This window comes from Choloepus didactylus, assembly GCF_015220235.1.
Source record: "Choloepus didactylus isolate mChoDid1 chromosome X unlocalized genomic scaffold, mChoDid1.pri SUPER_X_unloc1, whole genome shotgun sequence".
Classification (NCBI taxonomy): domain Eukaryota; kingdom Metazoa; phylum Chordata; class Mammalia; order Pilosa; family Megalonychidae; genus Choloepus; species Choloepus didactylus.
Genome location: NW_023637621.1, coordinates 2,298,052 through 2,370,140, shown reverse-complemented (window position 1 = coordinate 2,370,140; position 72,089 = coordinate 2,298,052). Strand labels below are relative to the sequence as shown.

General features: G+C 43.1%; 1 protein-coding gene across 2 annotated transcripts; it reads left to right on the top strand.

The window, feature by feature from the left end:
* The first annotated feature begins 24,460 nt into the window (after window positions 1-24,460).
* Window positions 24,461-55,593, top strand: MXRA5 (matrix remodeling associated 5). Of its 2 annotated transcripts, none has more exons than XM_037824628.1 (7): window positions 24,461-25,089; window positions 27,407-27,630; window positions 37,106-37,235; window positions 37,459-37,849; window positions 40,880-45,826; window positions 48,214-49,114; window positions 52,530-55,593. In XM_037824628.1, the coding sequence occupies exons 2-7, from the start codon at window positions 27,443-27,445 to the stop codon at window positions 54,436-54,438; spliced, it is 8,466 nt and encodes a 2,821-aa protein (XP_037680556.1). In that variant the 5' UTR covers window positions 24,461-25,089; window positions 27,407-27,442; the 3' UTR covers window positions 54,439-55,593. The 2 variants fall into 2 exon arrangements, with proteins under 2 accessions (XP_037680556.1, XP_037680558.1); XM_037824630.1 differs by having other exon boundaries at window positions 24,461-25,091; window positions 27,528-27,630.
* The last annotated feature ends 16,496 nt before the right edge of the window (window positions 55,594-72,089 follow it).

The window sequence follows — 72,089 nt, the reverse complement described above, 5'->3', positions numbered from 1 at the left end:
TTTGTTCTCAGTGCATTGTGTTCATACAATTCAGTGTTTGCCCAATGGTATATTTTATCACAATGGATGTGTACACCTACATATATATATGTATATTATATTATATATATATATATATTCTTTCTATATAGAGTGTGTATAAATATGTTTATGCTCTTTCTATATAGAGTGTGTGTATATATGAACAATTGATATATACATAGAATATATATATATATACTCTACTACTTTGCAGAGACAATATTCATCTTTGAATTTATAGAACACAAGATACCCACATCATCCAAAACTACCCACAGAGTGTGATCCCACTTTATTATTCAATTTAAATTTCATACAACCTGGGTCAAACTCTCTGCTGAGCCCAGAAAAAAAAGGCCCAATATCCATAACTCATGTTATTACTGTGTTCTTACTGTTAGGACTCTGCATGTTGTCTAACATCCCTGCTTAGGGGAATCTCTTCCTTTGTTTCTCTTTCTTAATTTTTCTGGCTGTCTTAGGTTGCCATGGCTGCTGTAACAAATTACCTCAGACAAGTTGGACATTGATTTTTTCTTACAGTCCTGGAGACCAGAAGTCCAAAATCAATGTGTTGGCAGAGCCATGCTCCCTCTTCAAGGGGAAAATCTGTCCCATGCTTCTTGTCTGGCTTATGGTGGTTGACCAGTAGTCTCTGTCATTCCATGGCTTGTGGTGACATCACACAATCTCTGCTTCCATCACATGGCTGTCTCTCTGTGTTTCTGTCTCTCCATGTCCAAAACTCCTCCCCTTATAAGGACACCAGTTATATTGGATTACAGCTCACCCCAGGTCAGTTTGGATTCTTCATAGCTAATAGCATCTTCAGAGAACCTATTTACAAATATGGTCTGAGGGTTAGAACTTCAACTTGACTTTGGGGACATGGCTCAGTCTACAACAATGTCTTACCAAATCCTCACCCATGGGAGTTGTAGCATGGGCAGAGGCCGAGCCCATGTCCAAGTCTGGGGCACGTGTAGTTTATTGGTGGAGTGTTTCCAGGGCTGGAGGGTGTGGGGGGATGAAGAGTAAAACTGGGAAGGAAAAAGCCAAACAAGATTGCATTGTCAAATGACTGGTGTCCACTCCAAATCCAATCCAAAATTGCAGATGTCTGGGATCCATCCCAGCCTGGAATGTCTGAGGACTGGCTTGGCTCAGAGATGTCCATCCAGGGTGTGGAATGGGGCAGGCATTTCTCTAGGGCTAGGTCTCCCACTGGGAAAGGGTTATACCATCTCTCACTACATTTCTAGGTTCTACTTGCCTGCCTAGAGGGAGCAACCTGCAAGAAGTCTTTGAGCAGGAGGGGAAGAGTTCAGACAACACCCCTGAGACAGGACTGTCCCATTACACCTAGGGGAAAGTGCTGCAGATTCTCAGAATTGGCCATTGCAGCAGCAGTTGGCATAACAGGGACATTGGAAGGATTCAGTGTGGATTACAAAAGGCATCCTATAAAAGCAAATGAAATAAAAGTTTGAAGTACAAAAAAAAAAAATCTTAAAGTTTGAGCAATGTATGTAGTGCAAATCAGTGTAGTACATTCAGTTTCCCATACACTGAGAGCTTCTAAGCATCTGGCAAAATAACACAATTCTCAACTGATGAGAGTGTGGACCTCTTTTGGGCAATGATATCCTGTTTAAAATTAAATATGAAATGAGCATTATTAACATCTGTTATCATACCTCCTACGAGTAGAGAGTGGGAATGAAAAAATGAAAACCAGTTCCTGAAGTCTGAGAAGCTGTCTCCTGCATGCCCATGGGAAATGTCACACCCTCAAAGGTCAATAAATTGGAATAATTAACCAAATGGCTTCTACCACCAGAACTGGGCCAAGTTGGAGGGTCATTTTGAAAGTAATTTGTAATTATAATGTCCCTTGTTAATAGTAAATTTGCACATCCTGTCTTGTCCTTTGGAGATTACAAGGAGGCTTTCAGCAAGAAGAATCCAAATACCATAAAATAACAAAATGCAACTGAAAAAGGAAACAGGGAGTAGAGATTATAAATGAAAAATAGACAACCAAGATGATTGAAAAGGTTAAAAATGGAACCACCAATGTGAACTTGCATGGTGATGTTTCTGTGCTTTCTGGCAGTCAAAATAAAAAAGAAACATAGCCTCTGACACAATGTACTTTACTGAAGAGAAGTAGTAATGGTGATTCTTAAGAGAAGCAAGCCATTTTTCCTCCACTGGATTCCAAAAGAAATCTCTCTCTGAGGACTTTGTATGTGGGAGGAAAATGCCTAAAGTATAAACCCCTTTTAAAACATTTCAGCAGCTGATCCAGTAATCAATTTCACATGGGTATTTATTGACATCCTTCAATGGCAGCTCATGAAATCCCAACTACTGAGGGATGGTGGTAATAACCAATTTATCTCATCAACTTTGTCTTGAATGGATGCTTAAGAATATGCACAATCAGGGATGGGTTATAGATAGACTGTTTTCTAGAAATAACATTTTAGTAGGTTGGATTGTAAAGGAGGTGTGTAGTAGACAGCGTGCATCCTACAGTCTGGGGAGACCTGGTGATAGTTAATCATGTACATCAGGAGTGGACCTGTTGGTGATAGAATTGAAAGTCTGTTATGAGACCTGGGGTTGCCAAACAGGACTCTTGCTTGAAGAAAGGACTCTGGTTTAGCTCAGGGATCCCAAAAGCAAAGCAGTAATTTTCTTCTGGAATCATCTTTGAATACAGATATGGTAAAAATCTTGAGTGCTACTGCCTGGAGAGGGATTTTCCAATATGTGCCCCCATGGAAGTCTTGTTCTGTAGGGTAGAAGAGGAGCTACAAAACCCCTAAATAAGTTTGAGAATATACATTTTTGAAATGCTGATCAACTCCTGGGTGAATTTGTAGCATATCTACCTGGCTATGCTGGGAATCCTTTCACAGAACTCCCTTGTCTGAGTTGGCCAAAAGAGAAATGTGGCAACATATGGAAGATGGGATTCAAGCAAGAGTAATTGCTCTCTGAAGGTCGGTGTGGTTGGAGATGTGGAGAGATCTACACGGATTCCAGCTAGTTCTCATACTGCTCCAGGATGAGAGGCAGTCAGGGATGCTGGTGGTGGATTCCCTCTTGTCTTTATGTACCCACATACAAATTGGGTACATAAATTTAACATTTATGTTCCTAGCTGTGGTCTCTGCTGACCAGCCCCAGGTCCCCAGAAGATACAGAAGCAACAAACTGCCCTAGACTTCTCCACGGCTCTCCTTCACAGTCTACTCCAGCAACTGTGGAATCTGACTGCAGAAGACTGGCTACTGACATTTCTCTGTCCCTCTAGCTCCCCCTCTCAGTCCCTTGCTTCCCAAACTTCTCCCAAGATTGTGTAAAGCCTTATTCCCATAATAGACCCTTATTCTTAATAGTCATGGTGACTCTACTTTCTTGATTGAACTTGATGTAAGGGACTCTCTATATGCTACCAGGGAGTAGGAGTAAGCCTCTAAGATGTTCTCCAATGAACCCCACCTGCTGTCATTGATTCCCTTGAACAATTTCCTCTCCTTAACTGCAGGCTTCACATGTCACTGACTTCTGATAAATAGGATAAGTCAACCATGATGAGAAGTCCCTTCAGAAATTAGGTTACAAAAGGACTGTGACTTATACCTTGCTTGAACTCTCTTTCTTTCTTGCTCATTTGGTCTGAAAAACCCAGATGCTACCTTGTGAGCTGCTCTGTGGAGAAGTCCACATTGCAAGGAACTGCCAACAGCCAGAGGGGAACTGAGATCTGCCAACCTTCTGGTGAGTGATCTTGGAAGCAGATCCTGCCCCAGTTGAGCCTGGAAATGACCAGAGCCCCAGGTGACAACCTAATTGAGGCCTCATGAGAGAGCTTGAACCTGAAAACCCAGCTAATCCATGTCTGGATTCCTGACCCACAGAAATGGTGGGATAATCAACATATTGTTTCAAGTGACTAAGTATCAGGGTTGTTTGTTACACAGCCATAGCTAACAGGGTTATGAATCTCCAATAAGGATGGCATATCTGCCATTTCTAAGATGTGTTTGATTACAGAATCTGTTTAGAATGGAGCAAACTGTGAGATTAGGAGTCTGTGGAATGTCCGTGGAGAAACGCTGATTTAGAACATGGAAAAGGTCATTGTAACTTGGGGAAAAAAGTAAGTGGTATTGATAAAGATATCAGGAACACTAAAAATAATGATAAAATTATTATTGTTGGCATTATATTTATTTTACTTCCCACAAAATGTCGATTTTGGCAACATATCAGGAGGACCCCTTGACCTCCACATCAAACCCTCTGAGCCCCTCTTCTTACTCCAGCCATGTGGAGTGCCAGTCCAATGTGAACCCTACCAGCTTCCTGGATCCCACTCGGATCCACACCACTCAGCTCTCAGGAGTCCCTCCAGCTCTCTGGCAGGCACAATCCAGACCAACAAATATCTTCCCCTTTCATCTCCTTGGAGGAGATTCTTCAGGCGATTCCAAAATCCTCAAAAGGTTCTACAAGGTCAAGCACCCATTGCCAATAACAGCAGCTAATTTTCTAGGACATCCTCAAATTGGCTTTCACCGCTTCCCTGTTCTTTTTCCTTATTCTTGAACTCTTGCTCCTGGGGTTCCAACCCCAAATAAACTACTTGCACAGAAGCCTGGCTCACTCAGGCTCTCTGCTGAATGAAATGGATAAGATATGACACCTACCAGATTAATTTTTGGGTAATAAGAGAATAAAGTCAAAGCGAAAGGTTCTTAGATATGAATCAATGGCATTTTGTAGCATCTACAAACTAGCATTGTTTTAATCTAAAAATGATAATTATTATGCTCTTTCTGACAATCTGGCTTCTAATTCGCTCCAGATGAAAGTAATAGAAAGAAAAAAGCACCTAGATGTATCTTGGTTAGATACCTGAAATGTGCAGAATAAAAAACATAACAGAAAAGTTCACACACATCGTATAGATATCAAGCTGACAAGGGATTAATATCCAGAATATAAAAAGAATGCAAAAATAAACCCAACATAAACAAAAGAGGCAATGGGTAGAAATAGATAGTTCTTAGAAAGGGAAGTCTAAATCACTGACATGAATATAACAGGCAGAAAAATGGTCCCCAAAGATATATGTCCTAATCCCTAAACTGTGAATATGCTACTTTACAAGGGAAAGGGGAATTAAGGTATTAGATGCAACGAAGGCTGCTAATAAATTGAGTTTGAGATGGGCAGATTACCCTGGATTTTCAGGACGTGCCCAGTGCACACACCAGGCTCCTTAGAAGAAGAAGGCAAAATTCAGAGAACCAGAGAGATGACAGCAGGGAAAGGACTTGACCCAACATTGTTGACTTTGAAGCTGGAGGAAGGGGCCATGAGCCAAGGAATTTGGGCAGCTCCTAGAAGCTGGAAAAGGCAAGAAAACGGATTCTCCCTTAGAGCCTCCCAAAGGAACACAGCCCTGCCAATGGGTTGACTTGAGCCCATTTTGGAATTCTGACCCCCAGAACTCTTAGATAAATTTTTGTTGTTTTAAGCCACTAGGGTGGTAATTTGTTCTGGTGGAAATAGGAAATGAATGTGATGAAAAAGAGGAGATGCTAAAATAAAAATGCAATGAAAATAAAAACTAAAATAATGAGGCACCACTTCATACAATCAGAAGGAAGGGAGGGAGGAGAAAAGAAGGAAGGGAAAGAGCAAAAACCCCATTCTTGCTGAATTTTTAGGGCACCCTTATTTCTTAGTGTTTTGCTTAGTTTATAGGAGTAACTGTTCATATTCAAGACCACTTCCAGTCTTTCAAATGGTTGATTAGGGAATATGACAAGAGCCCAGCTGACTTACCCATTCACTCTGCTGAATTGTGGTGCTGAGCCCTTTCATTTTATCACATCGTGCTCATAAACAAATTTACATGCTAGTGTGTTCATGGCCTTGGAAAATTCAGAGAATTTCTATAGATCTTTTTCAAAGAGTTCTTCCCACAGAGACACGAAGTTGTCTTTGCCTTCTGCTTCTTTTCCTCCATATTTCCCAGTAGAATGAACAATTGATACCATGCCTACCACCAATTGCAAATGCTCACCAAGCATATTCAAAACCTTTTCTCCACCAGGTTCTACCCTCTCAACATCTCCCTGTTACTGTCATTGTGCAATACATTGTCTGGTGATGCTAGCTGCCTTTGTCTAAGATGTAAACTTTTGTTTGAATTGCATCTTTTTGGGGTGTCCTATGACTTTTTTAGGTTGCTTTTGGGAATTAAAGTATAGCATTCCCTAAGTTGGAACTGAATGGAAAAATATTCACAATTTCCCTTAGGAGCTAATATAAAAATGCCGCCCACCCACTTTTTACCTTCATTACTTTCAGTTTCCATTATTTATGACTATCAAGGACAATTAAAATTCTGCCCATCCCACTTATGTCTGAACACATAGTCAAAGCTAGGATGGCTTCAGACAAAAGAAAGTTACAACTTATTTTTTTCTGAATGGAAATATAGATACACACACACATACATATAATAAATATAAATTGATAGTTCAAGAATTCTTAAATCCTTAAAGGACAGATAACTTGCATGTGCCGACCCCTGCCCCCCCCCCACATTTTTGTCTAACTCAGATTCCAGAAATGAGTTTATTTTATTCTGTAGAAGAAAATATGACCACCAAGGATCTAATTTTACAAGACCTCCCTAGTCCCCTTCCATTCCTCCATCCAGAGCCAATCTGACATCCACTCTAAGTTCACATCTATCTTGGATTCTGGGCCTCATTGTAACCCATGGGTTTACAGAGCTCCAGCCCAGCAGTGTCTCAGAATCAAGAAAAGCGTAGAAATGTGTCTGCTTTCTTCCTAAGAGAGACTCAAGGCTCCCTCAGTTCATTGTTCACTTCTTCTTCTCCACTTCCAGCAGTCTATGCCCTCCACTCAGAGCTAGCAGGGTCCTTCTTACACCAATAGGTATTGATTGATGGTCAGTGGCTGTCAGAGTCACAGCAGTGAAGGACAAGCAAAGCCCCTCTGGAGCTCATGTTCTACTGCAAGAGTCTGCTCCAGTACAATAAGTACTAAATCAAGTCCTGACAACTCTTCCCCAAAGTAAGTCAGGGTAAAGGGATTGGAGAAGCCTATCCTGGAAAGAGTGGGTAGGAAAGCCTTCAGAAGGGGTAGTGTTTACGTCATTCAACATTTGAAGAAAGAGCCTCCCAAACATGAAGTCTAGTAGGCAAAAAGGATGTGAGCTTGCTTTATCTTGTAGTGTCATTTGAATGACAGGATGTAAGTGTATTAGTTTTTTCTTGCTGCTGTAACAAATTACCACACACTTAGCTGTTTAAAATAACACAAATGTACTTATTTAATTTTTTAAAATACTCCATAGCCACCAAGGAATTACTGCAAATTTCTTACCTATCCCCATCTCCTGGTAACCCTTAACCTATTTTCTGTCTCTACAAATTTGCTATTTCTCAATCAAATTTATTATCTTGTAATGCCAAAGGTCCTAAAATCAAGTTGCCAGTAGGACTGGGTTGCTGACTGGAGGCTGGAGGCTGGAGGGGAGGAATCTCGTCACCTTCTCTAGCTTCTAGAGGACACCTGTGCTCCTTGGCTCATAGTGCTTTTCTCCCACCACTCTACTATCTGGTTCTATCATCATCTCCTTTTTCTGACTTTGGCCCTTTTGCTTTGCTCTTATAAGCATCCCTCTGGTTCCAGTGGGCTTGCATGGATACTTCAAGATAACCTCCTCATCTCGAGATCCCTAATTTAATTACATTTGAAAGGCCTTTATGTCATGGAAAGCCAGCCACATGTCCCGTGAATGTTATTAACACACGGATTTTTGATCCATTGCAAGGAAAGACCTTCCTAGAGAGCCAGCTGAACAAGGTACAGTGCTACCTCCAACAGCATCATTTAGTCTAGGCAGGCACTTGGCTAGACTATTGAACAATGAACCCAGTCATTGATTGAGTAATAAAAATAGATGGGGAATTATAACCAGTCAGGAAATGTATCACCGAATTTCATTTCTTTCTAAAGCACATTCACATCTGCTACCTCCTTTGTTCTCTATACAGTACCACCGAGTTAAGCAGGAAACTGTTGTTTCCCTCTTTTTATACATGTCTCAGTGGCTAGAGCTGGGAGTAGTTGTCTAATTTCTGGGCTTGTGCACTTCCTATAAAGGCCATGCTTTCATTGTTGCTACTGTCTATCTATTTGCAATTAAATCAGCCACCTGGACCATACACTTAGATGATCGTTTCCATATGTGGAAACTATGTTAACTTTATCTGTGTTCCTTTTATAAAAGATACTGCTTTGCAGGTGTTTCATAGGCATTTTGGCTCTAGGGTTAAAGTTACTGTATAAACATGTTACTTGGTTTTACCTACTTAGCAATTACGAAATGTTTAGTCTCTCTTGGCAACTGTTATATAACAAAAAAAACACTGTGTGTGTGTCACTTAAGGACAGAGAATATTCTATTGAGTAAACATAGTTCATTTTAGATATCTATGCATGAACTGTAGGCAGATGGTGTGTTGCTCATTTAGAACCTGGATCTGAATTTTCTGGTTCTAATTTGTGTTCACCTAGCACTTTTTCTAGGAAGGGCAGAGAGAAGAGCTCAAGATATGTTGTTAAATTAATGCAAGTTGGTTTTTCTTTATAAATCCAATTTTGCAATATAATTTGCAGTGAACACCTAAATAAACACTTAAAAAGAAAGGTAGTTTATTGTTAAATTATTATCTTAAGCTGGGATTATAATTGGATTTATATTGCCCAGTTGACAGTAGGACTTGGATAAGAAGGAGGGCAGACACAAATGAAGAGTATCCAGGTGGAAAATCATCACCAGAGCCAATAATTTGGGGTGATAAAATTAGAAGGTGAATCACATAACTGAGTAGCAAGCAAACCTAAGGACAGGGTCATTGCCTGTCAGCAAAATTCCAGTCGATGTCCGGATGAGGAGGGGCAGAATGCAAACATCCAGGAGGTAAAACTGGCAGGAGACAGAAGGAAATCCGAGTCCCAGCAGATAGTATGTCTACTGGGTTGAATCACGCCCCTTCAAATTCATGTCCACCCAGAACCTCAGAATGGGACCTTATTTGGAAATAGGATTTTTGCAGATGTAATCAAGGATTGGAGTGAGATCATCCTGCACTGGGATGGGCCCTAAATCCAGAGATGCATGTGATGTAGCCACAAGACAAGGAACACCAAAGGAGGGCCAGCAGCCATCCAAAATTGGGAGAGACACAGGGGCCAGGTTCTCCCTCAGAGCTCCAGCAGGAACCAATGCTGTCGACACCTTGATTTTGGATTTCTTACCTCCAGAACTCTAAGAGAACAGATTCCTGTTGTAAGTCACCCAACATGTATAATTTCTTATGGCAGCCTTAGGAAACTAAGACAGTCTGGGTTTAAGAGTAGAGCACAGCACTCAAGCCAAGGATAAATATTAAGCAGGTCATCTCATTAAGGAGTGACATTGCCTCCATGTGGCTCTGAGTCACAGTTCAATTCACCTCCCTCCAGATAGGGTGCTGACCCCTTGAGAACTCTCTGTGTCTATCTTGGTTGGCTTAGGAGCTGGCACAGTTCTGGGCCAACTGATGGAGAACAGGTTACACAGTGGATGTGAGCCAGAGCTGGGGAGAACAGGGTGAGGTCAGCAGAAAAATGGCCCCCAGAATGTTCACATCCTAATATTCTAATCCCTGGAACCTGTGGCTTTGTTACATACATGGAAAGGGGGGACTTAAGACTATAGGTGGATTTAAGGTTGATAATCAGCAGACTTTAAAATATAAAGAGATGATCCTGTATTATCAGGGTGCACCCAATGAAATCATAAGGGTCCTTACAGGTGGAAGATGGAGGCAGAAAGCCAGACAGATGCATCTTGAGAAGACTTGACTGGTCCATTGTTGGTTTTATTTTTTTTTTTATTTTTTTTTTTTTTTAAATCATCATTTTATTGAGATATATTCACATACCACGCAGTCATACAAAACAAATTGTACTTTCGATTGTTTACAGTACCATTACATAGTTGTACATTCATCACCTAAATCAATCCCTGACACCTTCATTAGCACCCACACAAAAATAACAAGAATAATAATTAGAGTGAAAAAGAGCAATTGAAGTAAAAAAGAACACTGGGTACCTTTGTCTGTTTGTTTCCTTCCCCTACTTTTCTACACATCCATCCAAAAACTAGACAAAGTGGTGTTTGGTCCTTATGGCTTTCCCAATCCCATTGTCACCCCTCATAAGCTACATTTTTATACAACTGTCTTCGAGATTCATGGGTTCTGGGTTGTAGTTTGACAGTTTCAGGTATCCACCACCAGCTACCCCAATTCTTTAGAACCCAAAAAGGGTTGTCTAAAGTGTGCATAAGAGTGCCCACCAGAGTGACCTCTCGGCTCCTTTTGGAATCTCTCTGCCACTGAAGCTTATTTCATTTCCTTTCACATCCCCCTTTTGGTCAAGAAGATGTTCTCCGTCCCACGGTGCCAGGTCTACATTCCTCCCTGGGAGTCATATTCCACGTTGCCAGGGAGATTCACTTCCCTGGGTGTCTGATCCCACGTAGGGGGGAGGGCAGTGATTTCACCTTTCAAGTTGGCTTAGCCAGAGAGAGAGGGCCACATCTGAGCAACAAAGAGGCATTCAGGAGGAGACTCTTAGGCACAAATACAGGGAGGCCTAGCCTCTCCTTTGCAGCAACCGTCTTCCCAAGGGTAAAACTTATGGTAGAGGGCTCAACCCATCAAACCACCAGTCCCCTATGTCTGTGGTCATGTTAGCAACCATGGAGGTGGGGTAGGCGAATACCCCTGCATTCTCCACAGGCTCCTCAAGGGGGCACTACATCTTTTTTTTTTTTTTTTTTCCCCTTGTTTGTCTTTTTTCTTTTTCTTTTTTTTTTTTTTTAACTTTCCCTTCTTTTTTCAAATCACCTGTATGAAAAAAAAAGTTAAAAAGAAAACAAACATACAATAAAAGAGCATTTCAAAGAGACCATAGCAAGGGAGTAAGAAAAAGACAACTAACCTAAGATAACTGCTTAACTTCCAACATGTTCCTACTTTACCCCAAGAAAGTTACATAATATAGCAACATTTCAGTGAACTTGTTCCTACTACAACCATCAGAACCATTGTTGGTTTTAAAGATTAAAGAAGAGGACCAGAACAAAGATGCACGTCAGCCTCTAGCAGTTTGCAGTCAGCAAGAAAACAGGCAACTCTGTCCTACCACTGCAAGGAATTGAGTTCGGCTGACAACTCCAAAGAGCTAGGACATATATTCTCCTCTAGAGCCTCCAGAAGGGAGCACAGATTTGCTGACCAAAAACTTGATTTAGCTCTCTGAGACTCACTTGCACTTCTGACCTCCAAAACTGTAAGATAACAAATTTCTGTTATTTAAGCCTCTAAGTTAGTGGTAATTTTTATAGCACCAGTAGGAAACCAATATGCAGGAGAATTGGATAAGAAGCTGCAAATTCTTCATAGACCCATTAGGGAGCAATTTTTCCAATAAGTGCACTGTGCATTCTGAGGTTTTTGGCTACAAAGAAGACACCTATGCGAGTCATATCTAATGGGAGTAATGTTCCATTGGCCTACTTCCTCATTCTTTGTCAACCTTTTTATCCTTTGGGGCATCCTTGTGAGTCAATGGTGAGGCTAAGAATCATTGTCCTGGTAGAGTTCTCACTCTTGGTGAAATTGGTCCCTAAATGGCCTAATTAGAAGTATGATTCAGTCAAAAAAGGACGTTGCTAAACCACAGCAAAAACAGACTACCTTGAGAGCTAAGAAATGCTACCCACAAAGTCCATTCTTTATGTGAACATTATACACGTGGTTTCCATTACAACTTGAATATTTGAGCCTTGGGGAGTCCCATTGCTTCAGGAGAACAGCAAATGAGGCAGCTGATTCCAAAAGGATGTTTCTTTGGACAGTTTCTATGAGCCATTTCAAGGAATAAACACTTGGTGTTTTAGGATAGCACACAATCCAATGCCATTTGCTCATGCATTGCTTCTGCTTTCCAGGAATTCCCGTGCTGAAGCATCTTCTGAAGGATGCTAAAAGGAGAATTTCCCTGTGCTGTGTCAGCCTTCATTGTCATGTTGACAATCTGCCAATCTCCAGGGATTTCACAGTCTTGAGTTTGGATGTTGTATTAGTCAGGGTTTTCTAGGGAAACAGAGCCAACAGGAGACATCTCTAAATATTATGAGATTTTATAAAAGTGTCTCATGCAACTGTGGGGACCCAAATTTTGCAGGGCAGTATGCATGAACCCCAATTCCATAGAGCAGGCTGCAAACTGGCACTCCGATGAAGGCCTTCAATGCATTTCCCAGGAAATTCTGGCTCCTGAAGTAGAGAGGAAAATTTTTCTCTTCTGACTGCTGAAGTCATCACTTCTCCTTTTAAAGCCTTCAATTGATTGGATTTAAAAATCTCTCATTGCTGAAGACAATCCCCTGTTAATTGTAGATGCAATCAGCCATAAATGCAATCAACTTACTGAAGATTTAAGTCCATCGAACATCCTTGCTGTAGCACTTAGGCCAGTGCTTGCTTAAGCAGACAACTGGGCACCATCACCTGGCCAAGTTGACACATGAACCCAACCATCACAGATGTGTACAACTCTGAGCAGATGTACCTGGACTCCCTCTTTTTTCTTGCCAATGCATATGTTGGAAGAGTGTGGAACACCTGTGGATCCATATTTTAGATTCCTAGGAAGGCTGTAACTAATTGCCACAAACTGGGTGGCTTAAAACAGAAATGCATTCTCTCACATTTCTAGAGGCAAGAAGTTTGAAATCAAGGTGTTAGCAGGGCTGTTCCACCCTCTGAAACTTGTAGGGGAGGCTCCTTCCTGCCTCTTCCAGCTTCTGGTGGCCCCAGATGTTCCTTGGCTTGTGCTTTGTGGCTGTATCACCCCAATCTCTGCATCCACCCTACCTGGCCTTCCCCTCTGTGTCTTTCTGGGTTTCCTTTTCTGCCTCTTCTAAAGACAATGCCATTGGATTTATGATCCAATCTAATACAGAATGATCTTGCCTCAATCCTTACCTTAATTATACCTGCAAGATACTATTTCCAAATAAGGTCCCATTCTGAGGTTCCAGGTAGATGTAAGTATGAGAGAACAGCATTCAATTCCCTTGAGTCCAGAATTCCAGGTCCCCAAGCTAAAGGGTGAATCAAAGTTCTTATGTAGTTTATTTCCATCATAGATCCATGGTTTGAGTATGTAACCATCTGCAGATGGGATAAGTCTCATTCTCTTCAGCCCTTAAAGTTACTCTTGAGACCTTGGGCTCATTGGCATGAGCTGCGTGGGACAAGGAGTAGACAGATTACCAAATATACTTTTCCTTTCACATATGATGTCCGACTAAAAATACCAACAGGCAAAAGGATGGCTGAGTGCTCACTCTTTCTCTTTTCTTTGAGTCAGAAGCTGCTAAGATGGAAATGGTCCTTCCATAAAGAACATTTTCACACTGGATATTTTGCAAGCTCTTCTGAAATATGGTTTTATTGATGCAAATTACAAGTTGAGTTAACCATCATACCTTGCCAGGAAACTCTGAGTCAAATGTCTTTCATTAAGTACTGCTAAGTACAAGTAAACAATAAAATATGGCTACTAAATAGATTTCAAAAGATGAGTTTCACCAACGGTACAATTTGGTTTTGTGCTGGGGCTACAGATGGGTCCTAGAGATACTTCTCATAGATTTCTTCCCTTTGGAGAAGAGGTAAATGGGCAGAAAGCTCAATTCTATTTGGAGAGACACCAGGAATGTAGCCACAGAGTCAAAACTGGTGATTTCTCAGCATCTTAGGTGGTGATTTCTTGACATGTAGACCCCATAGCTGCTTCACTAGATCTAAAATGGAGTCCGATATCTTTGGTTGTTTTCTAAAAGGTGTTGCATTTAATTTTATCAGCCCATCAGCAAATGATTGGATAAATAAAGCTCCATGATGATAATGGAAAATTATTCAGTCTAAAAAGACAGGAAGTTCTGATCCATGATACAACATGGATGAACCTCGAAGACATTATGTTGAGTGAAAGAAGCCAGACACAGAAGGTCACATATTATATGACTCCATTTAAATGAAATAACCAAAATAGGCAGATCCATAGGGACAGAAAGCAGATCAGTGCTTGCCAGGGGCTGGGGGAGGGGTGACTGCTTAATGGATTCCGGGTCTCCTTTTAGGATGGTGAAAATGTTCTGGAACTAGATAGTGGAGATCGTTGTGCAACAATGTGGAATTTACCAAAAGTCACAGAATCATACACTTTAAAATGGTTTCTTTTACGAGTTTTACCTCACTTTAAAAATAAGTGAAAATCAAAGAATTATTAAACTGCAGACACATGTTTCATGTAAACAAGACATGTTTCTTCCTAAAAGTTTATACCAAGTTAAAAGGAAAAAAGAAAGATTAAAGGCATTAAGTGCTCCAGGTCATTTAGACATTTAATTAATTTAACCTCTTATTCCTTAATGCCTTTGAGTTTAAATGTCAAGGCAATTAAAGCATTCAGCTGTGTTTTAATAAATATCCAAGGACATTCCTTCTAAATCAAACAAAGCACCCTTTTTGTAATAAAACAGAAAATTCTTAGAGTTTTTTTTTTAAAGTAGAAAAGAGTACAAACACCAAAGCTTTTTTTGTCTGCCCCACCTGGCTTCTAGTTTAAATACCAGTGCTTTCATTAGCAGTTTCTTTTAACATCTTCTGAATTTGTATAAATAGCCAAGCATATATTATATAAATAATATGAGATATTTTAATTAATGAAATAATAAAGATTAACACAAAGCCTACCTTCATTATGATTCACCTGAGAAATAAATAGGGAAAGATCAGTTGTGAATGATTATCTTATGAATCATTTTCAGAAGGAAAAATAAAATACTCCCATAGGTTTTTTATACATAATGATGATGATAAATGATGACGATGATGATGAAGATGATGATAATGCAGCCCACTAACATTTATTGAGTGCTTATATATATTAGGGACTGTTCTAAGTGCTTTACATGCATTAGTTCATTTAATGATCAGAATAGCTGTATTATCTCCAATGTATGGAAGAAACTGGGACACAGTGAGGTAAAGTCACCTGCTTATGATTAATTAGACAGTGGCAGAGCTGAGAATCTAACTCCAGGAGCTTGCTCCAAAGCTCCTGCAAGGAGTCTTCATATTCCTCAAACAAGCCCAAAGCCCCCATCCCCCAATCTCTCCCTCCCCCCATAACCCAGAACCTATTGTCATCATACAGCATCTATTGACTTCAATCCCAAGTCCTCCCAAACCTCTGCCCTATGTACATCTTCCCCATTATTGCCACTGCTAAGGGCCTGCTAGGACCATCTTCCAATCTCACCTCAACTTAAATCGCTTTCCTGTACCATTTCCTTCCATCCTCCAAGTGACCCTCAAAATTGGTTTTACTTTGTTGAAGTAGCCTCCAAACTGCTTCACATCTCTTGGCGCATGTAATTAGCCCTGCACTGTACAGCCTTAATTATTTTCCTAAAATGTCCCCATGATACACACAATGCTCCTTTCCATAGAAACATACAAAGCACACACCACAATCTTACTTCTCAGGATATAGCTGTGCAAAGACAAAACCAGGCAAAAGGTTTCTACCTTCTTGGGCTCCATATTCAAATGGGGAGACAGATCACTCTCAAAATAAATAATTACAATGTAGCATATGATAGAAAGGAATAGTTCCTTGGGAGGCAAATAAAGCAGGGAATAGAAATGGACAGCCAGGGTCGGATTTACTGTGCAACAACCAGAAGTGCCGTGTGGGTATCTGGGAGAAGAGTTTCCAGTCAGTGGCAGTGAAAAGCTCCTGTGGCAGCAAGTTGCCTGGATGAATCAAGGAACTGCTAGGAAGTCCACCAGTGTGAGATAGCCTCCTTTATACACACACACACACGTTGACACACTCACACTCCGAATTTACAAAGCCTCTTAGAAGAGTAGGTTCTACTGTCCTTGGATGCTTTGGCTTATAGAGAGACATTAAAAAGTTGCAGCAAGGGAGAATGATTTGGTGAAACTATTTTATTTTCAGGAAAGTGCTGCTGCTCATTATTATCTGCTTCAGGTAATTTGGGCTGGAGCATAAGGTTCCCTTGGAGAATCGGGGGCAGGTGTTGTCAGCAGTTTGGGGAACTTGGGCTGGTTTTCTGGATCAGGGTCTGTCCCAGCAAAGAATGGTGAGTGTTTAACCTGAGAACAGCTAAAGCTTTAGCTATTGGCAATCAGGGCAAGGGGCACAGGAGGCATAACAATAGCCTGTGTGGGAAAGTCTGCCAATGCTGAAGGTGATAAAATGCATCACCTCCAATAAAATGCATCACCTCCAGCACCTGAGAAAGGGGAGAGGGCTCCCAGCTGTGGTTCTCCAAGGACCCCCAGAAACCCCCAGGAGAGACACAGCTGTACATACCAGTCAGAGTCAGGGCAGACTCCACTATTAAGAGCTCAACCCACGCTCCAGACTCCAGCCACAATTTGGGGGGCTCCCAAGTCCAACCCTCACTTCTGTCCAGCTGGCTACAAATTTGGGGATCTCCCCGACACTCAGTTTCAATAATTCACTAGAGTGACTCATAGAAGTCAGAAAAGTGCTATACTTTGGATTACAGTTTTTTCATAGCAAAAAATGTACCATAAAGAGGGACCCAAAAGAAGAGACTCAAAGGGTAAGTTCTGGGAGGGGCGACAAATATGTCCTCTCACCATGGTGTCAGGAAGCATCTCCTTCCCAGCATAGTCTTGTGTTTGGGCAACCAGGGAAGCTACCCCAAGCTTTGGGGTTCAGAGTTCTATTGGGGTTCTATTATGTACATCCATGTATTGAATCCAAACAGTTGGAACTATTCCTTTCTATCTTACCATATATTGTAATTATTTATTTTGAGTATGATCTGTCTCCCAGTGGAGTCCAAGAAGGTAAGGACCTGGTTGAACTGCAGTCCACTTCCCTTCCCCAAATTGATAATCAGAGGATTGGTATTTATGGTGTGGCCAGACTCCCACTCTGAGATCATCAGAGAAGCCACTCCAATCAATATCCTGGACATGACATATTCTAATTCCTGAATTGAGACTGTGCTTCAAGATTTAGAGTGTATTAGTTCTTGGGGCTGCTGCAACAAATCAAAACAAAATCAGTGGCTTAAAACAACAGAATGGATGACCCTACAGTTCTGGAGGTCAGAAGTCCAACAGGGGTCTCACTGGGCTATAAACAAGGGGTCAGTGGGGCTAGTTCCTTCTGGAGGCTCTAGGAGACAGTCTGTTTTCTTGGCCCTTCTAGCTTCTAGATGCCATCTGCATTCCTTGGTTCCTTCTAGATGCCATGCCCATTCCTCCATCTTCAAAACTCACATTCCAACACTCTGACCTCCCTCTTCATTTTTAAGAGGACTTGTGATTAGGTTGAGCCCACTCAGATAATCAGATTAATCTCCCTACTTTAAGGTCAGATGACCTTAAAATTCACAGGTCCTAGGAATTAGGAAATCTTTGGGGTGGGTGGAAGGAGATGGGAATTTTTCTGCCTAACTACAAGCCTGTTATTGAGTCAAAACTCATGAGGTTTTGTACATGTCCTGGAGAAAAATCATCTCCCCTGGGTACATTTTAAAGAGGTCATCTTGTCAGAAACAAACATAGATCTGATTTTTATTGCACTCCAGGAATCCTTTTTCCAGTATACTGCTTACATTACCCATCTGTGCCATTGTCTGCTGAATGTGGGGTCTCAAAGACTCTTACTTAGCACCCCCTTCTGCGAGGCAGGCAGGCTCCACTTGTATGTCCTCTGCCCAAGCACTCACCACATTATTTTGTATTTTTCCATAACAGAAAAACATTTTTGAGAGCAGAGCCCTGTCCTCTCAAGGCTTTTGCACAGCAGACATTTTGGCTTCCATCCTTAATGGGAAATCGATCACCTCTGGTTACGGAGGCCTTATTTAAGCTAATTTAGGTAAAACAGGAAGATTACCAGGGAGCCTATCACCCTTAGAAAGGGAAAAAGAACTCTGTGCTCCATTTCCCATTTTTGCAATTGTGAATGTTGGCCTCGTTGCAAACAGGCTTCTCCCAAATGACAGAAAAGATTGCATTTCCCTGTGGCCCTCACACCTCCTGATGGAGTTTTGCTCAAGGTATTGGAGCTTACTCTGTATCATGATTGACTGCTATGCATCTTGGGATGGGCATTTTAACTGGTCTATTGGGTTCTGGGTTCTCATCTCTGTGCTAAATTGTGGCCAGGCAGTGTGGGTCTGTATGAACCTGGCAATTGCCATTTGAACCACATTTTTGGAGTAAGAGAAGGGCAATTCCAAGGAAGACTCTGTTTGTGCTGGGATGGAGAATGGGTGGCTGTAAATCCCAGAAGAAGGAGAAAGGACACTGGAACAAGAAAAAAACATGCATCCATCATACATCAATTTAAAATGGACCCAGCTAGTTAAAGTGTCATCCTTTTTTTTTTTTTTTTCCCTCTCTTGCAACATTTCCATTGCATTTACATTATTGGTTTATAAACATGACATTTTAAGTTTGTTATGAAGTTACTTATTGCTTTCATGGTCAACCTCAGAGAAACAATGTAACTTCCTTAGAGGACAGGTGGGGAGTATTGAAGTTTGAAAGCTAATGAGGAGTCATTGCCAAACCGCACAGTTTTTATTCAAGCTAAATATTTTCTTTTCTTTTTTCTACTTTGCTAGTGCTTCAAAGCTGTGTTTATGAGCTTCATTTCTCATCCACTCTCTCTATTGGGTTTGATGATTTTGTCCTTCCACTTTATTCATTAGGAAATTCTAATTACATGTTTAAAGACCATGTTCCAAAGCATTTGATGCCAGCCTACATTTAGTTTGGGTCTAAGTGAATCTCCCAGCCAGTCTGAGATGGGGTCAATGCACTCACCTGTGTTTGCAATCAGGTCAGTTTCAGGATGTTACACTCCATGACATGCAGGAAAATTTGAAGGCTCTGAGCACAAGGAGTCATTCTGCATTTCACTCTTGCCAGAATGGCTGAAACATTCACCAAAATTAATCTCTTGTTCACTAACAGAGGCCACTTTCTAACTCATGAAAGAGAAATCTTACTAAAGAGTATCCTGGTGTCCTCGAAGTATCAACAAGAGGAAAGCCAGAGAGTGTTTCCTCATCTAGACTGAAGGATAAAGTTTCCATCTGCTTTCAGAGCACACAAAATATATATATTTTAATGACATGCTTTTACTCTTTCTCACAAGTTTTTAGGCCAGCTTCTATGTGAAATCCCCTATAAACCACTTGGTTTCTATTCCAAGAGGCAGCTTGCCTACATAAAATGGCGTCAGTAGCAATGCATGCCAAATTGGATTGCAAACTAGAAAAGTCTTGACAATTTAACCATATCATTTTAAATATTCTTTATAAAACACCCTTCTGAAATGAATATTTTCATGTTGAAATAAGACACGTTTGTACTTTTTATTTTGAAAAGTGAGATGAGCCTTGGTTTTTGCTGTGCTGCTTTCCAGAACACAGGTCTTTGAAGGGATAAACCAACACGGGCAGATATCTATCTGTCTGACCCTCTCTGCGTTTCCCTGGTCTCTGTGGTTTGGGGGAGAAGAATAAAATTCCATGATCTCATCCCTCAGTTGTCTCCGTTTCAGGGCTGCCATAACAGTTTCTACAAGCTTGGTGGCTTAAAACAGCAGACATTTATTGTCTCACAGTTTAGGAGACCAGAAGTCTGAAACCAGGGGTCCACAGGCTGTGCTCCATCTGAAACCTCTAGGGGAGAATTCCTCTTTACTTGTCCAGCTTTGGGTGTTTTCTGGCCATCCTTGGTGTTTCTAGAGGCTTCACTCCAATCTCTGCCTCCTCCATCATCACAAGGCCTTCTCCCCAGTCTGCGTTTGCATCTATATTTCCTCTACTTATACAGACACTGGACATACAAGCCCCATCTTAACAAACTATATCTTCAAAGTACCTATTTCCAAACAAGGGCACATTCCCAGGACCATATGCAGGAATTGAAAACATCTTTTTATGGGTCACAATTTACCCCACAGTGGTTGGTTTTCTGCCAAGCAGAATTTGGAATACAGGAGCACATGTCTGTGACTCCATTTTTCTAGATGCTTCTGGACCAGGTAAAGGTCAGTAATGAATTTACAGCTTGCATTTTACCCAGAAATCCCTTTAGCTTGTTTCTGTGTTTGTCCAGACCAAGTTCAATTATATACACCATGCTTTTTGTTTGAGTTGCTGCCCAACTAGCTGAGCAGAATTTTCCCCAGACTATATTTCGCAGACACAGTTGAACCGTGCTTGGGAGATCTGAAAAGCATCTCTGACCTTGCACCTTTAAAAAAAAAAATTCATGCTGTTCTATTTTTTTAAAATGCCATTGACAAAATCTGGAAGCATTTTAGCAAGCACAATAGAACAGAAGGCTTCTAATGATTATGCTGTACATGCAAAAAGCAAAACAAAAATATCCCTCACATCCAGCTAGATTGCCAGTGGCCTGTAATTATTTCAGGTTTGTCCTAGATCAGTCTGGGGGTAAATTTCACATGGAACATTCCTAAAAAGCTGCTTCTCCTCAAATAAACATGGATCCCCACTAGCTATTAGTGTACCCCTGGGATTTCCCAGCTATGCAAGTTCAAGAGTGCTGAGTAGAGATTTCCTGTGTAGACATTTTCTCCCCAGTCATCTCAGAGTGTTCAGGCTCAGCATTTCCCCTGATAAGAAGGCTATGAAGCAGTGGGGTGTATAGTCACGTGACTCAGAAGTTACTTTTACAACCCCTGTTAAGCAAAGAACCATGAAACTTCACGGCATTCCACAGACTTGCTTAAAACATTATTAACCTCCCACATAGAAGCCTGCGCCCTTAAACTCGGGCTTGTATAAGAGCGAGCCAAGTGTATCTCCAGAGACCCTGCCTTAGGGTAAAGAGTTGCATAAGAGGGTGAAATACAAGTAGCAGAGTTAGAATAAATGACCCTATGGCTTTCCAAATGTTATTGATTAGCTTCAGATGTGGAACAGTTTCTATGCTCGGTCTTTCTGTCCATGATTGCATTCAGTTGTCCCAATAGCTCTGAGAGGTAGGTGTTCTGTCCTCATTTCACCCAGGAGAAAGTTGATCTTGGGAAGGCTGACTAGCACGTCCCAGACAACCCAGCCTGGGAGTGGGGGTTGAACCCCACAGCAAGGCACTTCTGAGCTGTGTGTCTGCCAACTCACGGTTCTAAAAGGGTAAGGGTGAGAGGAGAGGAGCCTACCTTGCAAACTTGTCGGATTTCCTTCAGAGCACGGGAGCTTAGGGGGTTCAATTGAAAGAGCAGGCACTTATCAGTCATGCCTTTTCCATGTATGGCCTTTGAAGAGCTGCTCTGAGCATGCTGCACAGGCTTTGGGGTGAACAGGATTTGTTGCAAAATAGTCCATTGGGCTTGTAAAAGAAAAGTGTCTCCAAACTCACAGATGTCTTTTGCAGATCAAAGAACACAATGGGCAAACACTGATGATTAATTACACGTTGTTAAAATTCTGGTACAAGAAAAGAGATGCTGCTAAAATCAAGAGCAAGGAAAACAACAGCTGATAAAATCCCTGTGTGCATCAGGCAACAGGCTTCATGGAATCCATCAAATTAGTTGGCCTCTGGCTACTAGTCTAGCTCCAAACTCTTGTTAATCGTTTAGCTCAATACCATTCTTCTGCTCAAAACACAGTTACTATGTACCACGTGGACTGGCCTGCATTTCACTCACTCATGTTTTTTCACCCTCCACATAGTGGAATTTTTAGCAAGCAGGGGAATTTAATTTAGCCAATCTGTATTTAAAACCCTTCTATAAATCAAGGAACTCTGTTGGCACTTCTAGGGATTTAAAAAAATTATTAAAAGCTGGTTCCTACTAAAGGCGCTAACCACCTGGCAAGCAGTCAGTGCTGGTAGGATAAACGTCAAAACAAAAGGAATAACTATGTCAAAATATTGATTTTTAAAGGTTCCTGAATCTTGAGAATTGGTAATGTGCCTTTTCTTCATGCAATTGTTTTTCACAAGTGATGCCCTGTAACTTTTCTAATCTACACATTTCTTAGAAGAATTGAAGTGTAATCATTCTTTTCATCATTTGCTCCATTGAGCACTTACTGTATACCAAGCACTGTGCTAGTTTCTAGATCTCCAAAAACTACCTCATAATAAGAAAATGGTAAGAAATTGATGGGTATTGGCAATGGCTATGAAAGTTGGGATACACCACATCATGAAGACTAAGGAGGAGATTCCCAAGCAACAGTGCCAGGGAAAGACTACACCAAAACAAGGACCTGGAGGTGAGAAAAACCATGGGCATTACAAAGGGGACAAAGGAAGAGATATGCTACCAGTTGTTGAAAGCCAGGCACATCAGCAGATGTGACCCTGGGGTGGGCTGGGAAGAACATGGCTTGTCGTTTGTCACCCTTGGAGAGATTTAGACTGTATTAAGGACAAACGAAGCTATCTGAATTTTAGTGATGGGTTAGGGATGGAGTCAAGAAGGAATTGTTGGAGAAAGAGGCTGATGGAGCTAAGTCTTGAATGCCCATCAAGGCAGCGAGAGAGGGGAGAGAAGACTTTGGGCCAAAAAGAGTCTTAGGAGGTGTGCCAGTTTGGATGTATTATGTCCCCCAAAACACCATTATCTTTGATGCAATCTTATGTGGGCAGACATACCAGTGTTGATTAGACTGTATTCTTTGAGTGTCTCCATGGAGATGTGACCCACCCAACTGTAGGTGATAACTCTGATTAGATAATTTCCATGGAAGCGTGGCCCCGCCCATTCAGTGTGGGCCTTGATTAGTTTACTAGAGCACTGTATAAGCTCAGACAGAAGGAGCAAGCTTGCTACCGCCAAGAGGGACACTTTGAAGAACACACAGGAGCTGAGAGAGGAGCTGCAGATGAGAGACATTTTGGAGACAGCCTTTGAAAGTAGACTTATGCTCCAGAGACGCTAAGAGAGGACAAACACCCCAAGAGCAACTGAGAGTGACATTTTGGTGAGAAGCTGAATCCTAGAGAGGAACATCCTGGGAGAAAGCCATTTTGAAACCAGAACTTGGAGCTGACTCCAGCCACATGCCTTCCCGGCTAACAGAGGTTTTCCAGACACCACCGGCCATCCTCCAGTTGAGGTACCCAATTGCTGATGTGTTACCTTGGATACTTTATGGCCTTAAGACTGTAACTGTGTAACCAAATAAACCCCCTTTTATAAAAGCCAATCCATTTCTGGTGTTTTGCATTCTGGCAGCATTAGCAAACTAGAATAGAGGCAAACTCCATTAGAGTTGGTGCCTAATTAGCTAATAGGCTGTAAAGGACAGGCAAATGGCAAGGATTGCTTGAGTTTCTAGTTTAGCTGACCAGGTGGATAACTATCCCTCAAAGAGGAGAAGGATAATGGGTTATGGACATGCTGAGAAACAGGGCACTTGAAGGCATGAGTTGACAAATCTTTGGAAATATGCCAACACGCAATTCCTGAAAAGTAAGGTTATGGAAGAAGTAAGTCAACCCATTTATGAGCCAATGTCTATTGATGGTCTGTGTAGAAACACACCTGTCCAGGTGCACCAGGAATTCCCAGATATGGAGAAACTAAGCAGCCCATATTCCATGCTTCAGAAGCAACTGGTTTTAGGTCTATTTCTTGCCTCCACTTAACACCTGGTGGAGTGTTGGGCTCTTGACAGGTTCCCAAACAACAGCTGGGATGATTTTCTGGAACGATGCCAGCCTGGAGCACTTCTGCTTCTCATCTTCATGGAGGCGGTGGGGGTGGGTGGGAAGCTATCCTCCGTGGGTTCTGTGCTTTTGCCCCATGGAGGCTCAACTGAGGACCTTCTCCCCCTGATCTCTTATTACCTTTCCAAGATCTGATTTCTGTTAGCCAGAAGCCCACCGTCTCCTCCGTCCCCACCCCTGGGCTAGAGACACACCATTCTCTCCAGTCTCCCTTCCTTGCCCCCTCCCCGTGTCATCCCCTCGTCCTGGCTAGTACCACCAGGCTCCCCAAACTTCCCGGTCCTGGCCCTGCCCCCGGAGACTGCCCCCGCGGGTGGAGAGCTGCTCCACCTTTTTGGCAGGAGAACGCTGGCGGGGAAGAGAGGCGGGCGGCAGGCAGCCCTGGAGAGGCGGGAGGGCGTGGCCGGGGTCTCACGTTGCAGCCCTGCTGCAGCTCGCGGGTTGCCAGCGGGGCGCGCAGCCGGCTCCTGCCTGCGCACGGGCTTCCAGGCGCTGCCAGAGAAAACTCAGGCCTGACCCTGAGGAGTGCACACCCTGTGCCTTCCCTCTCCCTGAAAGGAGAGAAAACGCTTCCAGCTCTGCTGAGAGCGCACTTTCTGCAGCAGCTCCCGCCAGCGTTCCCTGCTTCTGCGTCTCCGCCGCGGGACCCCTGGATTTTCTCTGGGGAGAGGAAACCTCCTTCCCAAAGCCGTCTGTCTGCCTTTGGCGCCTGAGCTGCTTCCAAGTGTCAGTGCGCGAGGGATGCCCAGCCCGGGCGAGGCGCAATGAAGAGGCGAGAGGAGGGTTGAGCGCAGAGAGGCCGCGGTCAGGGTCCCTTGCTCGGCCCCGCGCCCATCTCTCTCCCCGGGGTGGGGCCGGGTGGGGGTGGGCCGAGGCGTGGACTCGGGGAAGCCTCGGCGGCGACGGCAATAAAAGGACGCGGGCTCGCCGTGCCTCGCTGGGAAGCCATGCCGCTCGCCCCTGGCCCCGGGAAGGGCATGGCCCTGGAGGACCGCCGGCCTTGACTCGCTCGCCGGGTCTTGTGGATGCTCCCCGCGCGCCCCTCCAGCCGGCCGCTGCTTCCCAAGGGCAGGTGAGAACCGACGGCGGCCGGGGCGCCCCGGAGCTGCTGCTCTGCCTCTGGGGACGCACTGGGGGGCGAGGACAAAGAGACACACTGAACTGTTTCCAGGCGCGCTTTTAAACGGCAGAGCTATGATCGGAGAGAAGCCGATGGAATCTTGTGGGAGGGAGGGAGGTAGCTTTGAATGGGGTTGACTAACGCGGAGACCCTCCCTCTCTCCCTCCTTTCTCCCTTCTGTCCTCCCTCTCTCCCTGCAGCCATCCCGCCACCCGTCCGTCCCTCGCTCTCTCCAGCCATCCCCGTCCATCCATCCCTTGTTTCTAGGGAGTTGCCAGTAGGATTCCCAAGTGAAGCCGATTCCGCCGGCCCTTGGCCTCGCGAGCGTGGGGGTTGGAAAGAACAATTGGAGCCCCTCAGCTCCTGGTACTAAAAATTTCCTCCTCCTCCTCCTCCTCCAGCTTTCCCTGGAGAGGGACCGGCAGTTGCGCGGAAGCTGGGAAAGTCATCACCGGGAGGGACGGGGTTTGGTGGGGTCACGGGCGGCGGGGACTCGCCGGGCAGTCTGAGCCGCGTTGCGGGAACGCACCTCCTTCCCCCGCGCGTGGGAGCGGGCGCTGGAAAGCAGCCAGGGGCGCAGGGCTGCCTGCCCCGCCGCTCCAGGATGTGGCCGCGGCGGGGTAAAGCAGGCGGGCAGCCTCGCGCCCCCATCCTGGCTTCCCGGGGTTCGCGGGCGGTGCTCGGGGGGACCTCGCAGGCGCAGGCCGAGTGGCCAGGACAGGGCGTCCTCGGGACTAGCGTTTCCTGAGGCGCGTTCCCCGGGTCCCCTGGAGGGCCCTGTGTGGGAAGCAGGAGGGCGAGCGAAGTCTGACTCCGGAGCAGCGATGACGCCTCGCCCAGGGCCGCGCGTGGGCCCAGAGTCAGCATAAAATACCGTTGGAAGAAGCGAGCGCAGAGCGCGTTGCGCGCAGGCAGGGGAGGGAAGGCCCAGAGCGAGCAAGGAAACTTCTCCCTGCAGAGCTGCAGGAGTCGTTTCGTTCCAGAGCTCGGGAGGTGGAGCATGAACTTGCTTTTTGCAAATCAGTCTGCACCGTCAGCTCTTTGTGGCCGACTGAAAGAAAAGGCACTCGCGAGTTTAAGAAAATAGGGTATTTCGAGGTCATCTACACGATGGAAAAGCTGTCAGAGTTGGAAACCCTCCCCTCCCTGTCTGAGAGGGCGTGGTGTTTGCCGCTGGCAATTAACGCTTGCCCAGCCCAGGGATGAAATGACAGGCGTGTTTCCCTGTTGCGTTGCTTTCCGTGCTTTTCACTATTTCTACTTAAAATTCACTCAAGAGAAAAGAAATATTTTAGATGGACAAGGCATGGTCAATGCATGAAAAAAATTTTATCCCTGACATTCTAAAAGATGTGGCTGATATAATCCTATGTTTATCTGAGCTTTTCCAGCTTTACTGTTTGCCACAATCTTTCTTCAAAAATTCCTTTACTCTTTATTTAATGGCAGCGCTGACAGAGGGCCCCCAAAACTTCATTCCCGATAAATATCGATACAGCTCCACCATCATGCTTTGGCTCCTGCAGGCGAGAAATAAGGATAGTAAACAAACTCACAAATAACGGAATGAATTTCTCTTTAGTGGAAGCTTCTTTAAGCACTTTAAGAAGTGATAACAAAAACTTTAAGGAATCCTATGAAAGGAAGGAAATATTTCTAATAATAATGACTTCCCTAGAAGTTTTTTTATTTTTATACAATAAATAATGGCTCAGCCTTATCATTTAGAGAGATAGAAATAAAACATTGATTATGGGATATAATTGGAACCTAATCTCCCTCTTTCTCTCTCTATGCATGTAGGTATGCATAGATATGTGTATATGTATATATTCCATATTTAAAGCATGGAGAGCACAGTAGAGTGAAATTTCCAAACATGTGTGTGTGTGTGTGTGTGTGTGTGTGTGTGTTATGTGTGTGTGTGTGTGTATTCCATATTTAAAGCACGGATAGCACAGTATAATGAAATTTCCAAATATAAATATAAATATATTTCCATATATAAATATTTCCATGTATATATATATACATTAGTTTCAAAGGCAGGAATTAAGCATACATCCTGTAGTAATGATTAAAGTGAGTGAAGAAATTTTAAAAAATGTTTTGTATTTCTTTTACGCAACTATTTTAAGGGTCTTTAACATTTATCATTTGAAACCTTGGGAAGCTTAACACCATAATACATAATTCATAGGTAAAGTTACTATAAATTAGTCAGTGCTACCTGACAGTAACCGTCTCTTGTGTCGTCCTTCCACAACAGGTAAACTGGTACCCAGGAGTCACGCACCGCGACAAGATGCCGACGCACGCGCGCTGGGGGGCTCTCTCCGTGGTGCTGATTCTAGTCTGCGGACAGTCAACAGCCTTCGCGGCCTGCCCTCACCCCTGCGCCTGCTACGTTCCCAGCGAGGTCCATTGCACGTTTCGCTCCTTGGTTTCCGTGCCCGCTGGGATTTCTAAACATGTGGAAAGAATCAATTTGGGGTTTGTACCACATTCTCACTGAACGCTTTCAATGTCCTGGCCTGTGCGTTTATTGGTTTAGTGTATATGTATGTGCATGTGTGCAACTTCTTACGTCTATTGATTAATAGACCTGTAGAGATAGTGGCAGTGACAGTTTTTGACTATACTAAATGAGGTGCTCTTGGCATATTATCTGCTGAATATATCCATTGGCTGCAACCACTATCATTGGATTTTCTATCAAAGCATTATGGACAAATTCAGTTTGACAAGAAATTTCCCTTGATAGCGTTTCTCTATAATTTGTAGATACAAATGCAGAGGACACACACTCAAACACACACAGGTAAGAAGATGTCCCAAAAGACATCTGTGCCCATGATGCATGTTGGAAAAAAGGGTGCCAGTTTGGGAACCAGGGGCAGGGAAGTTATTGCATGCATCATCCCAAGAGGATGGTAATTGCGTGATGGGTTTAGACTTGCAACAGCAATAGTTTATGAATTGAAGAGTTGTTTGCATTTTATTTATAGTCCCTAGAATGTGTTTCTTCTTGCCCGTCTTTAAACTCAAGTGTTTTGTAAGCATGAAACTTTACCAATCTTCTATTTCAGTAGAAACTTCAGAAACTATTTAAGAATTAAAAAAAAAAGTAGAGCATCTGTGTCATTGTGTAAGTCATCTAGATGATGGTATTCTGTCTTTGGAGAAATGAAACTATTGCAGGTTTTGCTTTTTAAAAATAATAATATATATTTTAAAGGATATTTTTATGTGACATTCCAAAAATTATTTTTACATTTTACTTTTTATGCATAAATATTTTATATACATAAATGTTCATTGATATGAATCATAGGTGCTAATGTATAATATCAATTGCAAACAATCATTTGTACTTCAACAAAATATATATATATACTATTTTCTAACATTGAGAAAACAACAAAATAATTTACAGTTTTATGAAGACCTACTGTGGGGAGGTTTTAATAAAATGAAATGCCGAAACTTTAGTCAATGAACAAGTAATTGTAAATGTGATGAGACATTTTAGAGTGTAGAATTAAAAAAAAAAAAAATCCTTGCATCTATTGGCTATAAAGTCCAGTACTAGAATAAGAGAGAATGGAAAGTTAAGACAGTAAAATAAAAACCTCCCTAATCCAAGGCAATAGACCATTCAATAGTTTTCTCAATAAAACCTTGGGAAGAATTACAATTTGAATGTCTGGAAATCTGACCATGAGGATGATAACTCACTGGGGAAAACTATTTGGCTTTGCTGGAAGAGTTTCCATCTTTACAGCCTTACAATTTATTAGGATATATTATTTGTCCAATGAGAGTGAGAGAAAAGGAACGAGCTAACGCCAGCTGGAACTAGATTTGGATGAGTTGTGCTGGCGTCTGTAGAGAGTGCAGGGAATTAAGCTTTATCTACAATTTCCCTTCTTTATTGCACTTCCTCCCATGCAAGAGTTTACTTCCAGTGACTGTTCCTTATAAGAACCATTTTTAGCTCATTGTTCAAAAAGAGACCAGATCAGAACTTGCTGGGATTTACCAACTAATCCCTAGATCCCAGCCCCTTGGCAGGACACACAGTGGGATTCTGTCAAACAGGTTTGGTAAAGCACCAGAGTAACCCATGAGAGTGGAGTGGAGCAGGAGGGCTGTGTCCCCAAAGACATCTGTGCCCATGATGTATGTTGGAAAAAAGGGTGTCAGTTTGGGAACCAGGGGCAGGGAAGTTATTGCATGCATCATCCCAAGAGGATGCTAATTGCATTATGGGTTTAGACTTGCAACAGCAATAGATTATGAATTGAAGAGTTGTTTGCATTTTATTTATAGTCCCTGGAATGTGTTTCTTCCTGCCCATCTTTGAACTCAAGTGTTTTGTAAGCATGAAACTTTACCAACCTTCAAATTAGAACATAGTTTCATGGTTTCTTTTAAACAATGAACAACAAAAACAATAAATTAAGTACCCATAGGCTTCACCATGAGAATAAAAGATACCAAAATGCTTCCTTTTTGTATGTTGACAATGATAGATATATTGAGATATCATTGTAATAGTAAAAATTAAAAAAAAAAAAACTTAAGAGGATACTTCTTGCATCAACACGTTAGTTCAATTTGACTAACCTGGTAGAATGTGTTAATGAATCACTTTTTATCACTCTATAATTTCACAGTACTGTTTCTGAAAATCAGTCTCAAAGTAGATAACGAAGCTGGTATGATGTATTTTGATGGGGGGGAGAATAAGCCAGAGGGATGTCAAAAAATAAAACTCAGAGTCTCATCTATTTTCTAAAAGTTTGGAGAGGCTATAAAGCTCTCAAAGAATGAGGCATTTGTTGGCGGAGGACTCTTAAAACTTGCATTTGCACACAGCTGTCGTTAAGGTTCTAAGAGTGCGCTGAAGGAGAGATCTGATGTTTCCTGTTTGGACAGTCTAAAGCTTTTCCATAAATTACTTCCCCAATGTTTTTGAGTAAACAAACAAAAAAAAAAGTCATCCATCTAGTGTGTAATTTACAGATTTCTTATGATTTTTTCTTTAATTAAAAGACTGGTTTTGATGGCATCTTTGTGGAACTTCTCAAATACCGATACCTGTTTTTCTATTTCAAATATTACTTGGCAGCTGGTATCCATGTAGCTTTTTAACATATATCATCTGATATGAACATTTCACTTAGTTTGTTAAGTAGTTGGCTATTGACAATCAACAGGTGAGAAAGATAATCTGAAAAGGAGGTTATGTGACTAGTAAACTGTAGCACTCCTCCCAAAGTTATCTAAGCCTGTAGCCAGGCTCCTTTTCCATAGCAATGTGCCAATATCCCTCATCTCTGCTGAATTCCAGAATGACTCAGAAAGTACCCATCCACACCCTCTGGTGCTCAGAGGGAAGAAAATTCCTCCTCTGCTTGACTCACATGGGCTTTCGTCTGTCCCAGAAACTTCTCTGCATTCTTACCTCTGGCACTTGCAGATTCTGCAGCTTTCAAAAAGGGTACCGGGAAGAGAATATAGGAAGACAGTTTCCTGAACTGAATTTCTCCAATCCTGGGTCTTTGGCAGCCTCCTGACCAGAAGTATTTATTCAAGAATGGAGGAACTCCAACCATGACACACCTCTGTACCAGAGCATCTTCCCTTCTCCACCTTCATGCTATGTAAGGGAGACTTTCATTATAGTCAGATGTCAAATTGGATCTGAGGGTCATAGCTCATAAAGACAGCAAAAACACATACCACACCATTGTGCTAAAGAATGTTGAGGAACATCAAGTTCTTTATGACTCATTGTAGAGACTGAGTCCTTGACCCCGGGCTCCTCTGCCTGAGATGAGCCTCCCCATTTTGGGCCCTCTACTTCTCTTTCCCTGCAGACCATCCTTAGGTGATAGCATCCTCTTCTGGAGCTTTAAATCATCACCCATTTGGCCAGATATGAAACTTGGGTTTTCATTTCAGTTCTGAGCTCCAGCCTCATCTACCTCCACTTGGATTCTTACAAATGTCTCAAATATAACATGGCAAAACAAAACTTTGGATTGTTTCACCCAAACCTGTCTTTCCCAGCCTTTCCCATCTCAGAAAAGAGCTCCAAAATCCACTCGTTTGCTCCATCTAAGCAGAAGTCATTCCTCCAATCTTGTCTTCACTCCCAACACCATCAATTAGTATTGCTTGATGGTTCTTCTAAGCATGCTGGAAACTTCCCACTTGCCTTCATCTCTGACGCTACTACATTGGTTAGGGATAGCCACATCCTGCGCTGGGATCCTGGTAGCCATCTTTCTCCTGGTCTCCTTCTTCTTCTCTTGCTCCATTCAGATGATTCTCCACACAGTGGATGGAGTCGTCATTTTAGCACACAAGTCAGTTTATGCCATTCTGTTCCTTAAAACTTTCCCATGCTTCTCATTGCATCTGGAATAAAGAAAACAAACTCCTTGCTTTATCCCCTGAGGTTCTAGATTACCTGGTCCCTGCCAACCCCCCAAATCTCCCCTGACACCATTCTCTCTCTTCCTTGTTTTGTTTCCAGACAAACCTTAGGTTCAAAGAAATGGAAAATTGTTTAGATGTTGACAACATTCCCTTTTGTGTGCTTTCCAGTCCATACAGAGTTAGTAGTAGAATCCTAAATGATGATAGGCTTGTGAAGCAGCATATAGACTGCCTGGGGTTAAAGGATGGTCTCTCAACCTCATCACTATTGACATTTGAGGCTGGATCTTTCTCTGTGGTGGGGCCATCCTGTGCATTGTAGGATGTTTAGCAGCAGCCCTGGCCTCTACTCATTAGATGCCAGAAGCTTCCCCCTTACCAACGTGACAACCAAAAATGTCTCCAGACATTGCCAAACATTCCCTTGTAGGCACAGTTGACCTCAGCTGACAACCTCCAGGCTAGAAGATACAGGCAGAGAAGAGAAAGGGGCCCAAATCATGAGGAAAATCACCAATAATTCCTAATCCTGAGGCAAAGAGCAAAATAATTCAAGCAATCATCTGCCGTGGACCAGTCTGCTAAAATTATTTAGCCAAGCTCAGGTTATGAGAATCAGTCATTGCAAGTAAGAGTGGGCATCTTGATGCAAAGATTTCAGACATAAAATGGACTTATCCCCATGACTGTAAGACCAGGTGGCAGACTCAAATGCAATGGAAAGTTGACACAGCACCAAAAAGTTCCCTTAATATGGGGGCAATGAGCAATGCAATGAGCTTTTCAATGAAACAGTGGAAGTCTTTGGTTTGAATTCTCCAATGTGAGTGTTCAGTTCCAAGATGGGTGGACTCAGCTGCACCTTTTTGTCACTCAAGTCTTAGGTCAAATATCAGCTCCCCAGAGAGCCCTGGCCTGGACTTGAGCTGGAGATCCTTCCCTACTCTCCCTGATGAATTTTCCTCATGAAACATACCACTATCTGAAATTATCTTTTCTTTTTGTTTTTATTGCTATGGTCATCTTTTTTTTTTTTTTAACTAAGAGATCTGTGAACAGGCTTTTTTGGTTTACTGCTGAATCTTCTCTGCCTAGAACACTGTTTGGCTCTCAAAACACACTCAAAGTGTGGTTGCTGAGTGACTCACAGAATGAGTGAATGGATTCCCCAAGATCATGCATCATTTAAAATTCAGGATTCTTAGGGGAAAAACCCCCTTTATTTGTTCCTTTTGTTTCTCCATCTCTAAAAACATTGGAATTGGTTTACAGTGTTAAATCTATCTAGGAGACACCTACAAACTAGACCTGTCATTTTCCTTTGTATTTTTTATTTGAAATAAAAACACATAACTTAAAATTAGCTATCTTAAAGTGAACAATTAAATGGCATTCAATGTATTCATCGTGTTTTGCAACCATCACCAGTAGCTAGTTCCAGAGCACTTTCATCACCCCAATATGGAACCCCATACCCAAGCATAGGCATTCCCCATCCCCCCATCTCCCAAGCCCTAGACAACCACTAATCTGTTTTCTGTCTCTATGGATTTACCTATTCTGCATATTTTGCATAAATTGAGTCATACAGTGATGTGTCCCTTTGTGTCTGCTTCTTGCAATGAGCATGTCTTCAAAGTTCATCCATGTAGCACGTATCTGAACTTCATTCCTTTTAATGGTGTACAGTTCGAGAATGATCATCATCCCTTGCATAGCAGTTTTGTTGGAAATAGGCTTCTTTGAGAAACACTACCAGACTAACTTTATTTCATAACCACGTGCATTGGATTATTCCTAAGGGTTAATATTTCACTCAAAGAAAAATAATTCAGCAATTCTGAGAATATAATTGAGGAAATACATTCCACAAAATTTGCCTGGCTCTCTTTGATGTGCTAAATTGTGTGTGCTTGGGTTTAAGTAAGAAGAAAGGAAAAATATGTTCCATTAAAAAAAAGGCCATCAAAGACGGTCATTAACCATGTTTGACACTTAATTTTTAGCAGCTCCCAACTCAATCATTTAGGCATTCATGAGAATAATTATTGCATGAACATGTTTAAAAACAACTCAAATGATCTCTCTGCCCCTAGACTGTTATTTGTTACTTTTTATTGCTAACACTTGTCATTTCTTTGTGTCTGGTGTAGTCGTGAATTTCCCTTGGATCTTTTCATCGTCTGCCTTCTTGTAATGACAGGTCCAGGCAGAAAGTCCGTGACAATTTCTGATGCACAGCAACTGTCTTAGTTTCCTAGGGCTGATGAAATAAAGTACCACACACTGCATAGCTTTAAATGACAGAAAGTTATTGTCTCACAATAGTGGAGGTCAGAAGTCTTAAAACCAAGGTGTTGGTAGATCATACTCCCTCTGAAGGCTCTGAGGGATGCTCCTTCCTTCCCTCTCCCAGCTTTTGGTGTAGCTGGAATCCTTGGTGTCCCTTGGGTTGTAGATGCATCACTTCTACATTTGCCTTTGTCTTCACATTGCTGTCTTCTCTCTCTCTTTCTCTTTCTGTCTTTTCTCCTTCTTACAAAGACACCATTCTGATTAAATTAAGGATCTGTCCTACTCCAATATGACCTCATCTCATCCCAACTGATTGCTAATTATCTACAACAACCCAATTTCCAAATAAGGTCACATGCTGAGGTCCTGGGTGCTGGCGCTTGAATGTGTCTCTTTTGGGGACACAATTCAACTCATAACAGCAACATTTTGGGGATTATAGATATGCCACTTAATGTTCTGAAGCAGAATTATCAGTAGCATTATTGATGATGAAATTAAGCTTCTAAGAAGTCAATTAACCTGGCCAAGGGCATGTAGAGGTACTCGGGGAAGTCAGAAGGCTTCCAAAGCCATGCTCATTCCATGGAGCCATCCTGTTGCCAGACATCTCAGCTGTAGGAGCATCAAAGCAGGTGTAGAACCTGGGACCCCAGCTCCCCATCCAGTTTGAGGTCAGCTGCACTTTCTTTCCATTCACCAGACTCTGCAGGTGAAAACTGATGCAGTCATTGGGCAAAATGCAACTTATCCTCCCTCCTCCCTCCTCTTCCTCCTCCTCCTCCTCCTCCTCCTTCTCCTCCTTTCTTTTACATTCTTGGGAAGAAGGGAGAGCCCTATGATAAACTTCATGAAAGAAACTTCATAACATTAAATTATAGACATCTTTGCTACATTATCTTTTGAAGAGTTATTACCTAAAGGTCTTCTGCCAAATTGAACAAACTTCTCGATAGGTTTGCACCATGATTCCATAAATTTGAACTCACAGAGTCAGTAAAATTCAATGATCAGTAGATACAGCTGCTCCCACCTCGGCTAATGGCATCTAAATGCACAGTGACATTTTGATATCAAAAGACCTGGATTTTACCCCTAGAGATGGTGAATGAGATTCAGTGTCTTCTCTTAATTTCCTCTTCTCTAAAATGTGGATATCACTGCTGTTGTTGTGCTTGATTGTAGAACTTCTTAGCTCCCACCTTGTTTTAACAGGCCTGGAGACACACTACGTAATTGAAAGAACATAATCTTACATTTTGGACATAATATAATTCAACTCTCTACTTGCATACTAAGTACTCTCAATCCCTGCTCTGTAAAACTAGGAGAACACACCTGCCTCACAGGTTTTAGGTGATAAAGTGCAAAAGGTGTTCAGGTCTGGTTATTCCTTCTACCTTCTGACATTCTATGGATTCCAATGCACAACCATAAATTACACAACTGGGTATCAGCCTAATTCTTTTCATGGTTTATCTCTCACCACTTTTAAAAGCTCAGCCAACAAGAATCAGAAGCAAAGTACCCAAGAAGAGCTGCAGGAATATCATTTAATCCATAAGAGGGAATTTCTATATGTGATTGACCATTCATGACACAAGTAAAAATGACTAGCAGGAAATGTGATTGCCTTATGCTATATTTTCCCCCTGGGCACCATTTTGAATCCTTATAACATTATCCTAATGGGATAGAATGCATTAATTCCATCTGAATATTTCTTTGCATTAATTGCACTTTGTTTTAGTTATCTAGCTGCTAAAACAAATAGCACACAACAGGTTGACTTAACAACAGAAATTTATTGTTTCTGGGGCTGGAAGGCTTGCTCTTTCTTCCTAGGGTTGGTATCTTCTGGTTGGCTGGCAATCTTTGGGGTCCCTTCTCTTTTCCATCACCCAGCAATGCACATGGTGGCATCTTCTTTCTCTTCTGGGTTTTGTTGTCTTCTGCTGCCTGCTCCCGTGGCTTCTCTCTCCTTTCGACTTTCACTTGGCTCGTAAAAGATTCCAGCAATCTGGAAGAAAGCCCAAGCTGACTCAGTCAGATCACACCTTAACTAAAGTAACATCTTGAAGAGATCTTATTTGCAATGGGTTCCCACCCACAGGATCAGGGGTTGAGACCTGAACATGCTTTTTGTGGAAGACATGATTCAATCTCCAATAGTCTTATATAACAAGGCAGTTATTGAAGTGATTTCTAGAAGAGTTTGTTGCAATCAAGGTGAATGCTTTCAGTACTGGAGATTATATTTCCTGGAGTCAAGAGTGTGGTTGAAAGGTGCTTTCTAAGCCTGGCTTGTAGGTGAGTAAAATCCAACCTTGGTATTTCTATTGACTGTGAAACAGGTTTGGTTTAGGCACCTATCCATTCACGAGAGAATTGGTTGTGGCGAGCATCTGCTGCATTTTGCTATGAACTCTTCACCTGCATCCTCTACAAGTCTATTTATTTTTATTTAGGTGTTAAGAGGAAGTGATAAATAACATCAGGCTAGATTTGTTATGTCTCAGCAGAAGTGTTGACACAGTAAGGCAAAGTGTAGGATTATCCACTCATTTTAAAATCAAGTTTGAGTAGCCCACGCGCAATCATTGGCATAGCTACAAGGAACTTCGAAACTCATCAAGAAAGTGGCATTGCCAATGTTTATGCAAAAAAGAGAAAACAAAGCCCAGAATGTTTATAACTGACTTTGGTAATCCATCAGAAATGGCAACTTGTCCCTGTGAAATTGGGTTGTCATGTTTGGCTTTCTGTGTTTTAATGTGGATGCTCCAACCCATTGTGCTCTCCTTCTTTTATTAGATGCAAAGTTATTTCCACGGCTGTCTGCTCTTTTCCCACTTGTGGCAGCCATGTGCTATTCATTACTCCTACTTCACAGAGCCATTTTGACAAGGAGCTATATATATAGACCAGCCTCAGTAGAATCCTAAATCCCATCCCATGCCCAGAAATAACTTCTCACTATATTAGCATACTCCATGTCAAAACTTAATTGAATGAAGACAAACAAAATATCATTCTCCTCTCTACCAGAGAACTGTACAAGGACACAAAGTGATGAACGTTTCTGGGGAATATCCCAATACAGCCTCACAATTACCTTTTTGCCCACATGCTCTTAGGGCAGGCTGAGGAAGAATTTCCCTTATGGATTTGACTATTCACTGTTTCCTATTCTCACTCTGTCTCTCTCTTATTGTTTTCAAAGGTTCAATAGTATACAGGCCCTCTCGGAAACCTCATTTGTAGGATTGACTAAGTTGGAGCTTCTCATGATTCACGGCAACAACATCCCAAGCATCCCCGATGGGGCTTTACAAGACCTAAATTCTCTACAGGTAAAATCAGGCATTTACAGGCACCACTAATTGCAGCCTTTAGGACCAGTAATAAAGAATGGAAACTGTAGAATGCTCCCTAATGATCAATAAAAATGCCCTTTTCTGACATGGAAAAAAAAGCTTCATGTCATCACTTTCCTGCACTTTGTTCTGCTTTCTCTTCTGGGCCGCAGCTTTTAAAACAGTAAGCATTATTATTCTTTTCCCTCTTTCTTTGTAGGTTTTCAAGTTCAGTTACAATAAGCTGAGAGTGATCACAGGGAAAACCCTCCAGGGACTCTCGAGCTTAATACGGTTGCACATCGACCACAACAAAATCGAGTTTATACACCCACAAGCTTTCAATGGCTTAACGTCCCTACGGCTACTGCATTTAGAAGGAAACTTGCTCCAACAGCTGCACCCCAGCACCTTCTCCACGTTCACGTTTCTGGATTATTTCAGACTGTCCACCATCCGTCACCTGTATTTAGCTGAGAACATGATCAGAACTCTTCCTACTGGGATGCTTCAGAACATGCCACTTCTGGAGAATCTCTACCTGCACGGCAATCCGTGGACCTGTGACTGTGAGATGAAGTGGATTTTCGAATGGGATGCAAAGTCCAGAGGTAAGAAGAGATGGTAGCAAATGTGATTTCTCCTAGCTGCACGCTCTTACTTCCCTTTGAGAAGTTACATCCTCCACTGCTGCTGTGCTGCTTAATTCACCTTGTATTGGGTGAAATCTGATGTAAGGCAAGAAATCAAGATGTTAAATTGTATACATGCTATAATTCAAATATATGCATCCCTTAGCAAAATTTAAAGAAATGATCATTGATCAGTTATACACAGTTGCTGACAGTTGTCAGAGAATGGATACTTGGAGTGCTATGTTCAGTTGTTGGCTGCAGCTAGATGTGGGAAGCTAGGGTCGGGAATGATCTGTGAATCCATGTCATGTGAGGAAGTATTATGGGATGCTTGGAGCAGAGAAGCTATTGGGGGTGGGGTAATAGGATTATTATTTTACAGTTGGGGGCCAATGTTCTCTGTTAATCCAGAGGACCAAAATCAGGACCCTTGTGTAGAAGTTGCAAGAAAGTGAATTTTTAGCTCAAAATTAGATTTTTTTCTTTCTGTATCAGTCAGGGTTTTCCAAAGAAAGAGAACAAATAGTATATTTGCATGTGTGTGAAGGGAGGGAGGCAGGCAGGGAGGGAGGGAGAGAGAGAGAGATGGGGGTGGGAGATGGTGATGGCGGGGATAGTGTAAGGAATTGCCTCATGTGGTTGTGTTTGCTGGCAAGTCTGAAATATGTAGGGCAGGACAGAAGCCTGGAAATTCAAGCAGCAGCTGATGTAATCTTGGTTCAAAACTCACAGGACAGGCTAAAGACTCAGACAGGATTTTATGCTGCCATCTTGAGGCCGAATTTCTTCTCCAGGAACCCTTGGTTTTTGCTCTGAAGTCCTTCAACTGATTGTTTGAGGCTCACCCACATTATAGAGGGTCATCTCCTTTACTGAGAGCTCACAGATTGTAGATTCTAATCAAATCTACAAAACACTTTCCCAGCAACACCTGGATGTAGTTGACCAAATAGTTGGGTACCATTTCCTGGCCAAGTTGACACATGGAATTAATCAGCACACTTGCTTTCATCCTTTCCCCAAGCCCCACCTCACAACTCACCATCAGAACCCATTGGGTGTGCCATATCTTGGAGCTGTTTGCTCATCAGCATCCTCACAGCCAGCAGTCTTCCCCAAGACCCCTTTTGTCTTCTCTCTGGGAGGACAGTGAATAACTCCAAGAAGGATTCTCCATAGCCTTGCTCCCCTTACTTCAATTCACCTTCTACAGAGCAGCAGCCAATATGGACTTTCACCCAGCTCTGCCACAGCCCTGCACAAATCCTTCAAGGGTCTCCCAGTGCTCTTAAGACAAAGGGCCCACACTGTCTCAGAAGTTCCTACACAGTGTTGCTTCCACCTCCCACAGCCCCCAGTAAAGCTGGTCCTTCCATTCCCTTTTTTCAGCCAGCTCCAGTCCCAGAATGCTCCTTTCTGTTCTTTGCACCTTCAAATTTATTTCCAACTCAGTCACTGGACTTGCTTGCCCTCTTGCAGGGAAATCTTTTCTGCTGAAGACACAAGGGGCCAGCTTCTCCTAGGCATTCAGCTCTTCAAAAGGTTGCCTCTTCTGAGATGCCACCACTCTCCCAGGAGCCTCCTTAGCCTCTTCAACCTGTGGCCATTTTCCATCACACACACCTTCTCTCAAAATTTAATCTGAGTTTTTCTGGTTACCAGGAGACTTTCCTCCATGGATTGATTTAGGGACTCAGGTGCTTCCACCCTGGCGCTCCACCTTACGATATGGAACCAGTGTTGCTTATTTAAGCCAATGGATGGGAAAAGACAGAGGCACACACCATTCTTAACAGTCTTTGCCAGAAAATGCACATCGTCTTCACTGCTGTTCCATCAGCAGGAGGTTGTTTAGGACTCCACTAGGTGCAAGAGTGCCTTAAAATGCAGCCAAATAGCCAGTCTCCAACTGCAATGCTACATTTGTGGAAGTGGGACCAGGAACCAACCTGTGTCAGGCAGTGTATCCCTAGTTTGCAGACACTTGTGTGTGTGTGCATATATTTGCATGTGTGTGTGTATTATGTGCCTGCGTGTATATGCATGTGTGTGTGTTGGTGGAAGTATGGACATGATCACATTTGCATTTTGAGATGTTTACTCTGAAAGTCATGTAGAAAATTATGTGTGTGTAGGGGGGGAGAGCAAAAGTAAATATGGGGAAACTCATAAGGAGCATCTAAGTCATAGATGGTGATAGTTTGACGGTCTGTCCCACCGTGGGAAAGGAAAGAAGTGAGTAGATTCCAAGAAGACTGTCAAAGAGGACTCTGAGTTTTCCCTCTTCCACAACAGGGCAGATTGGAGCACAATTTATTGACATTAAAGAGGTGTGAGAGTTCTAGGTGTGGGGTAGGGAGGGGGCATAATCTGGGTTTTTGAATGTCAGTTTTGGGAGCTGTTGTGATGTGCAAATAGAGATGTCAATGGGCAACTGAGGGTGAAACTCAGCCGAGGAACAAGTCAGGGAGTTTTCCATCATTAGATAACTGAGCAGAAAGGAGAAGGAATCAGTGGAAGAGACTAGTGGTAGCCAGAGAAGAAGGAGCAAATTCAGGAGAATTCAATGTCTAAGATGCCAAGAGAAGAATGTGAACCCAAAAAGAGAACACTGTTTGAAATGAAAAAAATATATAGATAGAATAATAAAAGGTAGACATGATGTGCTTCATTCCACAAGTTGGTGCTTTAATCTGCAAACATTTCATGGGTTGCAATTATTTCTGTAGATCCTCTAGGACCCTCACAAAAGGATAAATTGTATAATATATGCAATACAAGTCTTCATTTTAAATTAAAATGCTAACCAAATATTAGTACTTATTATTCATTCTCAAGTAGTTATGGAATACTGGTGAGTTAGCAGGCAGTGGGCTGTAGCTGTGATTATGGAAATACACCTGGATGATAAAGATGCAACAGAAGCTTTACCATGTGGTAGTGTGCATGGCATCTCATTCTTTGGTTCACAAACTTATAGCATGTTTGTTTGCTTATTTGCTTTAGGGATTCTGAAGTGTAAAAAGGACAAGGCTTATGAAGGTGGGCAGCTGTGTGCTATGTGCTCCAGCCCCAAGAAGCTGCTGGGACAAGAGATTCACAAGCTGAAAGACATTGCCTGTGCAAAGCCGGTCATAGAATCTCCCCTGAGACACAACACAAATGGGATTAGCCAGGAGGAGCAGGACCCCGAGGAGGAAAGTGACACGCAGCAGTCCCTGGACGGCTTCCAACTGCCCCAGTGGAACATCTCCTTGAACATGACCGATGAGCACGGGAACACTGTCCATCTAGCCTGTGACATCAAGAAGCCCATGGATGTTTACAAAATTCACCTGAACCAAACGGATCCTCAGGAGATGGAAATAAACGCAACCATCGCCTTGGACTTTGAGTGTCCAATGACTCGGGAAAACTATGAAAAACTGTGGAAATTGATAGCGTATTACAGTGAAGTCCCAGTGACCTTGCACCGTGAGCTCATGCTGAGTAAAGACCCGAGACCGAGCTGCCAGTACAGGCAACATGCAAACGATGATGCCCTTTACTACACGGGCGTCAGAGCCCATATCATAGCAGAGCCAGAATGGGTCATGCAGCCATCCATCGACATCCAACTGAACCGGCGCCAGAGTATGGCCAAAAAGGTGCTGCTCTCATATTACACACGGTATTTTCAAACGGTGTCCATGAAAGATTTGGGGCGAGCTCGGAGCAGAAGCTGGGTAATGATCGAGCCAAGTGGAGTTGTGCAAAGAGCTCAGACTGTCCTGGAAGGGGGGCACTGCCAGCTGAGTTGCAATGTAAAGGCTTCCCAGAGTCCATCCATCCTCTGGGTGCTTCCAGATGGTTCTCTTGTGAAAGCACCAAGGGATGAGAAGGACAGCAGATTCTCCATCCTCAGCAGTGGCCAGCTGAGGATCAACTCAGTGGAGCACAGCGATTCTGGTTTGTACCAGTGTGTTGCACAGGTGAAGGATGAAACAGATCAAATGGTGTACAGGGTCCTTGTGCAGGGGCCCACCACCCAGCCCCCTGATAGACACACGGTGATGATTGACAAAAACCCTGGGAAGACGGTGATGTTGCCTTGTACTGCACTGGCTGTACCGGAAGCCCAGCTCAGCTGGATTCTTCCAAACAAAAGGATAGTTAATGATTTGGCCAATGCATCACACGCATACATGTTTGAAAATGGAACCCTTTACATCCCCAAGGTCCAAGTCAGTGACAGTGGTTACTACAGATGTGTGGCTGTCAATCAACAAGGGGCAGACCATTTTACTGTGGGGGTCACAGTGAAGAAGAATGGATCCAGCAGGTCATCAAAAAGAGGCAGACGCCCAGATGTAAAGTCTCTCTCCAGGCTAAGAGGAGATGTCGTGGAGGATGAAGGAGGATCAGGCATAGAAGATGAAGATAACTCTTTAAGGAGAGCTCCACATCCCAAGGACCAAGAAGTGCTGGTTAAAACAAAGGATGATGCCAGCTTTGGAGGTAAGAAGCACAAGAAGGGTCGAAGAAAATTGAAACCCTGGAAGAACTCTGAGAAAGAACCAGAGACGAGCACTGCGGAAGGTCGCAGAGTGTTTGAGTCCAGACGAAGGATAAACATGACAAACAAACAGATAAATCCTCAGCACTGGGCAGATATTTTAGCTCGGGTACGTGGGAAAAATCCCCTTAAGGGCACAGAACTACCCCAGGTCATAGAAACGACTCCTCCATCCATGAGTCTAGAAATTATACCCCTCTCGCCTGCTGTTCCTCCACCCTCAAGGTCTCCTGCACAGACAGCAGCTAGTGTGGAAGAATCCTCAGCAGACATGTCTCTATTCAATGAGGAGGAGCATGTGTCAAGTACTATTTCCTCAACCGCAATCATACAAGAACCTGGTCACAGTGGAGCAATTCTTGCTGAACCCAAAGTAACAAGCACACAACTGGACGAAGTTATTCATCATGAGTTTTCTGAGAACACTGAGGAGACAACTCCCACAGAAGCTGACTTGAAGAGGGCATACACAACACTGACATCTTTGCCTTATGAATCTTCTCCTACTCTACAGACCATGGATACATTCTATGAAGAGCTCACCCATGAAGAGGTAGCAACAGAGGGATTGTCCACAGCAGTAGGTGTTGAATCCATGCAACAGCCCACATCCAATGAGGATGAGCCTCTGTTAGATGCCACCTCTTTGGATGAGTCTGAGATGCGACCAGGTGAGGATAAAATGAAAGAGCAGACTTCCACTCACCTCATGCCAACCTCCACCATGTGGGCTGCAGAGTTTGAGACATCTGAGTTATTTGAAGGTCCAGCATTAGGGAAGCCACACATTCCAGCCCAAACACATCAACAAGGACAAACAGACTACACCCAACCTATGAAAGGGGATTCAAGCACTGAAGGCATCCCACCAATTAAAAAGGGCATGGAGAACTCGCAGATACCATGGGAAGGAGATATTCTAGAGAGAGAACCCATAGGCTCCCAAAGTCCTGAGAGTGAGGGGGAGGATTTGGAACCAGATTCTCTCCCTGCCTCTGCCCTGGGAGTGCTGAGTAGCATTGCTTCATATAAAGAGCCCGAGGAAACCACATCAGTCACTCCATTACACAAGGACTCCACTACTACAGCAAGAATGATGCCAACCCAAAAGGCTGCCTCATCACCCGAACCAACCACTCACCCTTCTCGAAGGAGACCCAGTGGGAGGAAGAGATTACGACCCCACAGATTTCGCCAACGGCAAAAGCAAACTGCAACTCTTGCCCCAACTGAGACTTTTTCTACTCAACCAACTCAAGCCCCTGAAGTGAAGACTACAAATACAGTGGAGGCTTCACTTTTTCCTACAGCATGGGTTGATAACACAGTTGCTATCCCCAAACTCTTGGACATGGAGAAGCATGCAGATCCAGGATCCAAAGGAAACTCACGAAGGAAACACCTGAAGGAGCCAAATAAACATCGGTATACCTCTTCCACAGTGAGATCCAGAACGGCTGCATTCAAGCCCACGTTTCCCCCAGAAAATGAGCATAAAAACATTATTACTCCCACTTCAGAAACACTACTTTCACCTAAAACAGTTCCTCTAAAAACTGAGGACTTACACGCAACAACTAGGACAAAAGATTATATGACTACCACCCCCAAAATGCATTTATCTCAATTTAAAGTCCAAGAAACAATTGCAGTGACAGGTAAATATGTATTAGATGGAAAAGAAGTTAAAAAGGATTATGGTGTCACAAACAAAAATGACTATAAAACTAGCACTTTAGTCCCTGGTGAGTCTGCTATTGATCTTGTTTCACATGCTGGCTCAGTCATCTCCACTGTGGGAAACTTTAAGGAAGAATCCTCTCCTTTAGGGTACCCAAGCACTCTGAGCTGGAATCCTCCAAAGGCACCACCACCTGAGAGGCTACAGACCTATGAGCCTGTTACCAGTTCTTGGGGAACCGTGGAAACCACAGAGCCACCTCTTTTGAAAGAGTTGGAGAATCTGGATTTTTCTTCTGAGTTTTCACCATCCATTGCGGTCTCTACACCATCTCAACAGGAAGAAGTTGCTGCTTCAGCTACTGTGTCAAACATAAAAGTAGAGTCTTCTTCAGGACAAGTAGAAACCACCCCCAGGGATCAGGATCAATATGAAACTACCTTGGCTATCACCCATTCTGAAATCAGCCCACAGAAGCATGTCTCTACACTTACCCCACTGGAGGAAACAACATCCCCTTTCTCCCCTACAACTTTTGTGTCTTTGGCAGAAACCACCACAAAACCTACACCTCTTCCTTCAAGCAAATCTTATACATCAGCAAAGTCCAAGGAAAACACTTTATTTAATTATGTGGGAATCCCAGATACCAAAGCACCACCTGTGAAAAATGAGGGAACCCAGCATATATGGAGACCAAATGAATTATCCACTCCCTCTTCCCACCAGAACAAAATTAATGTATCTCAAAAGCAGGAGTTACGAAAGGAGATATTTGATGCAAAGACCCAAAACAGTCTACCACGAGATCCGGGTCACTGCCAGGATGGGGGTGTACATGTGTTCCAACAACCAGCTCAAGTTCCCACCAAAGCTATCCCCCCAATGGGGACAGCAAAACCACTGCCTGTGACCACACGAAGTTCCCTTGGATATTTTGTGACTTCCCAGCCACCTCATCACTTGACCAACAAACCAGAAATAACTCCACATCCTTCCAGGCTTTTTCCAGAGAGCAAGCACTTTGTGACTCCAAAATTACCCACCACAACTCCTGTTCCATTGCACAGACCCAAACCCAGCATCCCTAGTAAAGTTGGTGACCAAGGAACTGACAGATTCTGTGCCAGCTCCAAAGTGTTTGGAAATAACAACATTCCTGATCAAAGAAGCCCAGTGTGGAAACTACCAAGTTCAAGAAGCCCTCATTATTCTAACGGCAGAGTCCCTTTTGTCTTCAACCAGACCTTTGCGTTCCCACAGTTAGGAGTCACCCTGAAGCCACAGACACCCACAACTCCTGTCCCGGTGACAAGAGAGAGAAAAGTTAAACCAGGTCCCTCTACTAGGATACATTCCCAAAGTATCATCCATGTAGACTTTGGCCCACCAGCCCCTCCATTGGTCCACCCTCCCAGGACCGTGTTGCCACCCTCAACTCATTTACAGAATATCCCCCCAGTCTATTCCACCCGGAGCCCCATCCCTTTTGTGACATCGGTTGGCCAGCCTTCCAGAAACTTCCACCAGAGCAGCTCCAAACTCTTAACAATTGGAGGACCACCTGCATCCAAATTCTGGATAGTTGGAGAAAAGCCCCAGATTATCACCAAATCCTCGCAGGTTGTGTCCGTCACGGCGGAGACAGATGTGGCGTTCCCATGCGAAGCAACTGGGAAACCCAAGCCTTTCATTACCTGGACGAAGGTTTCCACAGGTAAGGTGTTTAAGCATCTGCGTTTCAACCAGGTCTCCTAGAGGGAAGGGTTACTCAAGTCTGGGTCTAGAGAGAATTTAGAGACTTTGGAGAAAAGGTTGGTTGGCTAGGAAGAGATGTCTGAAAACTTAGATCCAGGCCCATTTTCTTTAAGGAATATGGAGAAGGTAAATGGGATGGATGGGAGATTTTAATGGAGCCATGGAAACTTGGAATCCTTTGGATAGGGAATAACATAAAATTTGGAATATTCCAAAGGGAGACCCTTGCTTTCTCCCAGTACAGAAGCCATCTACCACCCATGGAGGGGGTAGAGTGAGGGTTAAGAGAAGTCTGCAAATCTCCCTTGTCTTTTTGCCCTTTTCCTGACTTGACAAGGCAAACCCAGCCTTGTCTGAGCTAGACAGGTTCTGCTTTGATTTGCACCTTGAGATGTGGTGTATACGTTGAACTCTGAGATGCTTGAAGGGCACTTTGCTTCAAAAATTGCCCAACTGCTTTGTCTGAAAGGCAAAATGATTTCTAGGTGATACCAGAGAGTAAAAGCTGAGAAGTTCCACCCTCCATAATGGTCCCTTCCCTTTTCCTTTTCTTCTCTCTTGACTCAGCTGCATCCTTCAGTCTTGGGTTCTGATCATAGAATTTTTGCTTTAGTTTGGTCTCCATTTGGGTAATACAGGAATGATTTATGCTGGCAGCATTTGGGAGCACTGTACCTTCTTCATTCAGTTTTATCTCATAAATGTTCCAAGTGTTCTGAAGGTGAGCAGAGGATCCAGTCCTGGGGCTATCATTTACTTCTTTGATCAGCTCAGTTTGCAAAGCTGTGTGTTTTCAAAATTATTTAATAACAGATTTTGCTTCAAGTAGGAAGTGGGAAATCACCAGTTTTTTTCATTTTAAAAGCATTATGCCTTTGCAGGAACCCATTTCTCTACTGGGGAATACCATTTGTGCTAATCTTAGGGTCTCACACATCTCTTGTTATTTCAAAAGAGCATTGAAAAATGCCCCCTCACCAGGAATCCTCGGTGACAGCTGTCCACGGGGATTCTTCTTGAACATCTCCAGGAGTCAGCTTCTACTGCTGGATGCTCCTCTGTGGACCAGCTTTAGATTTTAGGACGTTCTTTCTCATTTAGTACCTGAATGACATGCTCACATCCACCCACTGGTTGCAGTTTGGTAGCATGGAGCTGTACAGCACCTCTACTTTATTGAGCTGTTAGTCCATACTTTATAATTATACCTGCCCCAGTAGGAGGTTTCAGTGGTCCTAAATTTCTTCTCTGCTCCAAAGCAAATGAATTCAATAAGCAGTCTTGCACTTCTGCATCATAAAACACCTCTTCAGGGAGGTGGGTTTCTCTGGGTGAGTGGGTTTCTCTGGATGAGGGGTAGTTCAGCTCACGCACAAAGGAGGTCTTGTTTGGTGGTCTGTGTTTGACTGGCTGGGCAGATCCACCTGCCCACCAAGCCTGACTTTGGAGGGGGAGCTGTGGTCTTGGTAGCATCTGCTGATATACCCAAGTAGCAACTCTATTTTGGCAAGCATTCCACACAAGAGTGTCCCAGCCATGGTGGAGAAGGTAACTCGAGAGGTAGGTGAACAGCAGTACCTGGGAAAAACCCTTGGGGATTGCAGACTGATCAGGCAGGACTGTGGTCTCAGAGAAAGTTTTAGCAAACAAGGCAGAGGAGCTGGTCAGAACTAAATGAATGGCTCAGATCCAGAAATGGGTCAACAGCATGGGAGAGAAGGGAGTACTCAAACTTGGGGTCTCCAGGGCTCCCTTGAATGTACCAGAGCCCTTGGGGTGAGGAACATGGGGACAGGGGAGAACAAGAAATTGCACACACACACACCCCCATCTGGGGATGGGAATGTCACATGCCATCTGCAAGCATGAGTGAGGACTCTGCTCAACATGAATGAGGAGAGAAGACCAGATAAATCTGTCTCTTCCTGACAACTTAGGAGCCTGGCTGAGCAGAAGTTGGCTAAGGTGTGGGTTTGGGACATCCATGCAGCCAGCCAGGGGAGCTCAGGAAGACGGAAGTAGCCAGGGGTTGAATGGACAGTGGCTGCATCTTCAGTATATGAAACCACCTTGCCAGCTTCTTGGATTCTCTATAAACCCCATGACAGCTTCCCTTTGCTTGAAATTGGCATAGACCTTATTCCAAAAACAAGTGTAAAATTCTATGAAAGGGGTGAAAATGAAGCATTTTCTCTTCTGCATTTTGGGAGCAGGAGCAGGTTTTGGTTTTTGCTGCTTTGGACATAAAGAGGAGAACTTGGTAAATCCATCAAGCAGACACATCTGGTAGTTATTGGAAGGGAGTAGTTTGTGTGGAACCTGATTTTCTCCATTGTTTATTTTCAGGGGCTCTCATGATGCCTAACACGAAGATACAGCGGTTTGAAGTCCTGAAGAACGGGACATTTGTCATCCGAAATGTCCAGGCTCAGGACAGGGGACAGTACCTGTGCACCGCCGAGAATTTGCACGGAGTAGACCAGATGTTGGTCCTGTTATCCGTGACCGTGCAACAGCCCCAAATCCTCGCCTCCCACTATCAGGATGTCACCGTGTACCTGGGAGACACAATCGCCATGGAGTGTCTGGCCAAGGGGACCCCCGTCCCCCAGATTTCCTGGATTTTCCCTGACAGGACAGTGTGGCAGAACGTGTCCCCCGTGGAGGGTCGGGTCACTCTGCACAAAAACCGAACCCTGTCCATCAAGGACGTGTCCTTCTCGGACAGAGGCGTCTACAAGTGCGTGGCGAGCAACGCGGCGGGCGCGGACAGCCTGGCCATCCGCCTCCACGTGGCCGCGCTGCCTCCGGTCATCCACCAAGAGAGGCAGGAGAACATCACGCTGCCCCCGGGGCTCAGCATCCACATCCACTGCACCGCCAAGGCCGCGCCCCTGCCCAGCGTGCGCTGGCTGCTGCGGGACGGCACGCATATCCTGCCCTCGCAGTTCCTCCACGGGAACCTGTTTGTCTTCCCCAACGGCACGCTCTACATACGCAACCTGGCGCCCAAGGACAGCGGCCGCTACGAGTGCGTGGCCGCCAATCTGGTGGGCTCTGCGCGCAGGACAGTGCAGCTGACCGTGCAGCGCGCGGCCGCCAATGCGCGCATCACCAGCGCGTCGCCGCGGCGCACCGATGTCAGGTACGGTGGGCTCCTGCGCCTGGACTGCAGTGCCTCCGGGGACCCCTGGCCGCGCATCATCTGGAGACTGCCCTCCAAGCGCATGATGGACTCGCTGTTCAGGTGCGTGTCTCCAGCCTGCAGTTTCCTGCGGCGTTTTTAGCAGTTGCTTCTATGAACAAAAGTCAGGTGGCGTTCCATCACAGGTACACTTGTTTTCCCTTTTGTTCTAAGACACAGTTGTGGAATGCCACGGTTTAGGGAATATTTAGGGATTAGAAATCAAGGACCCCCAATGCCACCATTATAATGGCACTTTTGAAGTCAGAAGCTCCCAAATCTTTTCACCGCATAACTGAAAACATTACTTCCAAATGGCTGAAGGACATACCAGTATTTACAAAAATATCACCCATATTCTGAAAATCTATCATTCTTTCCATGTTGCCCCTTGAACTGAAAATCTTTCACAAATATGAACTCAGAAGGTTTGGGCTTACGGCCAACCTTTATGGTTTCAAGTGGCACCCTACCCCCACCCCTACCCCCTCTATGCTGGGGAAAATCCTAGGACCCCTATTCATGTGGTGAAGCTGAAAGGACATAACTCCTTGTCCAGGTTAAATACGCACAGACCTTAATTGTGTGTGCCAGACAGAGATTTTTTTTTCACACAATAAAAATATTGTGGTTGTAAACTGAGAACCAGAACAAATTCTTTGTCCCTTCCCTCCCCTCCACTCAAAAAGAAAGAAACCAAATAACATGTGTTTTAATAATTATATGTTAAATGTATTTGAAATGCCAATATTAGATAAAACAATTTAGGTTGCCTTCTATTTCCCTTATGAGATTTCAATAAAATTCATTACTCTCAGACCTTATTCAAAAATTATATTTGCATTAGGATGAAAGTATGAAAAAAAAATTTTTCAGGTGTTATTACAGCACCAGGATAATGCATGTGGGTGGAATGATAAAAATGCATTTTTCTTATGAAAAATGCTTCTAATCAAGTCCTTCATTGCCCAGATATTTAGGGGACACTTGGCAAAGTCTGGAGACAATTTTGCTTTTAAAAAATGGTGAGGAGGGTGCTCCTGGCATTTGTGGGTACAGCCCAGAGATGCTATCCAACTTCCTACATGCACAGGATGTTCCTCCACAATAAAGAATAGTCCAGCCCCAAATATCAGTAGTGCTGAGGCTCGGAAACCCTTTACTGTATGATTTCATGCATTTATTCAGTTACTCAAAAATGTTTCATAGGCACTTACCAAGTGCTTGCAGGCACTCTTCTAGTGCTGGGGATATGGGTGTGAAAATGAGAAACAAGGTTCCTTGGTCAGTGGTTGAGTGTATGAAGATATAAAAATTGAGAAAGGTAGATTTCTCACCCAGGGGGAGATTCTCCTTCCCAGTAGATGCAGGACAATGTCTGGAGACATTTTCAGTTGTCATAACCAGGGACAGGGTGCTAAGTGACATCCAGTGGCAACCAGGATATCACTCAACATCCTATAATGCACAGCACAGCCCCCAACCCCTACTCAACAAAGAAGGATCCTGTCTCAAATGCCACTAGTGCCCAGGTGAAGAAATTCTGGGCTAGCTACAGAAGACCAAACATCTCCTTAGTAAGTGTTTCAAAAGATAGAAGACAGAGACAAGGATGGGGAAGATGGAATCAATGACTTGTCTATGCTTATGGTTTAGCACAATGTCTTCAGCATCCATGACTTTGGAGCTCAGGCAGGGATGCACCTTAGCTTGGGTCTCAATCTTGAGACTAGCCTCCAAGACTCTTTCTCACATAGGCAAAAAGATAAGGTGTTTCCCCCCAGCATGAATTCCAACTTTAGATACCTGGATTGTATCTACTGGACCTTGAATAATCCAGAACACCTCATGTTTGGTTTACTCCTGAATATCCACCAGCTCAGCAGGCATGCTTCTATTTTAAGAACTGTTCCCAGTAGATGTTGATATGGCTGATGGGGTGTTAAATGCAAAGGAGGAAAAGAATGTGATTCCATCGTGGAGTTCAGGCATCACATTCATATCTCCACATCAATCATAAATGCTTCCATTTTGATTGCTGCAGCTTCATCCTTACTAAATTCTGACCAACTAAATTCTTTAAAACATGTAATTAAACAACCCATGTGAGTTTTATAAAAGAGTGGGCTCTTTATCCCAAAGGCTTTGCCCCCCAAAGCCTACTCCTGAATGATGTCAGGCATGCATGCTTTTCAGAGCTGCTCGGTTCATTCTGATTACAACCAGGTTTAGGAATCGCTGCTGTAGAAGTTTCACAATGATCACAGACACATGCAACTGAAGTAATTTTTGGATTTGAAATCCCAGGCACATTTAAATATCATTGTTCCATCTGCAACTATCAAATTCTCTAGTCAGTTATCTTGTCCCAGTTCTAATGCATGGCCAACAAAACCCTTAACTGCTCATTGTTAGCTGTTGCTTTCATTAATAGTAGGTTGAACTCAGTCATATGTAGATCCACACATACACATCTTAGATCTACAGTGCAGTTTTAGAAATGCCACTGGAATAACAAGGTGTTTAGGAAATATTTAGGGATTAAAATTCAAGTATCTTTGAATGCCACCATTATAACTTGTATGTGATGGAGATTTTCAATCTGGATGCTTTTGAAGTCAGAACCCCTCAAATCTTTTCACTATGTAACTCAAAACATTAGTAGAATGATTCTAGGACACACTGATATTTATAAAAATGTCACATACATACTGAACAACTCCCTCTCATTTTTTCCATGTTGCCCTTTTAACTGCAAACCTTTCACAAATATTAACTCAGGGGACTCCGGGCTTAGGTTCAACTTTTATCATTTCAAGGAGAGAAATGGAAAGCCAGCACTGGGGTTTTAGCTAGTAAGTGTCATTTACCTTGAGGTACAGATTTTAAGGAAGAAGCTTTCCTACACATGTTGCCAACTTCTGAAGAATCCAATTTAGCATTGAAAATATAAGCTTCAATTACCCAACTAAAATTATAGCTGCTTTGATGCCTCCTGTCCCATAATGGGCTCCAACATTGCAAAAAATTTGTCATGAGTAAAAATGGTATTTAAATTATTTTCTTAAAGAAGAGCTTTATGAAGTTAACTCAGATTCATGCTTTCCATGACTGCAGTATTTTACCTGATTTTACCATTACTATATTCTGAATTTGCACTGAGTGTCACATCAAATGCTCAATCCATGTACTCTCTTACTACCAGGGCTGATGTCTCTGACTGCATTTCAAGTCCTTAATTCCATGGCTAGACTCAGCCTAAGGGTGACTCCATCAAGAAGTTCTTATCTGTAGTAAATCATTTTAGCATTTGGACCCAATTCCCTCCAGGCTACAAAATTCATTTGACATTCTGCAGTAGTGATAGCACGTGTGGATATTTTTCAGAACCACATGTTTTCATTTTGTTCCAGGGACCTACAGCCAGGCAGAGCACTTGGGAGACTAACATCTTATTCCTTTTATTTTTCTGCATTAGCTTCGATCCCAGAATCAAGGTGTTCACCAACGGCACGCTGATGGTGAAGTCCGTCACAGACAAAGATGCGGGAGATTATCTGTGTGTTGCCCGGAATAAAATTGGGGATGATTATGTCATGCTGAAGGTGAATGTGGTGATGAAACCAGCCAAGATTGAGCACAAGGAGGAGAACGATCACAGGGTCTTCTACGGGGGTGACCTGAAAGTGGACTGTGTAGCTTCGGGATTGCCAGACCCCGATATCTCCTGGAGCCTCCCAGATGGAAGTCTGGTCAATCCTTTCATGCAGTCCGATGACAGCGGTGGGCGGACCAAGCGGTACATGGTTTTCAACAATGGGACACTCTACTTCAATGAAGTGGGGATGAGAGAAGAAGGGGACTACACCTGCTTTGCCAAAAACCAGGTTGGGAAAGACGAAATGAGGGTACGTGTGAAGGTGGTGACAGAGCCGACGGCCATCCGGAATAAGAAGTACTCCATTGTCCAAGTTCTCTACGGAGATGTGGTCACCGTGGCATGTGAGGCCAAAGGGGAGCCAACGCCAAAGGTGACTTGGCTTTCTCCAACCAGCAGGCTCATCCCCACCTCCTCGGACAAGTACCAAGTCTTCCAGGATGGCACCCTCCTGATTCAAAAGGCCCAGCGGTCAGACAGTGGCAACTACACCTGTGTGGTCAGAAACAGTGCAGGGGAGGACAGAAAAATTGTCTGGATCCATGTCAACGTCCAGGCACCCAAGATCAATGGCAACCCCAATGCTATCACCACGGTGCGGGAGATAGCTTCTGGAGGGAGCCGGAAACTCATTGACTGCAAAGCAGAAGGCATCCCCACGCCAAGGGTGTTATGGGCTTTCCCGGAAGGCGTGATTCTTCCAGCACCATACTATGGAAATCGGATTACCGTCCATCGCAACGGCACGCTGGACCTCAGGATACTGAAAAAGAGTGATTCGGTACAGCTGGTGTGCATCGGACGTAATGAGGGAGGCGAAGCCAGGCTCATTGTTCAACTCACTGTGTTGGATCCAGTGGAGAAACCTGTCTTCCATGACCCAGTCAGTGAAAAGATCACCGCCATGGCTGGACACACGATCAGCCTCAACTGCTCGGCCACAGGGATCCCGACACCCACCGTATTGTGGCTCCTTCCCAATGGGACGGAGCTCCAGAGTGGCAAACAGCTGCAGAGATTCTACCACAAGAAAGATGGCATGCTGCATATCAGCAGCCTGTCCTCTGCAGATGCGGGGGCTTACCGCTGCGTGGCACGCAACTCCGCTGGCCACTCGGAGAGGCTGGTGTCCCTGAAGGTGGGGCTGAAGCCCGAAATCAGCAACCAGTGCAATAACCTGGTGAGCATCATCAACGGCGAGACATTGCATCTCCATTGTGCCATTCCGGGAGGTCAGCAGGCACGTTTCTCTTGGACGCTGCCCAATGGCATGGTTTTGGAGGGTCCCCAGGCCATCGGACGCTTTTCCCTTTTGGAAAATGGCACCCTCACTGTGCGTGAGGCTTCGGTGTTTGACAGGGGGAGCTACATGTGCAAACTGGAGACTGAGTACGGCCCATCCGTGACGAACGTCCCGGTCATCGTGATAGCCTATCCTCCCCGCATCACCAGCGAGCCGATGCCTGTCATTTATGCCAGGCCCGGGAGCACCGTGAAAATGAACTGCATGGTGATGGGCATTCCCAAAGCAGACGTTACGTGGGAGCTGCCAGACAAATCGCATCTGTCCGCCGGAGCTCAGGCGCGGCTCTACGGAAACAAATTCCTTCACCCACAGGGATCCTTAACCCTTCAGCACGTCACACAGAGAGACACTGGCTTCTACAAGTGCACAGCAAAAAACATCCTGGGCAGTGACTCAAAAACAACTTATATCCATGTCTACTGAGATACCTAATGGAGAAAGTGGACTCCGGAGTCACTGCTTGGGAAGTGACAACAAAGTGTCATTTGTCAGGAAAGCTGGGGCTGAGAATCAGAGCTCCACACCGATTTGTCAAGAGTCACAGGGAGCCCCATGGGTGAGTTTCAAGTTGCAGTTGAACTTGACCTTTGCTTCTCAGCAAAAAGGAAGCGATCGAGACACAGAAACAACGAGCCAGCCTCTCTGGGAGCTTCTTTTCATGTTTATAGGATGTAATGTTCTCTCATCTGGCAATTCATGGTGCCTGAGACTCAAACTGCAATTTCTGTTTAACCAATGCTACTTCACTGCCTTGATGACTATTATCAGGACGTCTAAGAGGCATTCACGGAAAATATGCTATTGAGATTAAAAAAGTGCCTTGCAAACACACTGATGTTGCTTCACCTAGTTAACTTGCTGCAGTTTTAACATGCTAGAATGCCCAATAGTGAGTGGTAATCTTTTGGTTATTCCCTTATCACTTCAAAACTCCGGTTTTTCACACAAGGGTTTAAAATCAGAGGGGTCCATTTTTAATGCACAGTTTCCTACATCACGTCTACCACTTTATATGAAAGACCTCTTTCTCCCTGGAACTCACTTTTTTATATACTGTGATATATATATATTTTTTCTTTCTAATCAGACTATGAGACTAGGAAGGGAAAGACATACTCTGTCTCATTAAAAATAATAAATTATTGGTCTTTACAAGACTTGGATACATTACAAGCAGGCATGGAAATACATTTATTTTTTTAATTTCCTCCCCACCCAACTTCCAATTTAGTAACCACTATTAGATTACTTTTCCCAGCAGCAGGGGAGGCTGAGATGATGGATTTGCTTGTGTGTAAAGTTCATCTTGAGAACTGTGGTGGGTGTAGAGGACAGGAGGGGAATCAGAAAGCTAAGGCTTGACCTTAAAAGAATGGAATCCAGAACTTTCTGGACAAGTCTGCAACCTTTTTCTGCAGCATACAAGCTGGTCATCTGGTCTACCACAGCCCTCTGTGGCAGCCCTTCCCCCCGTCACAGGTCACTCAGTGGCCACAGATGGTAGAAGACCTAAATTTCTGTGACTGCTTTACTGTATTTTTAAGGTCAATAGACTGTACATTTGATAATAAAAGAATATTTTCCAAATAACATGGCAGTGATGACAAGGAAGTTGTAAAGTGCAAAAGAACTGCAAATGAATCTGGGTTTAATTCACAGTGCTTGAAACAGTGCTTTTCTCCACCACATTTCAATGATTCCTTCTCTACAATTTTTTAAAGTAGACAATGAAACTGAGTCAAAGGCAGTAGCACAAGTGACATATTTAACAGGCAGGAAGGCAGGGTCTTCCCCTCGGCCTAAGTATGGTGACAATTCTAATATTAAGCAAGACAGCTTGAAAAATTGAAAAGCATGGCCACAGGAAATCCTTCAGGAAATTTTCTTTGGCAGAGAGACATTTGAGGGTGCAAGTACTAACATTCAAACTATGCAAAACTTCCATTCTTTTACTTCCCCTGAGAGAAAGAAAAAAAGCAAAGTTAAGATAAATATTTGGGAAGAACATGATAGTCAGTATTGCAAGAAACACAGCATCCATCATAAAAGAATGCGGCCACTGAAACAAAAGTCCCCATGACTCTGTGGGAAGCCTAGAATCTCTCCCATTTATTAATCCATTTATTTGCTGAACAATCTCTGCACAGCCCTTACTATGTTCTGGGCACCAGGAGAGGTCCTTGGAGTACAGAGATATGGTGAAAACGGTCCTGCTTAAGGAGCTCCTGCTCAATAGACAAAGCCTTAGTTAGACCAGGGTTTCTCAGCCCTCAGCACTGTTGACATTTGGAGCTGGGTGGTTCTTTGTTGTTGGCGGCTGTCTTGGGCATTGTAGGATGTTCAGCAGCATCCCTGGATTGCACACACTAGAAGCCAGCACATCCCCTCCTCTGGTGTGACAAAAAGAATGTCTTCAGACATCAACAAGTGTTCCCTGGGGCGCAGAATCACCCCAGTTGAGAACACTGACAAAGATAGACAGACAGACAGACAGATAAAGAGCTAGACAGATAGGTAGGTAGGTAGATAGATAGATAGATGATAGATAAGATAGGTAGTGGATGGATGGATGAATGGATGGATAGATGATGGATAAGATAGGGAGATAGATATATACATAGATAGAAAGATGATAGATACATAGATAGATAAGATAGGTAGATAGGTGGATGGATGGATGGATGGGTGGATGAAGGATAAGATAGGGAGATAGAAAGATGATAGATTGATACATAGATAAGATAAGAAGGTGGATGGATGGATGGATGGATGGATGGTAGATAAGATAGGGAGATAGATTAGATAGATAGATAGATAAAGATAGGTAGATAGGTAGATGGATGAGTGGATGGATAGATGATAGATTAGATAGGTAGATAGGTAGACAGATTGATAGATAAGATAGGTAGATAGTGGATGGATGGATAGATGATAGATAGATGGTAGATAGATGAAATATGAATGGATAGACAGGAGACAGCAGATAGAGTCTTTTATGCTAATGTAATGTTTCTCACACTCTATCCTATTGACAGTTGAGGCAAGATAATTTTCTGTGGTGGGGGCTGCCCTGTGCATTGTAGGATGTAGAGCATCATCCCTGAATTCCACCCATGAGAGCCAATAGCACCCTGTCCTACTTTGTTGTGATATCAAATGTCCTACGTGTCCCCAGAGGGCAGAATGATCCATGGTTGAGCATTGCTGTGCTAGATACTTAAGTGCATGAAGGAATTATATAAATATGCTCATCTGGACTGCCTGCTTCAGGCACAGTTGGGGAAAGTAGGTCTCAGAAAGGTAAAGAGACCTCAGTGTAGAGTTCTTCCACTCAACACACCATGGTGTGATCTTACCTGGGAAAAACTGGTAAGACCTTGCATCGAGTCATCGGTCTGTGCTCACATGAGATGACAGATGGAGAACACCCTTTCATGCATGGACTCAACATACATTTTGCCATACTTGCCTTGACCTGCTATAGCCATGGTAGGATGCAGATAGACATACAGTCTACACTTGCAGTCTTCAACAAGGATGTCAGACAAGTATAGGTTAAGATTAATATAAGACTGAGATGTTGCGACGCATCAACAGTGGTTCAGAGAACTTTGGGGTGTCAGGGACTCAAACACTACATCCAAGTGGCAGATTAAAAGACATTTATGACCAAAATGGTATCTTTGCTGGGCTGTGAATTGTGGACATCTGGGCAGAGACAGATGGGTAGGATGGAGTGATGGTAGCCCTGGCCAAAAAAAAAAAAAAAAAAAAAAATCCTAAAGCAAGTGACATCACAAGCAAGGAGACCCAGGGTCTAGCAACAGTTAAAAGTGGTAAATGTATTTGGAATAGCATCTAAAATGTGTCTCATTTTTGGTTGAAAATGCTAAAATATTTAAAATTATATAATAGGGGAAGTCATGATCAGAGATAAGCCCTAAGTACTTTGTGACTTAAACACATTTTAAAAGATTGCCCAGACTCGGGGGATGTGTGACTGGAGCCAACTATTCATTGGAAACACAGATGGATCTATAATGATTAGTAAACAAATTTCCCAACTAAAAGATATATATATATATATTTTTTTTCCAAATGGCTGATTTCCAACATTTGGCATATGTGCTTGTAAATTTGTGTAGACAAGCAAAATCCATAGCTAGAAGTCTATTGTTTCTATTTGATTGCTCCCACATCCTCACTGGAAGACAAACCAAAACCCAAACCAGGCTACTGGTTTTTAATTGTAATTGCAAACATAGCTCTATTCCCAAAGTTGGGCTAGATGCTACATGCGGTATGTGAGATCTCCAACATGCTACTGAATTCAGCCTACGAGATGCCAATCCCTGCGGCTTTTCCTAGCCCCTTTGTCATATAAGACCCAAGCTTCCTGCATGTGAGGACACAGGAATAGATTCAAAATGGAACTGCAGGTGAGTAGCATGGAGAGTGCCCCAATGACCAGCAGGAGGTGGCCCTCTGCAAGGGCAGCCCAAGGGTTAATTTGGCCTCTTCTTTAGTGGCTGGCTCTTGAACCTCCTTGCAAATAGATTTGTCTTCACTTTGGCTGTGTGAGTACACAATCCAACCCAGGTTCTCCATCTTGGCTTCATATTGCAGTCCCTTGGACAGATTTGAAAGCCCCCAGGAATGTTAGTTGCCTGAGGCTGCTGTAGCAAATTACCACAAACTGGGGGGCTTAAAACAACAGAAATTTATTCTTTTACAGTTCTGGAGACCAGAAGTCTGAAATCAAGACATTGGGAGGGCCATGCTCCCCTCCAAAGCTGTAGAAGGGATTCCTTCTTGGCCTCTTCCAGCTTCTGGTGGCTCCAGACATTTCTTGGCATTTGGCAACATTACTTCAATTTCTTCCTCCATCTTCACCTGGGATTCTCCTCTGTCTCTGTGTCTCTCATCTTCTGTCTCTTATAAAGACACTTATCACTGTATTTAGGGCCCACCCAGGTAATCCAGGAGGATCTTATCTTGAGATCCTTAATTTAATTACATCTGCAAAGACCCTGTATTGGTCAGGGTTCCCTAGGGAAATGCAGCTGACAGGAGATGGGTGAATGGATGGATGGATAGATAGACAGATAGATAGATAGATAGATAGATAGATAGATAATGTAAATATTCTGAGATTTATTATAGGAATCAGCTTACATGAATGTGGGGATTGACGACTGTGAGCTGGAAACTCCAATGAAGATTTCAATGAATTCCCTGGGAGAAACTTGCTGGCTGAAGTAGAGATGGAAATTCTCCCTTCTGACTACGGAAATCATCAATTCTTCCTTTAAGGCCTTCAACTGATTGGAGAAGACGTCTGTCATCACTGAAGGCCATCTCCTTTGTTGATGGTAGATGCAATCAGCCATCACCCAACAACTGGACACCATGACCCAGCCAAGTGGACACACGAACCTAACCATCAGAGACCCTTTTTCTAGATAAGGTCCCATTCACAGAGTATGAGGATTAAGATGTGGACATACCTTTCAAGATATGGATATATCTATACCAGCCATATCTTTAATCAGAACTTCTGAGCACGAGACCTGAGTGATTACAAACTGCAGTAAGGTTAAGATGAGGACATGGAGTCCTTAGCTCTGAGATTTGCCCTCAGGGGGTTTGATTACCCATGCCATGATCCACTGTGTGTTTAACATTTAACCCTCTGTGAGGCAATCTGATGTACAATTTCCACCATATTGCAGGGCATCTCCCCCTATACAGCTCAGAACCTCAAAAAGTTGTTCAAGCTCTCCATGCTGCTGTTTCCTGACCTGTGAGAAGGAGGAAATATACTGCATGTCCATCTCATAGGATTGTCATCTACATAGAAAATAAGGTGCTAAGAATGGAGCCTGCCCCGTTGCAATGACTCAGTATGAGTTGGCTGTTTCTGTACTTACTTCTATTATTTTACCAGCTGTTGAGTAGCGATGGTTTCCAAAACATTTTCACAGACTTTATTCCACTTAAGGCTCACAAATCCTCTTGAGAGAGTCCAATCTAGAAGAGTTCTTAGAGATGATATGATTTAAACCTACATGATCCAACTTTGTGAATTGCCCATCTTAAGCCTTGCAGCAGAACCAGAATCAGAACCAGAACCAACTTGTATGCTATGTTCTGCCACACCAAGAAGACTAAGGAGAACATGACAGAGCAATAAAGCTTTGATTAGATGAGAAGTGGGGTTGAATTTAGGTCCTGACATTCAATAGCTGTGGGAATGTAGGTGTCATCAATATGAACCTCTGTTTCTGTGTATGTCAAATGGGCTCAATGCCACTCATTTTATGGGGTTGTCAGGAAATCACCAAAATAATGTTTAGATAGTCAACAAAAGCCAAAATTCCCACTTAAAAGGAAAACAGAATCTGTAGCTGTGTTCATCCTCTAGTAGGATAGCAGGTATCATTGGAGAGAAATAGACTTTTCTATTTTAGAAAACTCTTTACAGTACTTTTTGATCATGTAAAGGGAGGGTATTACCAAGCCTAAATTGTCAGTAAGATGTTGAGATAAGAAGGCAAAACAGTCAGGGTCCATACAGCAAAAGAGAGCAGTCAGTGTCTTCTCAATAGAGGGAAATTTTTGCATGGTGTCAGTGTCGACGTGGTGGGCATCTCAGAGTCTTAGCTGCAGGGTGATGAGACACTGCTCTTTCTTCTTCCTACATTTCCTCCAATCTCCTGCATCCCAGCCCATTGCCCAGCCCAGACAGAAGACAGAAGATAGGCATCCTATAGGGGACATCCTCCCTGGGATACAGGGCTGAGTTGAGGACACACAGGAAGTGGGTCAAGCAAACCAGGGCAAGGATATTCATCTAGTTTGTTCATTGCTGTGTCCGCAGAACCTAGACCAGTAGCTGGCATGGGGTAAGTACTCAAAAATCATCTGCAATGGCCATAATAAAGGTTGTTGAGTTTTCCCTTTGGCTGAGAGGTTATTCTGAAGTTGGCTATGCTATCTCTTCTGGAGAGATTCATGGAATCTTAGATTTATGGTGGTAATAAGTAACTCCTTTAAAATGGTCCTGTTTATGGACTTTTATCTATGCTTCCTTCTTAATTTCTTCCCCATCACATATGTTTCTTTTTTTGTTCTCAAATATCTCCAAAACTTTAATAAATTCCCATGATACCAAACAACCTTGGTTTGGTGATGTCTTGGGAAATGGAGAAAGATAGATGCTTTCACATCTGATGATGAAGACATATGGGAGGAGAAGTATGTTATAAAGAAACAGGATGCCTGTGAGAAGACAAGAATAGCTCTACCAGCTAGAGATGATAAAAGACCAGAAGGAAAAGGAAAACAAGGCTTGGGGTCCTCAGAAGTACCAAGAGAGGTCATGGCACTTCTAGCTACTACCTAAAATAGAGCTGTGGGTTATGGCTGTAAAACACTTTATGCCAGTGTCTGCCCCACAGGAGGTCCTCATAAACAAGAATATCCCTTTCTCACTATCACCTTTTCTTTGATTCCAAGAAAGCATTCCACCATTAACTACTGTTTTCCCCACCTGCAGGGCGTCTTCAGGAATAGAATCTCTAGATCTTTATGATATTTGTAGATTGGCACAAGGGTAGGAAATGATCCTCCTCTATCCCCTTTCCTTCCCACCATGCTGTAGGTTGAACTATGTCCCCCCAAAAGGACATGCTCAAGTCCTAACCTTAACACATGTGAATGTGACCTTATTTGGCAGTAGGGTCATTGAAGATGTAATCAAGTTAAGGTGAGGTCATGCTGGAGTAGGGTATTCCCTAAATCCAATGAAGGGTGTCCTTTTAAGGAAAGATATTTGAAGACAGAAGCAGAATTTGGAGTGCTACAGCTACAAACCAAGGAACATCAAGGATTGCTAGCCACCTCAAGATGCTGGAAGAGGCAGGCAAGGAAAGCTCCTCCCCTACAGGTTTCAGAGGGAACATGGCCCTGCCCACATCCTTGATTTCAGATTTGAGCATCCAGATCCCTGGGAGAATACATTTCTGTTGTTTTAATCCATCCAGTTGGTTGTACCTTGCTATGGCAATGATGGGAAACCAATACACACCCTGACACCCACATAAATCCACCAGGACATGTTAAAAAAACAAGGGTGCTATACATATGAACTAATCACAGTAGCCTCATTCTGACCTAGTTCTTTCCATGTGGATAAAGAATGCAGATCCAAAATTCAAACACTATGATACTGTCTAAGCTTTTCCTGAATGGGAGAACTTTGGGCACCATGTATAAACTCTATACATTCCTTACTCCACCATAACTGTTAATGGTTGATTATCCCTGTACTTAATGTCTTCAGTTCTCCTTCCCTCTTACTTATCCCATAACCCAATTCTGAATCCATCCTCTTTTCTCTTGACTCATGATTCCCAGTGACTTTGACCATCACTTTTATATAAAAGGATTTTAATTATGTTTCCAACCCTACCTCTTTCCCAAGCTCAGCCCCTTCTTTTCAGCAATTTGTGGCTCATTTCTCTCTGAGGATTTTCAGCTCTGTTCCCAACTGTGTTCATCATCTGAGGTAGATTCGATTACTATTACCAATGGCCTGATCCCTGCAATACAATGGAATTATACATCTTTACTCATGGTCATCTACACGCTTTGGCCAATGACATATGAGTGGACATGAAGCCAGCTCCATCCAAGCAGAAGTCTTGAGGTGCGGGACACTGATTACGTGCTTCAACTTGGCGGGCCTGGGCTGGGGGACCTGATCAGCCCCTGGGGAGGGTGGTGGGCACGGGCGACAGCGCCCTCCGCAGCCCCCTGGGCCTGGGAAAGTGAGGCCGGAGGCAGGCCCCATTTCCTCACCCAAAATAACACTGTTAGGGGAGGCTTGCCGGAGGGAACCGCCTTTTCCCCACCCCCTTATCTTGCCCGGACACTCCCCGTTGCCAGTGCAACTCCCATCACCACCAGTGCGCATACATTGTTGCCAGACACCGTTACCGGAGCAACTCTCGCCCCTTTTCAATCAACCTCCGCGCCCTCTCAGAACCAATCCAAGCCTTTAACCTCTACAGCTACCCCGCCCTCTAAACGCCCAATATAAGCTTGTACTCTCCCCTAATAAACTCTCTTGGCTTCTTCACCCTAAAAGAACCGTGTCCCGCCTGTTCCTTTCTCGCCGCCCTCCATACTTTGCACGCCTACGCCGGGGACCGGGCCCAGTCCCCCGCCTCGCCCTCGCCTCCGGGAAAGAGCCCCCGCCGCCGGTACCCTCCAGGCAGTCCTGAGAGCCTAGGATTTGGCAACCGGCCGCCACCTCCCCCCCTCAGACGAGTCAACTGCGACCGCATTGAGGCATCTTTCAACCCTCTAGCTCCCATTTTCCACCACAACAGTGGCATTTCCTAGAGAGTAGCCCTTCATTTAACCTGATTTCCAGAATAAGACCTGTGTGAAACTTTACCCAGCTGAACCCAGCAGAGCCCAGCCAAGCCATGGCTGACCTCCAATTTTTTTATAACAGGAACACATTTATATTGAAATTGAAGGAATTTGTTACTACAGCAGAAACCAACCAAAATGTCATCTTTCTTCCAAATTTTGCTTTTCTTATTCTCTTATTCTTTCCAGTTCTGTTAATGTTGACACCATCTTCTCAGGCTCCCAACCCCAAACCTAGAATGCACTTTGATCCCTACTTCTCCTTGCTTTCCATTCAATCATTCATCAAGCTATGTTGAAATATTTTTGTAGTGTTGACCTAATGCATCCATTTCTCCCTAATCCCAGTTTTCCACTGCCCTTTTCTAAAGTCAAGTTCTAGACCTCACCTGCATTTTTGCAGTTGCTCCTTATCATGATCTCAATAAAGCATCAGAAGTGCAATATGATGAAGTTGGACTTCCAATCATGCCACTGTCCTACTCAAAATCCTCAGATTGGGGCACCAAATTTACAGAACCATGTCTATAAGTTTGGGCTAGTAAATAAGGGTGTCCACTACTTTCAAAGACTTTAATTATTTACTCCACATATTAAAACAAAAAGACTTATTTTTGTAACCCAAACTTGTATGAATTTCTATGCTATGAAAGACTCTGCTCACCACAGTTCCTGTGCGTGGATTGTCCTTTATGGACTGAGAGGTGAGGAGCGTGGTAGGTGGACTGTTCAGATGGTCCTCTATGAACTGAGAGGTGAGAGATATGATGGATGGACTGTTCAGATCTTACTTTATGAACCAAGAGGTGACATTTCTGGTGGCTGGGCTGTTCAGATGGTCCTTTATGGACTGAGAGGTGAGGAGCATGGTAGGTGGACTGTTCAGATTGTCCTCTGTGAACTGAGAGGTGAGGTGTATTTGCAAAGAACTTCATGAACTCAGAAGTCAGGTGTGTTGAACAGACTGGACTTTCTCTTATGAACACAAAGGTGACATGTGTGGAGGACAGACTTCTGGAACAGAAGGTTTGTGCCTGAATTCCTCCTACCATATGAGAGGACATAAGCCACAAAAACTTGTAAACTTTCTTTTTCTCTTCTTGTGATGATCAAACCAGGTAACTTTAGAGTGCATTTGTGACCAAATTATCACCAAATTATATACTGATTATTGATTAAATGAGAGGGCTTTACAAACTCCTGCTTGATTTATGGCCCCACATTGTCAATGAATTCTAGCTTTTGAACCACTCATGAATAAGTCTGGGGTGCCCCTGTGCTCTGTCACTGAGACCTGCCTCCCAACCCAGCCCTGATTATTCAGTGTAGATCTCTGTCTCCATGAAGCTTACCTTTCCACCATCCTAGGCTTGAGGTCACTGTCACCTCCACCTCCACTAGGGCTGGAACCCCTGCCCTCACTATGCCGAAAGTTGCTTCTGCACACATCCTTATGTCTCTGTATGAGCGTCCACTTGCAGCTGTAACAAATTGCCACAAATGTAGTAGCTTAAAACAGCACACATTTATTATCCTATAGTTCTCTTGGTCAGAAGTCTAAAATGGGTCTCACTGGGCTGAAATCAAGGTGTCAACTGAACTGGTTCCTTCTTAAAACTCTAGGGGAGGATAGGAGGTGGGGCAAGATGGCAGACTGGTGAGCTGTATGTTTTAGTTACTCCTCCAGGAAAGTAGGTAGAAAGCCAGGAACTGCATGGACTGGACACCACAGAGCAATCTGACTTTGGGCATACTTCATACAACACTCATGAAAATGTGGAACTGCTGAGATCAGTGAAACCTGTAAGTTTTTGTGGCCAGGGGACCCGCACCCCTCCCTGCCAGGCTCAGTCCCGTGGGAGGAGGGGATGTCAGCTCTGGGAAGGAGAAGGGAGAACTGCAGTGGCAGCTCTTATCGGAAACTCATTCTACTGATCCAAATTCCAACCATAGATAGACTGAGACCAGACACCAGAGAATCTGAGAGCAGCCAGCCCAGCAGAGAGGAGACAGGCATAGAAAAAAACAGCACGAAAAACTCCAAAATAAAAGCGGAGGATTTTTGGAGTTCTGGTGAACATAGAAAGGGGAAGGGCAGAGCTCAGGCCCTCAGGCTCATATGCAAATCCCGAAGAAAAGCTGATCTCTCTGCCCCTTGGACCTTTCCTTAATGGCCCTAAGTGCTCTGTCTCTTAGCATTTCAATAACCCATTAGATCTGTGAGGAGGGCCCTTTTCTTTCTTTCTTTTTTTTTAAATCCTTTTTTCTTTTTCTAAAACAATTACTCTAAGAAGCCCAATACAGAAAGCTTCAAAGACTTGCAGTTTGGGCAGGTCAAGACAAGAGCAGAACTAAGAGAGCTCTGAGACAAAAGGCAATAATCCAGTGGCTGAGAAAATTCACTAAACACCACAACTTCCCAAGAAAAGGGGGGTGTCCGTTCACAGCCATCATCCTGGTGGACAGGAAACACTCCTGCCCATCACCAGCCCCATAGCCCAGAGCTGCCCCAGACAACCCAGTGTGACGGAAGTGCTTCAAATAACAGGCACACACCATAAAACTGGGCGTGGACATTAGCCTTCCCTGCAACCTCAGCTGATTGTCCCAGAGTTGGGAAGGTGGAGCAGTGTGAATTAACAAAGCCCCATTCAGCCATCATTTCAGCAGACTGGGAGCCTCCCTACACAGCCCAGCAGCCCAGAACCACCGTGGGGGGACGGCACTCACCTGTGACATAGCACAGTCATCCCTCAACAGAGGACCAGGGGGTGCACGGCCTGGAAGAGGGACCCACTTGCAAGTCTCAGGAGCCATACTCCAATATCAAGGACTTGTGGGTCAGTGGCAGAGACAAACTGTGGCAGGACTGAACTGAAGGATTAGACTATTGCAGCAGCTTTAAAACTCCAGGATCACCAGGGAGATTTGATTGTTAGAGCCACCCCCCTCCCTGAATGCCCAGAAACACGCCCCATATACAGGGCAGGCAACACCAACTACACACGCAAGCTTGGTACACCAATTGGACCCCACAAGACTCACTCCCCCACTCACCACAAAGGCAAAGCAGGGGAGAACTGGCTTGTGGAGAACAGGTGGCTCGTGGACGCCACCTGCTGGTTAGTTACAGAAAGTGTACTCCACGAAGCTGTAGATCTGATAAATTAGAGATAAGGACTTTAATTGGTCTGTAAATCCTAAAAGAACCCTATCAAGTTCAGCAAATGTCAAGAGGCCAAAAACAACAGAAAATTATAAAGCATATGAAAAAACCAGATGATATGGATAACCCAAGCCCAAACACCTAAATCAAAAGATCAGAAGAGACACAGCACCTAGAGCAGCTACTCAAAGAACTAAAGATGAACAATGAGACCATAGTACGGGATACAAAGGATATCAAGAAGACCCTAGAAGAGCATAAAGAAGACATTGCAAGACTAAATAAAAAATGGATGATCTTATGGAAATTAAAGAAACTGTTGACCAAATTAAAAAGATTCTGGACACTCATAGTACAAGACTAGAGGAAGTTGAACAACGAATCAGTGACCTGGAAGATGACAGAATGGAAAATGAAAGCATAAAAGAAAGAATGGGGAAAAAAATTGAAAAAATTGAAACGGACCTCACGGATATGATAGATATTATAAAATGTCCGAATATAAGACTCATTGGTGTTCCAGAAGGGGAAGAAAAGGGTAAAGGTCTAGGAAAAGTATTCAAAGAAATTGTTGGGGAAAACTTCCCAAATCTTCTAAACAACATAAATACACAAATCATAAATGCTCAGCGAACTCCAAATAGAATAAATCCAAATAAACCCACCCCGAGACATATACTGATCACACTGTCAAACACGGAAGAGAAGGAGCAAGTTCTGAAAGCAGCAAGAGAAAGCAATTCACCACATACAAAGGAAACAGCATCAGACTAAGTAGTGACTACTCAGCAGCCACCATGGAGGTGAGAAGGCAGTGGCATGATATATTTAAAATTCTGAGTGAGAAAAATTTCCAACCAAGAATACTTTATACAGCAAAGCTCTCCTTCAAATGTGAGGGAGAGCATAAATTTTTCACAGACAAACAAATGCTGAGAGAATTTGCTAACAAGAGACCTGCCCTACTGGAGATACTAAAGGGAGCCCTACAGACAGAGAAACAAAGAAAGGACAGAGAGACTTGGAGAAAGGTTCAGTACTAAAGAGATTCGGTATGGGTACAATAAAGGATATTAATAGAGAGAGGGGAAAAATATATATGACAAACATAAACCAAAGGATAAGATGGCTGATTCAAGAAATGCCTTCACGGTTATAATGTTGAATGTAAATGGATTAAACTCCGCAATAAAAAGATATAGATTCACAGAATGGATCAAAAAAAAATGAACCATCAATATGTTGCATACAAGAGACTCATCTTAGACACAGGGACACAAAGAAACTGAAAGTGAAAGGATGGAAAAAAATATATCATGCAAGCTACAGCCAAAAGAAAGCAGGTGTAGCAATATTAATCTCAGATAAAATAGACTTCAAATGCAGGGATGTTTTGAGAGACAAAGAAGGCCACTACATACTAATAAAAGGGGCAATTGAACAAGAAGAAATAACAATCATAAATGTCTATGCACCCAATCAAGGTGCCACAAAATACATGAGAGAAACACTGGCAAAACTAAAGGAAACAATTGATGTTTCCACAACAATTGTGGGAGACTTCAACACATCACTCTCTCCTATAGATAGATCAACCAGACAGAAGACCAATAAGGAAATTGAAAACCTAAACAATCTGATAAATGAATTAGATTTAACAGACATATACAGAACATTACATCCCAAATCACCAGGATACACATATTTTTCTAGTGCTCACAGAACTTTCTCCAGAATAGATCATATGCTAGGAAATAAAACAAGGCTCAATAAATTTAAAAAGATTGAAATTATTCAAAGCACATTCTCTGACCACAATGGAATACAATTAGAAGTCAATAACCATCAGAGACTTAGAAAATTCACAAATACCTGGAGGTTAAACAACACACTCCTAAACAATCAGTGGGTTAAAGAAGAAATAGCAAGAGAAATTGCTAAATATATAGAGACGAATGAAAATGAGAACACAGCATACCAAAACCTATGGGATGCAGCAAAAGCAGTGCTGAGGGGGAAATTTATAGCACTAAATGCATATATTAAAAAGGAAGAAACAGCCAAAATCAAAGAACTAATGGATCAACTGAAGAAGCTAGAAAATGAACAGCAAACCAATCCTAAACCAAGTAGAAGAAAAGAAATAACAAGGATCAAAGCAGAAATAGATGACACAGAGAACAAAAAAACAATAGAGAGGATAAATATCACCAAAAGTTGGTTCTTTGAGAAGATCAACAAGATTGACAAGCCCCTAGCTAGACTGACAAAATCAAAAAGAGAGAAGACCCGTATAAACAAAATAATGAATGAAAAAGGTAACATAACTGCAGATCCTGAAGAAATTAAAAAAATTATAAGAGGATACTATGAACAACTGTATGGCAACAAACTGGATAATGTAGAGGAAATGGACAATTTCCTGGAAACATATGAACAACCTAGGCTGACCAGAGAAGAAACAGAAGACCTCAATCAACCCATCACAAGCAAAGAGATCCAATCAGTCATCAAAAATCTTCCCACAAATAAATGCCCAGGACCAGATGGCTTCACAGGGGAATTCTACCAAAATTTCCAGAAAGAACTGACACCAATCTTACTCAAACTCTTTCAAAACATTGAAGAAAATGGAACACTACCTAACTCATTTTATGAAGCTAACATCAATCTAATACCAAAACCAGGCAAAGATGCTACAGAAAGGAAAACTACCGGCCAATCTCCCTAATGAATATAGATGCAAAAATCCTCAACAAAAGACTTGCAAATCGAATCCAAAGACACATTAAAAAAATCATACACCATGACCAAGTTGGGTTCATTCCAGGCATGCAAGGATGGTTCAACATAAGAAAATCAATCAATGTATTACAACACATTAACAAGTCAAAAGGGAAAAATCAAATGATCATCTCAATAGATGCTGAAAAAGCATTTGACAAAATCCAACATCCCTTTTTGATAAAAACACTTCAAAAGGTAGGAATTGAAGGAAACTTCCTCAATATGATAAAGAGCATATATGAAAAACCCACAGCCAGCATAGTACTCAATGGTGAGAGACTGAAAGCCTTCCCTCTAATATCAGGAACAAGACAAGGATGCCCGCTGTCACCACTGTTATTCAACATTGTGCTGGAAGTGCTAGCCAGGGCAATCCGGCAAGACAAAGAAATAAAAGGCATCCAAATTGGAAAAGAAGAAGTAAAACTGTCATTGTTTGCAGATGATATGATCTTATATCTAGAAAACCCTGAGAAATCGACGATACAGCTACTAGAGCTAATAAACAAATTTAGCAAAGTAGCGGGATACAAGATTAATGCACAGAAGTCAGTAATGTTTCTATATGCTAGAAATGAACAAACTGAAGAGACACTCAAGAAAAAGATACCATTTTCAATAGCAACTAAAAAAATCAAGTACCTAGGAATAAACTTAACCAAAGGTGTAAAAGACCTATACAAAGAAAACTACATAACTCTACTAAAAGAAATAGAAGGGGACCTTAAAAGATGGAAAAATATTCCATGTTCATGGATAGGAAGGCTAAATGTCATTAAGATGTCAATTCTACCCAAACTCATCTACAGATTCAATGCAATCCCAATCAAAATTCCAACAACCTACTTTGCAGACTTGGGAAAGCTAGTTATCAAATTTATTTGGAAAGGGAAGATGCCTCGAATTGCTAAAGACACTCTAAAAAAGAAAAACGAAGTGGGAGGTCTTACACTCCCTGACTTTGAAGCTTATTATAAAGCCACAGTTGTCAAAACAGCATGGTACTGGCACAAAGATAGACATATAGATCAATGGAATCGAATTGAGAATTCAGAGATAGACCCTCAGATCTATGGCCGACTGATCTTTGATAAGGCCCGCAAAGTCACTGAACTGAGTCATAATGGTCTTTTCAACAAATGGGGCTGGGAGAGTTGGATATCCATATCCAAAAGAATGAAAGAGGACCCCTACCTCACACCCTACACAAAAATTAACTCAAAATGGATGAAAGATCTCAATATAAAAGAAAGTACCATAAAACTCCTAGAAGATAATGTAGGAAAACATCTTCAAGACCTTGTATTAGGCGGCCACTTCCTAGACTTTACACCCAAAGCACAAGCAACAAAAGAAAAAATAGATAAATGGGAACTCCTCAAGCTTAGAAGTTTCTGCACCTCAAAGGAATTTCTCAAAAAGGTAAACAGGCAGCCAACTCAATGGGAAAAAATTTTTGGAAACCATGTATCTGACAAAAGACTGATATCTTGCATATATAAAGAAATCCTAAACTCAATGACAATAGTACAGACAGCCCAATTATAAAATGGGCAAAAGATATGAAAAGACAGTTCTCTGAAGAGGAAATACAGAAGGCCAAGAAACATGAAAAAATGTTCAGCTTCACTAGCTATTAGAGAGATGCAAATTAAGACCACAATGAGATACCATCTAACACCAATTAGAGTGGCTGCCATTAAACAAACAGGAAACTACAAATGCTGGAGAGGATGTGGAGAAATCGGAACTCTTATTCATTGTTGGTGGGACTGTATAGTGGTTCAGCCACTCTGGAAGTCAGTCTGGCAGTTCCTTAGAAAACTAGATATAGAGTTACCATTCGATCCAGCGATTGCACTTCTCGGTATATACCCGGAAGATCGGAAAGCAGTGACACGAACAGATATCTGCACACCAATGTTCATAGCAGCATTATTCACAATTGCCAAGAGATGGAAACAACCCAAATGTCCTTCAACAGATGAGTGGATAAATAAAATGTGGTATATACACATGATGGAATACTACACGGCAGTAAGAAGGAACGATCTCGTGAAACATATGACAACATGGATGAACCTTGAAGACATAATGCTGAGCGAAATAAGCCAGGCACTAAAAGAGAAATATGCTACCACTAATGTGAACTTTGAAAAATGTAAAACAAATGGTTTATAATGTAGAATGTAGGGGAACTAGTGATAGAGAGCAATTAAGGAAGGGGGAACAATAATCCAAGAAGAACAGATAAGCTATTTAACGTTCTGGGGATGCCCAGGAATGACTATGTTCTGTTAATTTCTGATGCGTATAGTAGGAACAAGTTCACAGAAATGTTGTTATATTAGGTAACTTTCTTGGGGTAAAGTAGGAACAGGTTGGAAGTAAAGCAGTTATCTTAGGTTAGTTGTCTTTTTCTTACTCCCTTGTTATGGTCTCTTTGAAATGTTCTTTTATTGTATTTTTTTTTTATACAGTTGATTTAAAAAAGAAAAAAAGTTAAAAAAAAAAAAGGGAAAAAAAGATGTAGTGCCCCCTTGAGGAGCCTGTGTAGAATGCAGGGGTATTCGCCTACCCCACCTCGATGGTTGCTAACATGACCACAGACATAGGGGACTGGTGGTTTGATGGGTTGAGCCCTCTACCATAGGTTTTACCCTTGGGAAGACGGTTGCTG

Excerpts from the sequence above, each read along its gene's own strand:
- MXRA5 (XM_037824628.1), top strand. The coding sequence starts at position 27,443 with ATGCCGACGCACGCGCGCTGGGGGGCTCTCTCCGTGGTGCTGATTCTA. Across the intron at positions 45,827-48,213 it reads CTGGACGAAGGTTTCCACAG|GGGCTCTCATGATGCCTAAC; the intron begins GTAAGGTGTTTA and ends GTTTATTTTCAG. Across the intron at positions 49,115-52,529 it reads ATGATGGACTCGCTGTTCAG|CTTCGATCCCAGAATCAAGG; the intron begins GTGCGTGTCTCC and ends TTTCTGCATTAG.